This window comes from Octopus sinensis, linkage group LG13 (genome assembly GCF_006345805.1).
Source record: "Octopus sinensis linkage group LG13, ASM634580v1, whole genome shotgun sequence".
Taxonomy (NCBI): domain Eukaryota; kingdom Metazoa; phylum Mollusca; class Cephalopoda; order Octopoda; family Octopodidae; genus Octopus; species Octopus sinensis.
This window is the reverse complement of record NC_043009.1, coordinates 12,574,780-12,646,868: the sequence shown is the minus strand read 5'-3', so window position 1 is coordinate 12,646,868 and position 72,089 is coordinate 12,574,780. Positions and strand designations below refer to the sequence as shown.

Below are 72,089 nucleotides of genomic sequence, written 5' to 3'. Positions count from 1 at the left end.
ATAATTTATAAGGTTATGTGTGTATATATATAAGCTATATATATATATATACACTTATATATAACCTATATGTATATATATATATACACTTATATATAACATATGTATATATATATATACACTTATATATAACCTATATATGTATATATATACTTATAACCTATATATATATATACTTATATATAACCTATATATATATATATTTATATAACCTATTAATATATATTATACTTATATATAACCTATATATATTTATATATAACCTATATATATATATATACTTATAACCTATATATATAATATATATTTATATATAACCTATATATATATATACTTATAACCTATATATATATATATATTATATATAACCTATATATATATATATACTTATACCTATAATTATATATATTTATATAACCTATATATATATATATACTTATATATAACATATATATATATATATATATATAATATACTATAACCTATATATATATATACTTATATATAACCTATATATATATATACTTATATAACCTATATATATATATACTTATATATAACCTATATATATATATAACCTTTGGATCAACCCCCCTGCTCAGCTCAGATGGAACCTCACTCCTGACTAACAAGAGGCTGATCCTGGAGAGATGGGCGGAGCACTTCAACATCGTGCTCAACCGACCAGCCCAGATCAACGAGGAAGCCATCGCACGACTCCCCCAGGTGCCGACAAACCACGAGTTGGCTGTACCCCTGCAGTCGGGGAAGTGAGCAGAGCCATCAAAAAAATGTCCACCGGCAAAGCTCCAGGCTCTGACGCCATCCCTGCAGAGAGGTGTTCAAGTCGGGAGGCCCCACCATGATCAGTCAGCTCACCAGCCTGTTCCAGTCGATGTGGGACAGGGAACAACTCCCTCAAGATTTCCGGGATGCAACAATCGTCCACATTTATAAGCGGAAGGAGATCGGCAGTCCTGCGACAACCACCGAGGTATTTCCTCTTGTCCATAGCAGGCAAGATCCTGGCCCGGGTCCTGCTTGACCGCCTTCTGGAACACTTGGAGCAAGGCCTTCTCCCTGAGAGCCAGTGTGGCTTCCGTGCGGGTCGAGGGAACCACTGACATGATATTCGCCGCCCGCCAGCTCCAGGAGAAATGCATGGAGCAGCACCTTGACCTCTGCATGACCTTTGTTGACCTCACCAAGGCCTTTGATACAGTCAGTCGGGAGGGACTATGGAAGGTCATGGGAAAATTTGGTTGCCCCAGCAAATTATTGCAATTGTCCGCCAGTTCCACGACGGAATGACAGCCAGAATCCTTGAGGACGGCGACTCATCTGAAGCCTTCCAGGTGACCAACGGAGTCAGGCAGGGCTGTGTCCTGGCCCCAACACTGTTCAGCATCATGTTCTCGGCAATGATGTCGACGCCTTTAGGGACTGCAAGTCCGGTATCAACATCAATACAGGACAGACGGGAAACTTTTCAACTCCAGGAGATTGCAGGCTGTCACAAAGGTGAGGGAGACAGTCGTCAGAGACTTTCTCTTTGCTGACGACTGCGCCCTTAATGCAATCGATGAGCAGGAGATGCAGCTCGAGATGGACAGGTTCTCATCAGCCTGTGACAACTTCGGTCTCACCATCAGTGCAAAGAAAACCGAAGTGATGTTTCAGCCAGCCCCCGGCAAACAATACCATGAGCCTCAGATAAGGGTGAACGGACGGATCTTACGAGTGGTGGAAAACTTCACCTACCTGGGCAGCACTCTCTCCTGCAATGCCAACATAGATGCTGTGAAACCATCAACAGAATCTCCAAGGCAAGCAGCGCGTTTGGGAGACTGCGAGAGAAAGTCTGGGAGCGGAGAGGAATCAGCCTCAACACCAAGCTGAAAGTCTACCGGGCAGTCGTGCTTACCACTCTACTATACGGCTGCGAGACGTGGACTGCTTACCGAAGGCACGAGCGCCAGATAAACCACTTCCATCTCAGGTGTCTTCGGAATCTCCTTCACATCCGCTGGCAGGACAAAGTCCCAGACACGGAAGTTCTGAAGCAGGCAGATCTCCCTAGCCACCATCACAATCATGCGCAAGCCCAGCTGAGATGGGCGGGCCATGTCTCCCGCATGTCCGACACTCGCATCCCAAAAAGCTCTTCTACGGTGAACTCGGCCAGGGCAGGCGCAAAGTTGGAGGGCAGAAAAGCGCTACAAGGATAGTCTCAAGGTCTCTCTCAAAGACTTCTCCATCGGAACAGAGACCTGGGAGACACTTGCTGCCAACCGCTCATCCTGGCGCAGCGCAATCACCGTGGGAGCAGGGACAGCCGAGGAGGGACGGATTCGGTCAGCGGAGCAGAAACGTCAGATGCGTAAAGTCAGAGCCGCCTGCACCAGTAGCACTGCCCCTACCCACTTCTGCCCCACCTGTGGGAGGGGCTTCCTTGCCCGGATTGGCCTCACCAGCCACCTCCGGTCTCATGGCGGCAGTTCCATCAGATGATGTCAGTTGGTCATTCGAACCGAAGGACGACATTATATATATATATTATATAACCTATATATTATATATATAACCTATATATATATATATATATATAACCTATATATATATATACTTATATAACCTATATATATATATACTTATATATAACCTATATATATATATACTTATATATAACCTATATATATATATATATATAATTTATATATAGAGGGCATTATACATACATGCCAGGAGGCATGTATATACATGCCAAACGCTAAGAGGGACAATCAGTCATTCTACCAAAAATATTACTAATCCCACCGAATGCAATTTTTCAAAGTAAGACATTTAAAATATAGGCCTGTATCACAGTGATTTCATACTTACGTATGAAATCACTGTGATACAGGCCTATATTTTAATGTCTACTTTGAAAAATTGCATTCGGTGGGATTAGTAATATTTTTGGTAGAAATGATGAATGATTGTCCCTCTTAGCGTTTGGCATGTATATACAATGCCTCCTGGCATGTATGTATAATGCCCTCTATATATAAATTAATATGTTCAATAAGAAATAATTTTTTTCGAAATTTTTTCTCTTATGAGGTTTTTACGCTATCTACCTGACAATTTCTTGTTAAGTTTTCCTTATTAAGTAGTTCTCCTTAATTGCTATATATATATATATATAACCTATATATATATATACTTATATATAACCTATATATATATATACTTATATATAACCTATATATATATATACTTATATATAACCTATATATATATATATTTATATATAACCTATATATATATATATACTTATATATAACCTATATATATATATATACTTATATATACCTATATATATATATACTTATATATAACCTATATATATATATACTTATATATAACCTATATATATATACTTATATATAACCTATATATATATATACTTATATATAACCTATATATATATATACTTATATATAACCTATATATATATATACTTATATATAACCTATATATATATATATATATATATATATATTAAGTATAGAAAATTTATGCCCTATGGTCGTAACTTCAACCGTGCTTTTTCTGTTGTGAGTTTGCTACCCAGGAATCGGTTATCTTTTGAAATATCCGTAATAAGATAATTCATTTGTCTACTTATATATATATATATATATATACATATACATAACCTATATATCATCATCATCATTTAACATCTGCTTTCCATGCTAGCATGGGTTGGATGATTTTACTGAGGACTGGCGAACCAGGCTCCAATCTTGATCTGGCAGAATTTCTACAGCTGGATGCCCTTCCTAACGCCAACCACTGCGAGAGTGTAGTGGGTGTTTTTACATGCCACTGGCATGGGAGCCAGACAGGCGGTACTGGCAATGATCTCGCTCAAATGTTTTTTCACGTGCCATCAGCACAAGTGCCAGTAAGGCGGCGCTTGTAACGTTCACTCTCGAATGGTGCCTTTTACGTGCCACCAGCACGGAAGCCAGTTAGCCACTCTGTCAACGATCATGCACGGATGGTGCTCTTAGCACCCCACTAGCACAGGTTCCTGTCATCGAATTTGATTTCCATTTCACTTCCAGGTCTTTGCAAGCAGAGTTTAGTGTTCAATGAAGGAAAGGTGCGCATAAGTGGGCTGGTTACACCACTGGCATAGACCACAAAGTTATGGTCTCACTTGTCCTGCCGGGTCTTCTCAAGCACAGCATATTTCCTAAAGTCTTGGTCACTAGTCATTGCCTCGGTGAGGCCTAATGTTCGAAGGTCATACTTCACCACTTCATCCCAGGTCTTCCTGGGTCTACCTCTTCCACAGGTTCCCTCAACCACTAGGGTGTGGCACTTTTTCACACAGCGCTTCTCATCCATTCTTGCCACATGACCATACCAGCACCGTCGTCTCTCTTGCACACCACATCTGATGTTTCTTAGGTCCAACTTTTCTCTCAAGGCACTTACACTCTGTTGAGTATGCACACTGACATTACATATACATCGGATCATACTGGCTTCATTCTTTGCAAGCTTACGCATGTCCTCAGCAGTCACTTTCTCAGTTCTCCAACAGTGACAAATTAATATATTTAAGAGTTCTAACATTTTATCACCCCCATATTTCAAGACTTCTGCACAGATTCCATCAGAACCTGGAAATCTCTAAAGCTGGTTCAAATGCCACCTCTTCTACAACTGGAAGGTGTTCAATTATTTCTATCATCCTCATGTCAGCAGATGATGGTCTATTCAAAAGTGCAGAAAAATCTTCTACCCAGCACTTATGTATAGAAGCGGTGTCAGTCAGAAGCAAATGTCCATTTGCTGTTCTCACTGGAGCAATTGAAGATTTTGGGCCATATACCTCCTTAACATAACAGTACAAACCCTTGGCATCATGCTTCGTGTGCCCCTTTTGTTCTATCATTCCACCATTCCTGTTTAATTTTCCTTACAGCAGTCTGCACTTTCATTTTCAGCTTTCTGTAATCTTTATTTGAGAAAGAAGTGTATTGCTTAAGTTTCGTTTTTCTAAAAGTAGATCGCGAATTTCTGCTGATCTATCTGCGAACCAGTCACTGGACTTATGTGATTAAAATCCCACTGACAAACTTGCAGCTTTAAATATTTTTGTTTTTAAATTTTCCCATAGATTGTTTGGGTCAAGATTGATACTTTCTATAGCATCATGGAATCTTTGCAAGTTGCTTGATAATTTAAAGTTTGCAACATTTAACATTTTGGGTACTTTAGGACCAGACTGTCGATTTTTAGACATGATCGAAAAAGCTATTTTTCCACACACATGATGGGTCAGTCCAGCTCTCTGCCCCCTCTTTCATATCACATTTTCTGATCAGAATATAATGTATGAGATGCCAGTGCTTAGATCTTGGGTGTATCCAGGTGGTTTTATATTCTTCTGCTTAAATAGAGTGTTGGTGACAACCAGATTATTCTCAGTAGAAAATGTCAAAAGAGCTACTCCATTTTGATTACATTTTACAATCCTGTCGACCTAAAACAGACCATGAAACGTAGTACTTTCCAACTCTAGCACTTAAATCTCCCAATATGACCCGCTTGTCAGAAATTGGTACTTTCCTCAATAATTATGCTAGATCATCATAAAACTGTCCTACAGTTTCATCAGAATGGGACATTGTTGGTGCATAAATACCGACAACAGTAAGAAACCTATCTTTTGTCAGTTTAATATGGCATGACATGATCCGTTCAGATACACCACTTGGAAGCTCTGCAACGGAGGATACTACTAAAGTATTCTTGAGAGCAAACCTAACACCAGATTGCAAAAGCCAGTTCTTCAATAACAGCTAAACTAAACCAAACATTCCTGCAATTAATGTTTACAATCGCCTGGACCTAATCAAACTAATTACTGACTCACCTTAAATTTACGCAGAAACATCACAAAACATTCATTGCTTTGTCTGAAACACTTTACAGGAGATAATGTAACGACTTGTTTACTATTAATTAAACTGTAGAGAAAAGATTGCAATTAACACCTAATGAACTGACTCACTTATAATAACAATGATATATAGACAATGTAATTAGTAAACAGCCATACATTCCAGGTTACCTAGTTTACCTTTTATCAGGCCAACAGACTTGTCCTCATAAACTATCTCAAATACACGACCCATCATTGAAATACAGTCTTCCTTCCTTCTTTCCTTGCACTTTTCTCTCTCAACAAGTTTTACAGTAGTTTTCTCTACTGGATCTTTTCGGTTTGAACGGCAGTTTTTTCTAGCGCTGTCATATGAAATTTTCACCCATAATTATGACCCTAGTATCGATCTATTGCATTTCAATCTGGGTTAGGGTTAGGGGGAAGAGTATCTCTTTTTTCTTCAGAAATGTAAATAAACCCAATCTGTTTCTTAAACGAGGGACATATTCATACGGCACAGAATGTTTTTTACCTCAATAGACGTCAGTGATTGGTCGAAATTGCAGAAATTGAAGAAAAAACAACAACAAATATCTTACAAACCATAGAATTTTCTCAATAAAGCGAAGAGAAAATGATGTTTTATAAACACATTCTACCAGTATAAGAAGTTTAAAATTTTTTAGTTACCTAGGAATTATGTTAAAAACTGCCGTTCAAACCGAAAAGATCCCCAACCTACATTAAAAGACGCTGAAATTTGAACCAATAAGTGAGTTAACGAGGCCGCCGAGCTGCTAGAAATAGCAGTCAAATCTCCCGCATATAAACAGCCCACCGTCTTAAAAGTGGTGACAGTTCAACCTTTGCACTCCTACCAAAACTCAAGACTGTCGTGTCTGAAAACACCTTTAAACAAAGGGCTGTTCAATCAGGGTTAATCTTGGCCTAAACAGCACAACGCTACATAACCATACACAAACATAGGATAATGTGGGTATATTTTGGTTTAAATCGGATTCCATCGGAGTCCGATTTAAACCAAAATATACCCACATTATCCAACAAATTAAAGTAGTTTAGGTTTGATCTGAAACAATTTCATGTGAACAACAAAGGGCCAAACATTTATTTCATCTCGTAGAAATTCTGAGCCAATTTTTAATGCTGTTCCCGAAGTCCTTATAAGTATCACAACTTGGCTAATCTCTCACTGCTAAATATTCTGGTCTTCATACCTAAACACAAACTAATTGACAGTAGAAGAAACACTACTGAGGTTTTGAATTCCAGTTGTTCGAGCGTTTCTCGTAAAATCCGATACAAAACTTCAAATGGAACATTTCTGAAACAACGCTTCAGGAAAAACGGACGAAAAAGGTGGGCATTGCACACGGATGAATTAAGATAGAGTCAATCATAAACAAATAGAAATAAAGATTTTTTTTAATTAAAAAATAACGTTAATAACAACAACAATAATAATATTCTTAACGGGACCCTTATTTTAAATTTTTTTTTATACATAAACGCAAACCAGATATTTGGGAAAGCGAAGTGAGGAGTTAAATGTCTTTCATAAATAAATAAAAATAAATACTTTTATTATTGAAAAATAAATATTCATTACCATCACTCTGCTCGAACCCCTATTCTCAAATATCTGCTTTGCGTTTATGTAAAAAAAATTTTTTAAAGAGTCCCGTTAAGAATATTATTATTGTTGCTTTTAACATCATTATATATATATATATAATATAATATTATATTTTCATTCACTACCCTGGTAACTATATATTTATTTTTTCCGTTTTAATTGTTAACAAGGCAAAAATACACACCTATTTATATATATATATCCTGATAGAAGTTTGTTTTGTTGGGGTTTTTTTCACAAGCCAAATATTTGGGAAAGGGGTCCACAAAAGAATACAAATAAAGATGGGTTTTTTTTCTTAAGGAAAATAGCTAATAATGATATTCTCTACGAGGGACTAAATATTTTTACACGGGTACAAACCAGCAACTTCCGAAATTGGATTAATCAGTTATATTGATCGCTTTTTAGTACGTGATTAGTTATTTATTTCATCGACCTCGAAGGATGAAAGGTAAAGTTAATCGATGCAGAATTTGAACTAAGAACGAAAAAAAAACTCTAACTAGTAACTAAATACCATGACGTATGCAGACTGATTACAAAATAATTACTTAACATTTCTAACAGTATTAATTAAACTGAGAACTACGTTTTATTTATAGAAGGGTCTGCAATGAAGTATATCGAGATTTACAACCATCTTTCAGAAAGGACACACCCCTGAAATGTTTATTTTCATGGATGTAACCCTACATCCATGGGGCCGGAGCGTAAGCCATCTCTCTGCTTCATTTCATGTTTGTATTTCGCCCTTGTTGTGTATCTCATTCGATTTCAATTTCAAAAGCCATATAATCATTGTGTCTGACCCCAATCAGGCTGTATTGTCCCCCCTCTGTGTTTGGGCCGTTGCGGCTAATAAAGAAAATTGGATTTTAACCCTACAACGATTATCTTACAAAAATTTTATAATCGAAGATTAGTTATGTACGCAGCGTTGCCAAACGGAATGGTTTTATATTGCACTGGAAGCGTTTAGTGAGAGTCGTTATAATAACGGACATGTTTGTCTTCTACGATAATTCAATTTCCATATCTAGAACGCATTATGAAAATATATGATTCGCGATACGTAACGAATATTTGATTTTTAAAGAATCGCAGAAGGACGAAAGGAAAAAGGGAAAAAGTTGAGATCGGTTCGATTTCTATTTCTGTTCTTAAATCAAAAGGAAATTTGATTTTTTTTTTAGTTTCATATTCAAAAGCGAACGCAACGCGAAGAAGAAACTGACTTCGATCTGCAAATAACCTTCAAATACAAAACTAATGATAATAAGCACACACACATTATATATATATATATATATATATATATACATACAAGTATATATATATATTATATATATATATATATATATATATATATATATACATACATACATACATGTATGTATATGCATACATGTATGTATGTATATATATACATAAATACATGTATGTATATGCATACATGTATGTATGTATATATATACATAAATACATGTATGTATATGCATACATGTATGTATGTATATATATATACATAGATACATGTATGTATATGCATACATGTATGTATGTATATATACATAGATACATGTATGTATATGCATACATGTATGTATGTATATATATATATACATAGATACATGTATGTATATGCATACATGTATGTATGTATATATATATACATAGATACATGTATGTATATATATATATATATATACATAGATAGATACATGTATCTATGTATATATATATATATATAATATATATATATATATATATACATAGATAGATACATGTATCTATGTATATATATATATACATAGATACATGTATATATATACATAGATACATGTATGTGTATATATATATATATATATATATACATAGATACATGTATCTATTTATATAGATACATGTATATATATATACATACATGTATCTATGTATATGTATACATAGATACATGTAAATGTATACAGGCCCAACCTTGACAGTTGCGCACCACAACACAAGGTCGTCAAGAGGAGTTCAAGGTCGTAAGCAGAAAGAAGCTATTGCCAAGCAAAATATATAAACGATGCACCCTTTAAAAAAAGATGCTGTAAGGCTTACCTGAGTAGCACCCTTTGGTCACTGACATCAATATCGTCAATGCCGAGTTTGTTGAAAGCCATTCTGTGTAGTTCGGTTTTGTTGGATGCTTAGATCAAACAAAATACGTGATGCTACCTTAGGCGGCCTGTCACGGAGTGAGGAAATAGAGCCGAGTCGTTCTGTGACGTCACAAGAGCATGCTATACCGACACGAGGCTCGGCTTTTTTTCCCTTTATTGCACATAAGACGGTCGTGTGAATAGTGGACGCTCGGCAAGCTAGAAATAACAGCCGAATTACCTTCAAACCGCAACAAAGCAATTACAAATAAAGGTAGGCAATCTTTCGTCTCTAGTAGACCTTTCCGTCGATTTCCGTAAAAAAAAATTTTTTTTTTTTTTTTACATATGGGCTTGCGGGAACTTTTGAAGTAATGAGAGCGAAAGAGACTAAGAGAAAGCGATTGTATGACGAGGGAAGTTCTTTTGAAGTTACCGTGCATGTGAAGCATTGATGTACATGTGTGTGTGTGTATGTTTGATGGGGTGTGGGAGACAGACAGTATGTTGTGTAAGTGAAGTGCTTCTGTTAGTGTGTGTGAAGAGACAGAGTAATGTGTGAAAGAGAGAGATAAGTGAAATTTTTACTCGGTGTATGTGTATATGTATGTATATTACTTCAAAAGTTCCCGCAAGCCCATATGTAGAAAAAAAAAAATTTTTACGGAAATCGACGGAAAGGTCTACTAGAGACGAAAGATCGCCCAAATAAAAACCAAGTGGATAGAGGGGAAAGTTATATTAGGTAATGTATGCACACACACACATTTGTATGTATATATAAATATATGGCGGTGCCCCCGCAAATGGCGGTGCCCCAGCATGGCCACAGCTCGTGAGCTGAAACTAGATAAAATAAAATTAAAAAATAAATAAAAATATATATATATATATTGGTAAAAACCGTAAGATAACAAAAGAAAGAAAGAGACCTCAATATTATGTAAATAGAGGAAATTTATCTATAAAATAATATGTGACAATTATTCAATAGCCAAGATAAAACTCTGAGTTTCAGATGCCAGATAACCGAAGAGATGGTGTTGTGGTTTTCCACTTCGGCATCTGAAACTCAGATAAGTATATATATATATATATATATATATATATGTATATATATAAATATACAGATGCACGTACATAATCACACAAACCCATACACATACACAAGGAGACAGCAGTACACACACAAATACATACACACATACATATGTGTAAACACGTGCACACTGATGCACAAACAAACAGAATGCAGCCCCGAGTCAACGACTATTGAAGAGGTTGCAAGAAGCAAGGAAAAATTTAGAAAAAATAAATAAATAAATGAGTGGAAATCAAACCAGTGAGTGTGTTAATTAATAAGGCATTAAAACAAAATGCCTCTCTCTAGACAATAAAATATGCTTCAACACACAAATTCACATAAAGAATCTTGCAAACCAAATAGAGAAACGAAATATATATATATATATATATACATATATATATATATAGGCGCAGGACTGGCTGTGTGGTAAGTAGCTTGCTTACCAACCACATGGTTCCGGGTTCAGTCCCACTGCGTGGCACCTTGGGCAAGTGTCTTCTACTATAGCCTCGGGCCGACCAAAGCCTTGTGAGTGAATTTGGTAGACGGAAACTGAAAGAAGCCCGTCATGTATATGTATATATATATATATATGTGTGTGTGTGTTTGTGTGTCTGTGTTTGTCCCCCCAACATCGCTTGACAACCGATGCTGGTGTGTTTACATCCCTGTACCTTAACGGTTCAGCAAAAGAGACTAATAGAATAAGTAATAGGCTTACAGAGAATAAGTCCTGGGGTCGAGTTGCTTGACTAAATGCAGTGCTCCAGCATGGCCGCACACAAATGACTGAAACAAGTAAAAGAGTATACATATCATCATAATCATCATCGTTTAACCTCCGTTTTCCATGCTAGCATGGGTTGGACGATTTGACTGAGGACTAGCGAAGCAGATGGCTGCACCAGGCTCCAGCCCGATCTGGCAGAGTTTCTACAGCTGGATGTCCTTCCTAACGCCAACCACTCTGAGAGTGTAGTGGGTGCTTTTATGTGCCACCGGCACGAGGGCCAGTCAGGCGGTAATGGCAACAGCCATGCTCAAATAGTGTTTTTTATGTGCCACCTGCACAGGAGCCATTCCAGTGGTACTGGCAACGACCTCACTCAAATTTTCTTTTTCATGTGCTACCGGCACAAGTGCCGGTAAGGCGACGCTGTAATGATCATACTCGAATGGTGCCTTTTACGTACCACCGGCACAGAAGTCAGTTTGCTGCTCTGGCAATGATCATTCTCGGATGGTGCTCTTACCGCTCCACTAGCACGGATGCCAGTCATCAAATTTGATTTCGATTTCAATTTCACTTGCCTCAACAGGTCTTTGCAAGCAGAGTTTAGTGTCCAATGAAGGAAAGGTATGCATAAGTGGGCTGGTTACACCCCTGGCATAGGCCATGAGGTTATGGTCTCACTTGGCTTGCCGGGTCTACTCAAGCACAGCATATTTCCAAAGGTCCCAGTCAATAGTCATTGCCTCGGTGAGGCTTAATGTTTGAAGGTCATGCTTCACCACCTCATCCCAAGTCTTCCTGGGTCTACCTCTTCCACAGGTTCCCTCAACTGCTATGGTATGGCACTTTTTCACACAGCTATCCTCATCCATTCTCGCCACATGACCATACCAGCGCAGTCGTCTCTTTTTCACACTACATCTGATGCTTCTTAGGTCCAACTTTTCTCTCAAGGTACTTACACTCTGTCGAGTATGCACACTGACATTACTCATCCATCGGAGCATACTGACTTCATTCCTTGCAAGCTTCACATGTTCTCAGCAGTCACGGGCCATGTTTCACAGCCATGTAGCATGGCTGTTCACACACATACATCATACAGTCTACCTTTTACTCCTAACGAGAGGCACTTGTCACCAGCAGAGGTAAGAGCTCTCTGAACTTTGCCCAGGCTATTCTTATTCTAGCAGCTACACTCTCAGTGCACCCTCCCCAGCTAATGACATTTGAGGAAATCTGTTTCCCATGTATCTGTAGTTGTTATGGCTCCTGCACATTTTCCACACACAAACACTACTTTATCTGTTAACCTACCTATTATTCCACTGCACTTCTTGTGTGTCCATAGCTTGCATTGGGTACACCAAATAGAATTTCTGCCTACACTCTTCCTACATATCGAAACAGGGCCACTTACCTGAAGATTGTAGGGTCCTGTCTGATTTCTAGCTTACTAGGACCTTGATATTTGCTAAGTTAACTTTAAGACCCTTTGATTCCAGGTTTTGTTTCCACACTTGAAATTTCTTCTCAAATTTTGTTACAGATTCTGCAATGAGGGCAAGATCATCATCTTGTAGTAGTTCCCATGGGTTTCCAATTTAAATTTGTCTGTTATGGCCCGAAGAAGGATGATGAATAGGAGGGCTTGAGGACTGAACCTTGTTGAACACATACCTGTACACTAAATTCGTCACTGATGTTGTTTGTTCTTTCTCGAGCCATGCTTGGTTGATAAGGGCCAGGTTTTCTGGTTTCATTGGCGTATAGGTTTCCCACATGGACAGATGCCTGTCCATTTCAGGTGAGCTGCTAGATGCAGGAGGAGAGAGAGTGAGAGAAAGTTGTGGCGAAAGTATCAGCAGAAGTTCACTATTACCTTCTGCCGGAACTACATAAACACACACATCACTCTGCCTGAGATTCGAACCTGTGATCCCTTGACCGCGAGTCCACTGCTCTAACCACTAGGCCATGTGCCTCCACAGATTCGTCACTGTACTTATGGTTAACTCTTACTTTACAAACAGCAACCCATACATGACCTGTACTGCTTTCACAAGCCATTCATCTACCCCTACCTTCTGCAGAGGCCACCATATCACAGAGCATGGTACTCCGTCGAAGGCTTTCTCTAGATCAATAAATGCCAAGTAAAATGGCTTGCTCTTGTCCAAATACTTCTCTTGCAGTTATTTGACTAAGAAAATAGCATCTGTGGTGCTTCTCCTCGGGACAAAGCCAAACTGCATTTCACCTAGTCTAATTCTGTTCCTAATTAATTGGGTTATAACTCTCTCTCTCTCTCTGCAACTTTCATTACCTGGTAATTATACAGCAATTTGATACCTTTATAATCACTTCCCTCTAAAGCATTTCCTTTGCTTTTTGTAGCAGCTGACTATGATGCTTCTACAAGGCATAGTTGCTGGGGATTATGCTCTCCTGAATAACCTATACAGATAACTAAACCATATACAAATCTACCAGATATATTAAGCATCTCAACAGAGATTCCTGATGGGCCAGAGGTCTTTTCTATCTTCATTTCTTTGTCTTACCTATCATGCCGCTGTCAACTAGAATAGCTGACCCCTCTGTTGGGTTCCCTTTCTTCCATTCATTTTCCACATTTAATAGCCTTTCTTAGCTCTTCCATACCTCTTCCTAAACCATATACAAATCTACCAGATATATTAAGCATCTCAACAGAGATTCCTGATGGGCCAGAGGTCTTTTCTATCTTCATTTCTTTGTCTTACCTATCATGCCGCTGTCAACTAGAATAGCTGACCCCTCTGTTGGGTTCCCTTTCTCCCATTCATTTTCCACATTTAATAGCCTTTCTTAGCTCTTCCATACCTCTTCCTTTTCAGGATTACTAACGGCAAGCACACCATTATTCGTCCATACACACTTCTCTCCCACATCTCAATTCTCTCTAACACATTGTCTTGTAATCTGGAACATCTCGAGTCTCTCCTCTTCATGCTTTAAGAAATAGGCAAACCTCTTCTCAGCTAGGTAAACATGACACTTAGCTGCTCTTTTAGCTATCTGATATGGTTCTTTGCTACCTCTACTCTCCCAGTCTTTCCAAGTCCGTCTCTTCTGTCTTATAGCTCTGTTGACTTCACTGTTCCACCACCACGTCACCCTTGGTCTAGCAGAAGCTTTGCTCCAACCACAGAATTTGGTTTGTTGCCCTCAGCAGAGATTGTCCTTTAAGAACTTCCAGTTGTCCTCTATGTCATATGTCGCTATCTTTTCCTCCTCATCATCAAAGGCTTCAATAAAAACATCTCTAAATTCAGTAATTATAGGATAAATACCTCACAATTATAATAAAACTATTTCTTTTGTTTTGAGCCTTCAGCAGAAAACTCAGTCGTTAAACAATCTGTCATTTCTTCCCAACCCCTAACCTACACCCCATATATAAAACCTGATTGGCAGCATCATCATGTTTAAGATAAATAGTGATTACATTTCTGAGCAATGTTTTATATTCATGACTGTTGGTCAGTTGTACACACAAGTGGATTGATGTGGGGTCAGACATTCCTTCACCAGTGTACTCTCCCTTGCTGAAAAATGGGTATTTTTTACAGAAATTGGATCTTTTCGGTTTGACCGGCAGTTTTTAAAAATAATTTCTACGCATTTAACACTTTTAAACTTCATATACTGGTAGAATGTGTTTATAAAACATCTTTTTCTCTTGGTTGAAATTGCAGAAATTGAAGAAAACTAACAACAAATATCTTACAAACTATAGAATTTTCTCAATAAAGCCAAGAGAAAAAGATGTTTTATAAACACATTCTAGCAGTATACGAAGTTTAAAAGTGTTTAGTTACGTGGAAATTATTTTTAAAAACTGCCGAAAAGATCCTTACTTTGTTTAAAAAAATATTATTTACTTTGTGTAAAAAAATTATTTTTTGTTTTATTTACTTTGCTAGGTAGTCGTTGTAGGATCGACTAGTCACGACTAGCTAGCACGGATGCGCGATTACGCGCACCGGGACCACTCTCCTTACATAGCACTGCAGAAGGATTTGTGAGGAACAGAAAGAAATAAACGAATGTTTTACTACATATGTATAGTCAGTGCACATCAATAAGAAATTAGATCTGGTTTACAAGGGAGAAGACTGTGTCACAAGGGAGAAAACTGTGTTGATTAGAGCCTATTTTTGTATGGATACCGACTGCTGCATAAAAAGTTTTTCAGATGCTGTGCGCTAGTAAATTGTGCTTGTGGAAGAATTAGGTCCAGAAAGAGATGGAGCATAGTGGTGAAAACTGATCTCAAGATGCTGACCCTCACAAAGAAGAGGCCCAGAATATTAATCGTCTGGAAGCCGTTCAGCGACGTGCAACCAAGAGAATAACCTCCATCAGGCTTTTGCCATATTCTGAACGCCTTACTTCCCTGGGCATGGATACATTGAAACTCTGACGTCTGGCAGCTGACTTGGCAGACACCCATAAAATCTGAAAATATATATATATATATATATATATTTATTTTTTCGAGGGCCTGCAAAGGCCTTGAACACAGCCCCTTCTTTCAGGTTAAGCTAATAAATAAAAAATAATATAAAACAGTTGAAAATACAATAAAATTTTATTATTCCTTATGAATTTATATACAGAAATACATAACAGGTATATACAGTTACGGTTTCTTTTAAACCAGATATTTAGGCAAGTATGTCTGAAAGGTTGACAATCATTATGGAAGATGCAGATTCACAATCATGTATTCTGATCACAATTAACAAGTTAATTAGTTAATTGTATGTCATCATTTATAAAAAAATAACTTCCATGTTAAAATTTATCTTATAAAAAAAAAAGGAATTCAATAAATAACTTTGCAGTTTTTTTTGGTTTTTCTTTTACTATAAATATAAAATAAAAAGTAAAGAAAATATAAATAATTATTTGTCCTTATTGGTGGAAACATTTAGAAGATCTAGTTTGGTGGTACTTGAGGATAATAATAAATCCATTACATAAAACTATGATAGAAATTGTTAGTGATGACTTCTGTTCATTATGACAGTCTTGAAAACTGTACCAACTTGACTGTGGAATAACTATAAAAAAAAAAATAGATGAAATACTAAACTCCCACCCTGTTGGGTACGATTTCAATGATACTATAATGTTGGAGAAAGACACTTAACTCTCTCAACTGCAGACACTAAAGGAAGAGATATTTTGCAGAACAAATCAGACACATTTGAAATAGCATTTCGACAATCAAGACCGAATCCAGTCCAACAAAAAGGATATATCAATATCATAGTAATATTATCATAGGAATACATTTTAAATAATTTAAAAGCTACAAGTACTACATGTTTTTCATACAAATCACCTCAGCTTTTGTGTTCTGACCTAAGCCACATTTCCGTCAGTGTAATATCTATCCCATGTCCATATTCTTAATTATATAATATGGTCAGCAAGTAGGACTGAACTCCTAACCTATATCGTAATGCAAAGTTTTAAAACTTATCCTCAATGCACATTTGAAATAAATACATTTCTGAATTCAGTCCCAGCTAAAGTATGTGTATATATGTAGTAATAAGGAAGGCGGCGAACTGGCAGAATCGTTAGCACGCCAGGCGAAATGCTTAGCAGTATTTCGTCTGCCGCTACGTTCTGAGTTCAAATTCCGCCGAAGTCAACTTTGCCTTTCATCCTTTCAGGGTCGTTAAATTAAGTACCAGTTACGCACTGGGGTCGATGTAATCGACTTAATCCATTTGTCTGTCCTCTCTGTGTTTAGCCCCTTGTGGGTAGTAAAGAAATATATATGTAGTAATAAGGAATCTGAAAATTATTAGAGAACAGCCCAGTCAACAAATTGTAGATAGAAACACAAAAGATAAGGTTAAGAGTGCTTTACGACACTGATTATTGGAACAAAAAAAACAACAAAAAAACAATAGATATGTGAAGATTTGAATCAATTTACATTTTTACATAGATCAGCCAAGCATCTTAATGTGGCAAACACTCAGACATTCTCATGGATTGAATCAATGGCATTGATTATTGGTCAAAATTACAATTTGAAAGACATCTACTATTCTCATTTCATTTAAACACATTTACTATAAATTTTGGTCTTTTCACTTCCACACTCAAATTCTACACACGTGCCACAATATAGGTTTCAAACATGCAGCACAATTATCTTTTAACACCTTATCTCAATGGCAATTTGATTCAGATAAGACTTCATTCACCTGTGCTCAATAAGAAAACTGCCGATGAGCTCTCACTTCCCTCCATCTCTATTTCTACCACTACCACAACCGTAACCCACTTGTTACAGCCTCTTTTTCTCATGTTATCATGTCTGTATTTGACCTACACCCGCAAAATCTATATAAAGCAATTTGTCTAATTTTTCTTTCCTAAATCTGCATGGAACTTTTTCCACTTTGAGATTCTTTCCCTAAGCACAAACTAAAATAATGTCCCAAGACTTCTGATGTGCAACAAAAACACAGTATGATTTACAGAACAAATGGCCAGGATTTGAAGTTCTTACAAGAAAGAGGCATTTCGAGTTCCCAGTTGGAACACTGTGTAAACAGCATTTTAACCACTAAAGAACAGAAATAACTGTAGTTTGATATGTCTTGAAGGAAACCTGATATTTATACCAGTATTTAAAAGTGAATGTAAAGAAAATTTTAAAAAAAATTTTTTATGATATGGCCTTTGAAATTTATAGAAAAATGGAATGATAAAAGTGGCATTGGATGAAAAAAGAATGTTAAATTCCAAAGCTTTCTCTATAAAATTTATGTTGAATGGAATTGCAAATTAGACATAAGGAAGTGAGAAAATTCTATAAGAGAATGAGGAATCAAGTGGAAAAGAAGAAACACGCAAAAGGTTCTTCAATAAAATGTTTTTTTTCTTAAATGGGCCAAAAATCTCATAAAATACCACAAATAAAAGGCAATGGTGAAAGAAATTTTCAAAACTGCTTTCATAATATAACAAATTATAAAACCATTTGATATATTCTTATTTCCAAGAATATAGTAAACTGATACTTAATACTACACGTTAAAGCATTTCTGTGATATTGAATATCAGCTTAAGGTTATTTAATAGTTAAGAGAATTACTGAACTTTTGTTCCCCACAAATTCCAGTTTAAAGGCTCAATATAAAATAAACTACTATAAGGAGTTAACTTCTGATCAAGGTAAGGTCTGTAGCAAATGGCAAAATACTTATGATGTATGTATGTGTGTGTGTATATATATATATTGCATTTAGTTGGGCCAATAAAATTAAGTATGTTGGTTACCGCATGTACATCAATAATGAAAAGAAAAAGTAAAAACTTGATCCCTAGATTGGAACTTCACATACAGAAATAAAAGTTTCTGGAATGTTACAGTGTGCGAGATCTTGATTTCTTAAAGAGACACAAAGCTTTAGATTTTAAACAAGGGTGAATGTGTTGTTCTAAGATTAACACAGATCTCACAAATATCAACAAAACAAGTGAAATAGCTTTAACTGGAAATCAATTGGCTACTTTATAATCTTTATGTATTGAAATTGGTTCTTTGGAATATATAAATTGTGAAGTTCTTAAAAACGACTTTTGAATGATTAAGCATATTAGATGTGATGCACAGAAGTCTCATAAATATTTTCATTGAATTTACAGATTGAACGTTTCCTGTTGCTGTTACAACTGTTACAAGTTCTTTTTAGTGTTGTGGAATTATTTAGCACTTCCGAAAATTGTTACTACCAAGCCAAAGGATTATCCATATAAATATTCTTGTAAACACTCATCCCAGCTAATGGACTCCCTAATTACAACACATATCATGAATAAACCCTCAACAGTATCCAGCATCTAAGTTTGATTGTTTCTGATGCTCTACCATTCCTCATTTTGGACATTTAGCTGTTAACATGTAATGTATTTAAAGCTTGTACACCTTACAAATAGGGCAAAAGAAACATAATAAAATTATATAAAATTTAGTTTTTATAACATTTCAAATAAAATAATTCCCAAGCTGTGTTTTTCTCAAGAAATACAGAATGAGATGGACCTCAAACAAAACTTGATGTAGTCTTAGTGAAATAGTTCAAACCATGTAAATAATGTACACAACATAGCTTTCAAAAAATATGAAATTCTTAGACTTTGGATCTCAGTTTGAGGTTTGGCCTTTATCTTTTTGATCGATTCATATCTATGATTCAATGCAAGCAAGGATTTTATATATTTGGATAAGCATTTACACATTTTGGAACAATTATTGTTATGAGTAGGAGTCACAATAGCAAAACAGATAAGAGGCCAACTTTTGAATACTATCCTCTCTCCACCTAATTACTTAGCAAAAAAGGGGAAAATTAGGGAAACACTCTTGTGCTAGAGTGTCAAATAGAAGCTGGAATATGATTTAATTTTTCACAGTTTTGAGATCAACTCCTCTAAAACGAGAATCATTCAGTCTGATATTTATATTTCTATCCATTTGTTGAAGTGGGTTGGTACCAAGTTTTCACTAATGAAATTAAAACTCTGTGCTTTGCCTCACACATGAAACTTATGTCATTCATAACCAGCAAGCAAACAGCCTCGATATATTCAGAACTTTCTCATTTGCAATGCAGGCATTTAAAATCAAATAAGAAAGTAAATGATTATAATTGGAAAGGTAATTAGAAATGAAAATAATACATAAAAGTAAAAACTGCAAAGTTTTCAACCAAAAATAAATAAGCATTAATCTTAAATAGTTTGTCCTTTCATTTCTGCAGATGGAAGTATCAGTTAACCCCTTAGCATTTAAACTGGCCACATCCAGCCCGAATGTCTTTACCTGTTTCTCATTCAAACTGGCTAGATCTGGTCTCTCGCACCAACCCTACAATGTTGTTCTAAAAATAATTACATCATTGGAATCTTGAAGCTAGGAAGTAACGCCTGATTAATTCAAGACAATATGAATAAATAAGCATTACATTTGACAGAGAGATCTGAATGCCAAAGGGTTTAAAAGCCAGGCGAGGGCAGTGTTATCTTTTCATGACAACCGCACTCTTTAAGCGAACAGTACTTTGAGTAAGTTTCATCCGTAAAGCCTCGCGGTTCTCCTCCTTTTGTCGATCTTTAGCCGCTTGCCGCTTCCGAAGAAGTCTTTCGCGGAGTATTCGCTCCTGTTCCTTCATGTCCATCTGTTTCTTCAGTTCGGCTTCGACTCGTTTCTTGTCCTCCTCGATTTGCTTCAGTTTGCTCAGTTCCATTTGCCTCAGTTTCTCCTTCTCTTGGGCCGCTTGCTGTTGCAGTTCATTCTCTTTCATCTTCACAGTCTGAAAAACAGAAGAACGTTAGAGACAGAGAGGAAAAGTATAGGGAGAAAAGCAAGTTTAGATGGTTGTAGTCCTGAGAAAGAAAACCTAGACAAAGTATTTAGACTGAATTCTAGAGGAAGAAAGGAAGTTCTTAATATCATTTAGTTATGGATAAAAATTATTGGCTGAAGTTGACAAAAAAAAAAAAGTTTCCAATAATTGTTGCACAAGCTCATTTCATTCATTCATTGTTCGACCGTGGTCGAGACAATGGAATTTACTATGTTACGCCAGACTTCACGGTCCATCATAGCATTACGGAGGTCCTGTTGCTGGATGCCTGTATCCCTGGAGATTATATCAGGGTAGGAGAGTGTGCGCCCTCTGGTATTGCAAGCAGATGGCTTCCAGTGGAGAAGAGTAGAAATTACCTCTTTTTCAGCTCTATAACAATGTCCAGCAAACTGGACTCTTCTACCTTTCACAAGAGATGATACAGGTGGTAGTTTCCCATATATTTGCACTTTGGTTGGATGACACTTCCATGAGAGATTTTGAGCTCTCATAAGGAGGCGAGTCTAAGTTCCATCCAACCGCCTCTCAAGCTTCTTTGATAACGTCCAGGTTTCTGAGCCATATAGTAGAATTTGTTCGACTGTGGCTTTGAAGATTTTAAGTTTGAAATCTCTGCTTAGATTTGATGACCAGATCTTATGCATATCATTACAGGCTGACCAGGCCATACCCGTTCTAGTTAGAAAATCTTTTTCAGAAAGAAGAGTTTGTAAAGGAGAAAGAAAACAAAAGTGAAACAAAAGGCACAAGATATTTTACCTTGACATTGTTGAATATTTCATTCATTAAGCGTAAAGAATCCAGTTTGCGTTGAGTTATCAACAGCTTACGGCTCTCTTGGGCAACTTTGAGACTAGCTTTTTCCTCCTCTTCTCGCTTGCGTTTAGCAATTTGTTTCTGCCGACGCTTCTCTTCCCTCTCGCGCCGACGCAGTTCCTGTTGTTGTAGTTTCTCTGCAATTTTGCGCTCCTTTTCTCGTTTCTCATATTCAACTCTTAGTCTGTAATTAAATTAATTGGCACCAATCCGTAACATTTAAATCAATTTAATTTCTAATCAAAGATCAATGTTTAAAAAGTAGCAAAAGTGGACATAGTACTAATAATGCAATGATTTAACATACATCAGACTTAATAATGATTTCAAATTTTGGTACAAAGCCAGCAATTTTAGGGATGGGGTTAGTTGATTACATTGATCCCCAGTGTTCAACTGGTACTTATTTTATCAACTGCCAAATGGATGAAAGGCAAAGTCAACCTCGGCGGAATTTGAACTCAGAAATGCCACTAAGCTTTTTGCCTGGTGTGCTAACAATTCTGCTAGCCTGCTGCCTTTCAGATTTAATAACAATATAATATAAGGTTGTCCCAAAAGTTCGTAAAAACTTCGCGAAAATTTGAATTTTTATGCAATTTTTAATTGTTTGTTTGGATTTATATTGTTATAGTCAATTTTCGCAAGTGTTTACGAACTTTTGGGACAACCTAATATATTAATAAATGATTTTAAAGGGTAAAAATTATGTGAGTGGGGTTGAAAATATAAACTTCTAAAATAGACGGAGACAGATGTTCAGCAGACCTCCAGGGTAGGGAGAAAATGAAGCATAAAATAGAAGCCCAATAAAGCAACAATAGCAAGAAGATAAAATGCTTGTAGGGGTGGTGTCTATACTTAACTCTTGTCAATTTACAGTACATTCACTTGTGAGATGAGTATTATTTAATATTTGTGGTTTGACACCTTTGTTACCATATTCCTCTTAAAATACACCGATTTTGTTTCAGTTTTGAAAATAATGAAGCATTCAATACAATAACTGTTCATATTGAGGTGTTTATATACTCTTTACTATCTTTTACTTGTTTCAGTCATTTGACTCTGGCCATGCTGGAGCATCACCTTTAGTCAAGCAAATCGACCCCAGAACTTATTCTTTGGAAGCCTAGTACTTATTCTATCAGTCTCTTTTGCCAAACCGCTAAGTTACGGGGACATAAACACACCAGCATCAGTTGTCAAGCAATGTTGGGGGGACAAACACAGACACAAACAAATGCACACACACATATATATGACGGGCTTCTTCCAGTTTCCCTCTACCAAATCCACTCACAAGGCTTTGGTCAGCCCGAGGCTATAGTAGAAGACACTTGCCCAAGGTGCCACGCAGTGGGACTGAACCCGGAACCATGCAGTTCGTAAGTAAGCTACTTACCACACTGCCACTCCTATGCCTATATGGATAATAAATTAGCATGGAAACTTGATAGGTTTTTAATTAAATCACATTAAAACAGGCAATTTGTCTCATAGAAACAGGAGCAATCTTCAATGGGTTGCAATGAAAGGGTTTCAGTCAGTCAGTTGTCATTTATCAGCTTCTTTGTTTTCAGCCCATTTTTTTCATTTTATGCTAGATCATACTCAACTGCTTTCTTAACCAACTTGTGCTCAGCCATCATTTTAAAGTTAATATTGTAAAATTGAACATAAATTTCATACATTTAACCAGCTGTTGCCCACCACAAGACAACTGAGATGCTAAAAGGTGCTACATAAAAGGCATTGGTGTGGGTGCTGATGCCATGTAAAAAGCACCCAGTATACTCTATAAAATGGCCGGCATTAGGAAGGGTATCAAGCCATAGAAACCAAACCAGACTATGAAACTTGTCCTTAACCTTGCCAGTTCCTGTTGAACTAGCCAACCCATGCCAGCATGGAAAACAGATGTCAAAGCCATAACAAAATAACCAGGAATTCGAGCGAGGTTGTTGCCAGTACCGCCTGACTGGCCCCCATGCCGGTGGCACGTAAAAAGCACCCACTACACTCTCGGAGTGGTTGGCGTTGGGAAGGGCATCCAGCTGTAGAAACTCTGCCAGATCAGGACTGGAGCCTGGTGCAGCCATCTGGTTTGCCAGCCCACAGTCAAACCGTCCAACCCATGCCAGCATGGAAAGCGGACGTTAAACGACGATGATGATGATGATTTACTTTATTTTACTAAGACCAATGATAATTAAGATTAAAAGTGAGCAAAATTACAAGGAAGCTCTTTGAGGAGTTTACCAACAAACGTTAACTTAAAATGCATAAACAAAAAATGACTATTTGGCCTAACCTCTCTTTTTCCTTTTGCCTAATTTCCTCTTCCTTTTTCCGTCTTTCTTGTTCAACACGTTCCCTCTCTGCCGCTTGTAATCTTTCTCGCTCAGCTTTCCTGTCTCGAATGGCTTTCTCTGAGAGGTGTTTAGTTTTATCAAAGTCAACCTGTTACAATAGTGACAATTAATTAAATGCAGAGATACACTGTTTCATTTATGCAATACAATAAATTAAAGCTAAGTCAAAGCAAGTTGCTATTTTTAAGGGAGGTTATTTTTAGTAAATCTACTCGAGGAATAACCATTCGTCTTAGCAACAAATAAAGAACATTTAATATAAATTTTACCCTCTCTCTATAACAAGCTGCTTGCAATCAAGGAAAGCATCCATGCAACTCCTACCTAAAAAGAGAAAATCATATCAAAAACAGAGAAAATAATTTTCACCTTAAAAAAGATTATAAATCTTACATTAAATTTCTTTCTTTAAATTTTTTTTAAACAATTCATAACAATTTTCCATCGTTTGAGTTTGTTCAACATATAACTATGCCATCACATATTGTCATGGCTAGATGCTCTTTGAAATATTAAACTACTTGACTATGAAGTACTTTGGGAATAACTGAGCTAAGTTGAAAATTCTTCTCTTATATCGTAAATATTATAGAAACAGCACCAGTAAATAGCTAAAGACCATACATAACAAAGTAAGAGAGTACTATGCCCTGACCTTGGAAAATCCCTTGGGGCTTAGGACACAATTTTATACATTTCTATATCGGAGCCATGGACAAAGCACATTTTACTTTATCCCAGCCAACTCGTGTGAATATGTTTTACTGAAAAGGTCCAATACGACTGAAGCATGCCTGATGTTTTTACTACTAGGCTTGTAACGTCTTCGATGTAAATTGAAATTTCAATTACTTATCTCCCCTGAATGTTTATTTTAAATTTCACCCCCACCCCACCCAAAGGGGTGTCCCTTTTTTTAAAAAACTAATTGCATATCTAATTTCAGTTAAGTTTTTCATCTCACTATGTTATTATACATATGAGAACTTTCTGTATGTATATTTAATATGCTGGACACTGCCCTGCGGCATTTTCCTACGGCAATATTGTAGATACGTGTTCAATACCATGCAAGTAATTACTGGTAAGGGCCTCGAGCAATAAACATACATTTGCCAATAAAAATAACACTTTAAAACCACTTGACCATATGGGCCATTGAGATAACACTGAAGTCTTTGTTTTCATTTCGGGACGGAATGTAGTCCATACGGAAATGTTTTTTCCTGCCTATCCTTTCAGTCCTACAAAATAATCTGAGCTTAAAATACTTCAAGCAAATGAAATAGGTACAATACAGTGTGTGTATTGTTTACTAACCGAAGTAAACAGAAAATCTCTCCGACTCTGAATCAATATAAGTAAGTCAACTTAATTATTATTATTATTATTATAATCACCGTTTTTCATACTTATTTCATTAACTCCATAATAAAGGTATTTTTTAAATATCTTTTATCAAATAATAATAAATCAATAATTCACACACGTTGGTCATTTCCACTATCAGCCGTCCTCGGAGCAGAACAATTTTGGTTACTCTCACGAAATAGCTTCCTTTAAAATTTCCAAATTACACTGATTTTACACAAAAAATGCTAGGGCTTATAGACCCTTACAAAAATAATAAAATTATGCTTGTTACTATATACGGTGAAACAGTTCAGTTCAAATGTTACATTATCTTTACAGCATTTTTACCTTTAATGCAAAATTGAGGATCTAAAAATAATTACCTTGATATTCGCAGTCAACGCTTTGTCTTCTCCCCTGTACATCAATTTCATTCCACGAAGACAGTCCATAGCTTTGATGAAACCGACATATTCCTTGTATTGTACATACGCTTCAAATGTCAAATCTTGCCCAAATGAAAACGTTTGTATTGTGCCTGGCTTTGATTCTGTCATTTGTTTTCGGTACGGATCTAAAACCGGTAAATCTATACATCGGATTTCACCAAACACACTAAATACAGAGTTTAATACCGTTTCGCTGGGTTTGTCTTTGTTGGAGTCGTTCTGAGCCGTAAACCATCTTGTTGGCAAATCTTTGAAGTAGACGGTATCAGGTCTTTCTCCGGGTTTCATTTCGTTGATATTCTTGGCATCTCTGAAGTAAGAAGCCATATCGTGGCGAGTTGGGAAATGAATCTTGGCTGGAGCTGCCCTTACACGAAGTGTATCTGAAAATCCACTAAGTTTAATTGATTTACCATCTAATTTTAATAATAGAACCTTTACATGGCTTTTGTTTTCAGCTTCTCCCTCGAGTCGAATAAACTCGAGAGTACTTTTAGTCACTTTCAGCGATGTAAAAATATGCGGTTTGATCATGTTTTTCACTTTCTCCATAACCTCCCAATTGGAAATTGTCTTTCCAGGACATTTCAACTGAGGTAGTTGTACGGACACATTTATCCGGGCAATGGGTTTTAAATAGAGGTTGAATTGTTCACTTAATTCGACCGCGTCCGATACATCTGAGCAAACAGCAGGGTTGGACATTGCGACGACTTAATCCAGTCCACAGTTTTACAGGAAATATTACAAAATGGGGGGGGGGTTCTCTGTCTTCCTCTAATATTTCTTTTCTTTTTTCTGGTTGAGGGAGGAATAAGAGGGCTTATATAGGAAAAATAACTTAGTATAAATCGGGTTTACATATGTAAATAAGGAGACAGTTACTGAAAGGGTTTAGAGACAGAAATACAAAGAAAAGTTGTGGGAATGTAGAGAGAAATGCTTTCTGACCATCTGGTTTAGTAAGAGAGAAGAAGACATGGTCAAGAGTTGACCAATATGCTTTCTTTTTCACAATCTGTGCACATTGCTTTCATCTAAACACAGATTTCCCTTTAAATATGTCAATGGAATATCGTACAAAATATTGCTACTTACAGTCTAAGGTAGAATACATTAAATTAGTCGTATTTACGCTGACAGAGTTGAATGTAAACTGATAAACTCATGGAAAATCGTTTCCACAACAATGAGAGCCGCCATTTTAAATAATGCACAATAATTCAAAAGCTGGAATGGGATAACGAAATATTTTTTTCAAATATCTGAACAATACTTGCAATGGAAAATTTCTCAATATTTATTTCGACCAAAAAATAAATTAATAAATAAAAACGATCAAATTTTCAGCGATGACTGTTCTTTCCGTAATTTTTTTCCCAAAAACAAGTGACACTCCTGCAGTGAATTGAGAAAATCGACACCGGAAAGACTTTAAGTGCCGACGAGGTTCGTTCCACTAAGTGAGTTTTCGATGCAACCCTATTTTAATCCGAATGATTCGATGATGGCGGGAGCACGTCGCTTATTCCAAATTCCCTCCTTGGAGGAAATGGAGACACACAAGGAGAAGGTTGGTTAAAATTCATATCTAGTAATTTTAACTCAGACTTCCAGAAAATTCACATTTACTTTAAATGTAATTTTTATTCCAACAAAGTTTGGAATGGTTTATAAGTTCAATGAATCTGCTCTGACGGAGCAGAAAACCTTGATGACAAGTGCTCCAGCTGTGATCGTCCTACATTATACAAACCCGTCTCTATTCTTTTTTAAACGCTTGGGCATGATTTTTAGTTTTACTGATATCTTGTGTAGATCGATTGGCAACACAGCGAGAATGAGCGATTGTTTTTTTTTTGCAATGCCTCTCTTTTAATTATTGCATCTTTGTTCGTAGCCCGCATGAACATCATGTATCTTTACATAAAAATACTCTGTTTCTATCTCTCCATTCAGAGCTTATGCTAACAAAAATTTAATCGTGACACAAAGGACCCTAAACCATTAGCTAACTGCTGAATGACCCTCAAATGGGGCCCAATACAGTTTCGCGCCTCTCCTTGAAAAATGCATTTTTTTATGTGGGAGATGCAAATCGAAATTAAATTCAAAAACATTAAAGTGAAAAGAATTTTCGTTTTACTTGTTTGCTTTAAATAATCATAAATAGGCGATCCTTCGGTATAGGTACACATGTGACTTTGTTTATATTTCTGAAGATAAGAGAAACCTCTTCTCCCACCCCTAACCCCAACCCCCCATATATATATAAAAAAAAACACTTTCTTGAAATGTATCCGGTACTTATACCGAAGTTACGCCCATAAATAATATAATGTAAATTAAATACACACAACATCCGCATGAGAAGCAAACATTGATATTTAATAATTAATATTATAAAGTTTAATAAGGGGCTCATATTTCACCCCTCCCCCAATTTTAAATTTTGAACTTTTTCATCCATCTATTTATTTGTCTATTTATCCTTATCCGTTTATTCATACAATATATTCGCCAAATGTGGCGGTCCTATAGAGGACGATGTTACTGTTGTTTTTTACCCCCAAGAAGACATATCTATCTCTTTATACACCCATCTATATATTTATTCTTTTTCTCTTTTACTTGTTTCAGTCATATGACTGTGGCCATGCGGTAGCACCGCCTTTAGTCGTGCAAATCGACTCCAGGACTTATTCTTTGTAAGCCTAGTATTTATTCTATCGGTCCGTTTTGCCGAACCGCTAGGTTACGGGGACGTAAACGCATCAGTATCGGTTGTCGAGCGATGTTGGAGGACAAACACACACACATATATATATATACGACGGGTTTCTTTCAGTTTCCGTCTACCAAATCCACTCACAAGGCTTTGGTCGGCCTGAGGCTATAGAAGACACTTGCCTAAGGTGCCACGCAATGGGACTGAACCTGGAACCATGTGGTTTGTAAGCAAGCTACTTACCACACAGCCACTCCTACGCCTGTTGAATTCAAAAGTTACAAAACATGGTTTCTTGCGTATCCGGAATCTTTGTCATCTAAAACATTGGAAAAGAAATTTCGAAAAAGTTCAAAATTTTAAATGGGAGCAGGGAGTGGGGTTGGTTTTGGTGGAAGTGGGGGGATTTTTTTTTTTTTTTGCATATTTGTAATTTCCGACATCTAAAACGTTGGAATCAGATATATAAAAAAAAAATTTTCAAAAAAAAATGCATTTTTCAAGGAGAGTTACGAAACTGTACTAGCCCCCTCAAATGCATTAAATATAATTCTAAAACACTTTCTAATAGAAAAAGTCCAGGCCTTTTTACTGTTTACTGGCCCCTACTGTAGAGGTGTTCTCGTTAGATCTTGTTTGCCCATTTAAATTCCTTTGACAAATGAAAGCACCTATACTGATACAGTCATATATTTACCACAACCAATATCACTTTACGGTGCTCCGAATCTTGGTTTGACTATTATCAAAATTAACGTCACTGTAGAGATGCTGATTACCTGTCTCTCTATTAAACCCTATTCATCGAAATTAAAAGTAATGATTATAGGCAATATATCTGTATGTTGTATGTGCGAGAACTTTATTTTAATGGGAACTTCACAAAATGTTAATATACTTAAAAATGGGTTGTAGAGAAAGAGAGAGCGAGAAGACAAGAAATTAAATCAATATACATCTTGGAGGAACCGTCTAACGGTCTACGACGTGTTTTATGCTCTGTGAAGGTTTTCGTAAATTTTGTGGATCATCTGAAAACGGCTGTGCATTTACAGTTTCTAACCAAAGTGGGTAAGCTACGTAGTTGTTAGTGCGGCTACAAAATTTGTATAAACTAGATGTGTGGGATACAATATATTCTCCAAATGTGGCGGTCCTATAGAGGACGGTGTTACAGTTGTTTTACCCCCAAGAAGACATATCTATCTCTTTATACACCCATCTATATATTTATTCTTTTACTTGTTCCAGTCATATGACTGTGGCCATGCGGTAGCACAGTCTTTAGTCGAGCAAATCGACCCCAGTATTTATTCTTTGTAAGCCATTTAAGGCAGTCAGAACTGTCTCAGACTTCGTTAATTTCTGTAAAAAGTTCTTATTTATTTACTTTTGTTTGGTGACGTGATAAAGAGCCTTTGAAAATTGTGAATTCTTGTACAATTAGGTGGCTGTCAAGAGAACCAACTGTAAATAGAATTTTAAGCCAATGGTTTGAATTGCAAACTCACTTCCAAAGTACAACTACAAAAGAAAAATGCTTTACAACACAAATGTTACATGGAATGTTTTGTGATTCTAGGAAGGAACTTTACCATTTATTTTTGAATCCAATTTTAAAACATGTTCAGGAAGTGAATAAACTGTTTGAATCAAACACTTTTGACAAAACAAAATTACTTGAAGACCTTTCAAATTTGATCAAATCTGTTGTTAATATGATAGTGTTGCCAACATGTAGAATTGATCCTCTTGATCCAGATGCTTCTATTGAAAAATTTCTGGATCCTAAACCAAATTTAGGCTACAGGTTCGAAAGAAAGATAGCAGAAATGATTACCATGAAGACTGTAGCAGCCACCGAAGGAAATAATATTCACAAAAGAGCACAACAATTAGCTCAAGCACCGTTTGCCAGGAAATATTAATATACTGAGGAATATCAAATGTTTTTCAGTAGAGAATATTTTGCAGCATTTCAAAGAGCCAATTTTACCTGTCTTGGAAGCATTGCATTTAAATGAAGAAAAAATTGCTTCAATTGAAATTCAGTTTAATAGCATTCATTTAGTTAAATGGACAAATATGTCTAATAGCGAAGTATTCTGGCTGGAAGTCTTGGAATATAAAGATGCTACTGGAGGAAATCCTTTTAGAGATGTTGCCAATTTTGCCATTAATCTATTGACATCGCCAAACATAAATGCAGAAGTTGAATGGTTGTTCAGTAGTATGGGTGTAATCAAATCAAAATTGACAAACAAAATGTATCTTCCTATGCTTAGATCAATACTGTCCATAAAATATGGCCTGAAAAGATATGGCAAATGTTGCAGAAACTTTGATATTCCAAAACATATGATTAACAAGATTGGGACCTTGAATGTATACAGAAGTCAAGACCTAGGCATTGCAGCTGAAAGTTATCAAATCAGTGAAATTCAAGAAATTATTTCTCAAAGCTGAATATAATTAAAGAATGTAAATAAAAATTAAGCTTGTTGATATAATTAGTCTTTAGCATTTCTTTTGGTATTTTTTCTTCTGAAATTTAGCATAAAATTCTGGTTTTAAGTTGGCAACACTAGCACAATGTTTGTACATGTATAGTAATGCCTCACTTTACGAGGGCCCTCTTTACGAGACTCCTGGTTTACAAATTTTTAATGAAGTGTAATAGTTTCTATTCTCATGACAAATGCTTCTGCGTGTTACCGAGAAATTTATAGAGTGCGAACAAAAAATCTTCTGAGCAAACAACTCTAGACTGGTTTTTTTTGAAAAGAAATCTACAAGTCCTTCTCCGAGTGTTTGTGAATCTGGGATCGCGTCTACAAGGGCGAGTGAAAATGATTCAGAAAACGATTAGGCGAATATAATATTTTCTATTATGAATAATTTTGACTTTCTTTTTATTTACATTCTATTGTTGTTTTATTGTCATGAATATTACTCTTTTATTTGTTTCATTCGTTTGACTGTGGCCATGCTGGAGCACCGCCTTTAGTCGAGTAAATCAACCCCAGGACTTATTCTTTGTAAGCCTAGTACTTATTCTATCGGTCTCATTTGCCGAGCCGCTAAGTTACGGGGACGTAAACACACCAGCATCGGTTGTCAAGCGATGTTAGGGGTGCAAACACAGACACACAAACACATACATATATACGACGGGCTTCTTTCAGTTTCCGTCTACCAAATCCACTCCCAAGGCTTTGGTCGGCCCAAGGCTATATAGGAAGACACTTGCCCAAGGTGCCAAGCAGTGGGACTGAACCCGGGAACTATGTGGTTGGTTTTATAGTATTATAAATTTTATAGGTAAAATATTTTCCTGGGAACGAATTACGATTTATAATATTGCTCCTATGGGGAATTAATGCTCTGTATTACGAGTTTTCGTATTGCGAGTGGTCTCCGTATTGGCATTAGTGTATAATAAACCGTTATGGGCGGACGTGTCTGTTTGTTTTCATGTCCGGGTGCGTGTGCGCGTTATCTGTGTGCGTGTATACGAAATATAACGAGTGTATGTGTGCGTGCGCGGGAGCGTGTTCGTATTTACATATTTGTATTCACTCACACACATAGGTCCAACCGTTATCTTTCAATGGGTGTGTGTGTGTGTGTGCGTACGCGCTCTCGTCTATTTCACTTTCCGCCGCTTTCGACACGTCATGAAAACAAAAATAAATAAGTAAAATTTTTTTACGGAAATCTACGAAAAACCAGCAGTAAGATCGATGACCGCTCTGAGAACAAATGCTATCGATTGTCCCGTTTAAATACCTTCGTATTGCAACAGAATTTTGGGGGGATCTTTTCGGTTTGACCGGCAGTTTTTTTAAATAATTTCCACGTAACTAAACACTTTTAAACTTCGTATACTGGTAGAATGTGTTTATAAAACATCTTTTTCTCTTGGCTTTATTGAGAAGATTCTATAGTTTGTAAGATATTTGTTTTTTTCTTCAATTTCTGCTATTTCAACCAATCAATGACGTCTATTGAGGTGAAAGCATTCTGTGCCGTATGAATATGTCTCTCGTTTAAGAAACACATTGGGTTTATTTACATTTGTGAAGAAAAAAAGATACCCTTCCTCCACCCCTAACCCTAAGCCTAAAACAGACTGAAATGCAATAGATCGATACTAGGGTCATAATTATGGGTGACAATTTCATATGACACTGCTAGAAAAAACTGCCGGTCAAACCGAAAAGATCCTTTTTTTTTTAATGCAGTGGCTTTGCTGATATTTAAACCGATCAAATCAAATGTTTCATTAATTACACACACACACACATATCATCATCATCATCATCGTTTAGCGTCCGTTTTCCATGCTAGCATGGGTTGGACGGTTCTACTGGGGTCTGTGAAGCCAGAAGGCTTCATCAGGCCCAGTCAAATCTGGCAGTGTTTCTACGGCTGGATGCCCTTCCTAACGCCAACCACTCCGTGAGTGTAGTGGGTGCTTTTTACGTGCCACCCGCACTGGTGCCAGACAGAGCTGGCAAACGGCCACGAACGGATGGTGCTTTTTATGTGCCACCGGCACGAGGGCCAGGCGAGGCTGGCAACGGACACGAAACGGGGCGGTGCTGGCAACGGTCGCGAAACGGAAAGTTCTCTTACATGCCACCAGCACTGGTAACACATCTGCAATTTCCATTGATCGATTTCGATTCTGATCGTCACTTGCCTCAACGGGTCTTCACAAGCAGAGTTTTGACATGCCACCGGCACTGGTAGCACATCCGCAATTTCCATTGATCGATTTCGATTCTGATCCTCATTTGCCTCATCACGTCTTCACAAGTAGAGTTTTGTGTCCCAAGAAGGGAAGGTATGCATACGTAGGCTGGCTCCATCCCATGTAGAAGGCCACGGGTTATGGACTCACTTGTCCTGCCGGGTCTTCTCACGCACAGCACACTTCCAGAGGTCTCGGTCTCTAGTCATTTCCTCAGTGAGACCTAAAGTTCGAAGGTCGTGCTTCACCACCTCGTCCCAGGTTTTCCTGGGTCTGCCTCTTCCACAGGTTCCCTCAACCGCTAGGGTGTGGCACTTTTTCACACAACTATCTTCATCCATTCTCGCCACATGACCATACCAGCGCAAACGTCTCTCTTGCACACCACAACTGATGCTTCTTAGGTCCAGCTTTTCTCTCAAGGTACTTACACTCTGCCGAGTGTGAGTACCGGCATTACACATCCATCGGAGCATACTGGCTTCATTTCTAGCGAGCTTACGCATATCCTCAGCAGTCACGGCCCATGTTTCACTGCCATGTAGCATGGCTGTTCGTACACACGCATCATACAGTCTGCCTTTCACTCTGTGCGAGAGGCCTTTTGTCACCAGTAGAGGTAAGAGCTCTCTGAACTTTGCCCAAGCTATTCTTACTCTAGCAGTTACACTTTCAGCACACCCGCCCCCGCTGCTGACTTGGTCACCTAGGTAACGGAAACTATCAACTATTTCTAGTTTTTCTCCCTGGAAAATCCCTGGATTTAAACCGATCAAATCAAATGTTTCATTAATTACACACACACACACACACACATATATATATATTTTTCATCTAGTTTCAGGTCACGAGCTGTGGCCATGCTGGGGCACATATATATTCATATAAATATTCTTTTACTTGTTTGTCATTTGACTGCGGCCATGCTGGAGCACTGCCTCGAAGGGTTTTTTAGTTGAACGAATTGACGACCCCAGTATTTGTTTTGTTTTTTTTTAAGCTTGGTTCTTATTCTCTCAGTCTATTTTGTTGAACCACTAAGTTGCGGCGACGTAAACACACCATTACACCGGTTGTCAAGTGGTGATGGTGGGAGTACAAGCAAACACAAAGACAGGCAGATACACTCACACACAATCACATTATTGTGTAAGAAAATGGAGAGATTAATGGATATAAATCAATTTATTAATTAATTAACATTGCCTACAATTGTTTCAATTTACACCCAATACAAATTACAAAACATATAATAAAATAAGTTTGCATTTTGAAGATTTTGGGCAAAATATCTTCAGGGCAAATTGTTTTGGGTGTAAATTGAAACAATTGTAGGCAATGTTAATTAATTGATAAATTAATTTATATCCATTATTCTCTCCATTTTCTTAATAATATTTTATATTTTATTGTATATATATATATATTTATTGAAGAAATATATCTTCAAGATATAATATATTAAACCAGTGTAAAACTATCCATATAAGAGGTTTATATCTGTGGGGATTTGACTTTTGCTAAAGAAAAGTGCAGTATTACACACCATATCAAGAAAATATATAAGGCATCTTCAATTGTTACTTAGGAGACCAGGATAAGTCATGGGCTCCTCATGTGTGTTGCCTTACATGTGTGAAAGCATTGAGTGCCTGGTATGCAGGAGAAAATGTTCACATGAAGTTTGGTGTGAGCAGAAAGATCACTCTAATGATTGCTATTTCTGTCACCATGACTTTACAGGCTGTACTACAGCAAAGAAAAAGAAACACATTGTTTACCCAAATTTGCAATCAGCAATGCGCCCAGTAGAGCACTCAGAAAATTTACTTGTGCCCAAACCTCCAGATCAAGAAATGCAGAGTTCCAGCAGTGCTGATGAACATTCCAGTGGTGAATGTGTGGAGCCCAATGATCCAGAAAGCGAAAATAAACCAATGCCATTTTCTCAAGAGGCTCTAAATGACTTGTGCAGGGATCTCTATTTGACCCAAAGAGAAAAGTGAGTTTCTGGCATCAAGGCTTCAAGAACGTAATCTTCTTGAGAAAGGAGTGAAGATAACACTGTACAGAAAACGTACTGAGGATCTACTTGCATTGTTTACCATGAAGGATGATTTATGCTTTTGTAATGACATCACTGAACTTTTTGAGCAGCTGGAAATACCATATAATAAAACCAACTGACGACTTTTCATAGATGCATCCAAGGACAGCATCAAAGCTGTTCTGCTACACAATGGTAACACTCTGCCTTCTGTTCGCATAGCTTATAGCACAACCATGAAAGAATCATGAAAATCTGAAAGCAATTCTAACAAGCATACAATATGATGACCATCCCTGGCATATTTGTGCAGATTTTAAGGTTGTGGTCATTCTTACTGGCCTTCAGCTTGGCTATACTAAATTTTCCTGCTTCCTGTGCTTATGGAATTCCAGAGCAAGAGCTGAACATTATGTACACAAGGATTGGCCGTTCCGAGATGAAACTGAGCAAGGAAAATACATCATGCACAAACCACTTGTGAAAAGTGATAGAATTCTTTTACCACCTTCGCATATTAAACTTGATTTGTTTAAGCAATTTGTGAAAGCTTTCGACAAAGAATCCGCCGCATTTGCATATCTTGCAGAAAAGTTCCCTTCCCTGAGTCAAGTTAAAATTAAAAAAGGTTTCTCCATAGGTCTCCAAATTCGAAAAATTGTACTTGATGAAACCTTCAGATGCAGATGGTTGTATCCTAGAGGTTGTGGATGCTAACAGGAATTAAAATGTTTTATATATTAGATGGACATGTAAGGAATTTCCTATTACAAATTCTTCAGACAGAGACTTTAGATAATACAAATATTTTATTTGGATTAATCATAGGCGTAGGAGTGGCTGTGTGGTAAGTAGCTTGTTTACCAACCACATGGTTCCGAGTTCAGTCCTACTGCTTGGCACCTTGGGCAAGTGTCTTCTACTATAGCCTCAGGCTGACCAAAGCCTTGTGAGTGGATTTAGTAGACGGAAACTAAAAGAAGCCCGTCATATATATGTATATATGTGTGTCTGTGTTTGTACCCCCAACATTGCTTGACAACCGATACTGGTGTGTTTACGTCACTGTAACTTAGCGGTTTGGTTTAAGAGACCAATAGAATAAGTACTAGGCTTCCAAAGAATAAGTCCTAGGGTCGATTTGCTCGACTAAAGGCGGTGCTCCAGCATGGCCACAGTCAAATGACTGAAACAAGTAAAAGAGTAAAGAGTATTTAGAATAATCAGGAGCAGTACAGAGACAGTCCCAGTGAAGGAAGAAAAGTGAAACTTTCTCTCTCTCTCTCTCTCTCACACACACATACACACACACACACGTATATGTGCGTGCATGCACAGTGGCCCAGTGGTTAGGGCAGTGGACTCATGGTTGTTGTTGGATCACGGGTTCGATTCCCTGACCAGACATTGTGAGTGTTTATTGAGCGAAAGCACCTAAAGTTCCACGAGGCTCTGGCAAGGTGTGGTGGTGATCCCCGCTGTACTCTTACGCCACAACTTTCTCTCACTCTTTCTTCTGTTGGCCTGCTCGCTTAGCCAGCAGGGTGGAGTCATTTGAAGGCTAAAACAATGCGAAGCGCATTGTGACCAGCAATGTATAGCAACATCTGATAGCCTGGTCAGTCATGGTGATATATATATATATATATATATATATATATATATAATGATTAACACTCATGGTGGGCACGCATACAAAATCACATGTATGTACTGACCCAGATGAACACAAACAAGTTTAAGGACATGTAATTTGTACAACTATCATCATCTCATCATCATTTAACGTCCGCTTTCCATGCTAGCATGGGTTGGACGGTTCAACTGGGGTCTGGGGAGCCCGAAAGCTGCACCAGTCCAGTCAGATCTGGCAGTGTTCTACAGCTGGATGCCCTTCTAACGCCAACCACTCCGAGAGTGTAGTGGGTGATTTTATGTGCCACCGACACAGGTGCCAGACGAGGCTGGCAAACGGCCACGCTCGGATGGTGTTTTTATGTGCCACCGACACAGGTGCCAGACGAGGCTGGCTGACGGCCACGCTCGGATGGTGTTTTTATGTGCCACCGACACAGGTGCCAGACGAGGCTGGCAGACGGCCACGTTCGGATGGTGTTTTTATGTGCCACCGACACAGGTGCCAGACGAGGCTGGCAGACGGCCACGCTCGGATGGTGTTTTTATGTGCCACCGACACAGGTGCCAGATGAGGCTGGCAAACGGCCACGATCGGATGGTGCTTGTTACGTGCCCACAGCACGGAGGCCAGTCGATGCGGTACTGGCTACAGCCACGTTGGATGGTTTTCTTATGTGCCACGTGCCACGGCACTGGTACCACAAAGATACAAATTCCATTGATGTTCATCTATTTTGATTGTTTGATTTTCTTTTTGATTTTCACTTGTCTCAACAGGTCTTCACAAGTGTCACAAGAAGGAAGGTATGCACAGGTGGACTGACTACGTCCCAGGTAGGGGCATGGGTTATGGCCTGACTAGTCTTGCCGGGTCTTCGGATGGTGTTTTTATGTGCCCCCAACACAGGTGCTAGATGAGGCTGGCGAACGGCCACGATCGGATGGTGTTTGTCATGTGCCACCGCACTGACTACGGCACTGATGGATTTCTGTGTGCCACAGGCACTGGTACCACAAGATACAGATTCCATTGATGTTCATCTTTTGTCTATTTGATTTGATTGATTTCACTTGCCTCAACCGGTCTTCACAAGTGTCACAAGAAGGAAGGTATGCACAGGTGGACTGACTAGTCTGGCGGGTCTTCGGAAGGTGTTTTATGTGCCACCGACACAGGTGCAAGATGAGGCTGGCGAACGGCCATGATCGGATGGTGTTTGTTACGTGCCCACAGCACGGAGGCCGGTCGATAAAATCATACTCACATATATATATGTGCATACTCACACATAAACCAGTACATATGAACATACACACAAACACACTTACAGTGTATACTTTGGATCATCTTAGCTTCCCCTTAAAGTGTCCAATTCAACACTTTTGTAAGTTTTGGCAATTAAACATCTTTTGCGTCTTCGTAAAATATCATAATTTAAGGAATGTTAAGTGTTTGCTGTGTATGGATGGGGAAACAAAGAAAAAAAAACTGGGTTTTGATTTAATTACAGAATTATTGAGGTCAGTGTCCGCTCCTGTGTTTGCATAAATTTTAATGTATTATCACCAAATTTGTCAGGCCACGTAAATTCTTGTTGGTGGTCCTTTGAAAAGTGCATAGGTGCAAGCATGTAACCTAATCCCATATTAAACAATGCATACATTTCCCCTTATACTCTTTTACTCTTTTACTTGTTTCAGTCATTTGACTGCGGCCATGCTGGAGCACCGCCTTTAGTCGAGCAAATCGACCCCGGGACTTATTCTTTGTAAGCCCAGTACTTATTCTATCGGTCCCTTTTGCCGAACCGCTAAGTGACGGGGATGTAAACACACCAGCATCGGTTGTCAAGCAATGCTAGGGGGACAAACACACACTCACATATATATATATATATACGATGGGCTTCTTTCAGTTTCCCTCTACCAAATCCACTCACAAGGCATTGGTCGGCCCGGGGCTATAGCAAAAGACACTTCCCCAAGATGCCATGCAGTGTGACTGAACCCGGAACCATGTGGTTGGTTAGCAAGCTACTTACCACACAGCCACTCCTGCGCCTTATATAGAACTACTTTTTTTTTTTCACTCACTTCCTGTCTGTATATTTTAACTCGACTCATTACATCATCCTCGTTAACTTGAACAGTTACCATTGTACAGTCGGAAGACCAGTTATCCATCGGCTTCATTCAGCATAAACCTGTGAGTCAGTCTAATACTTATCTTGCACAGACAATATACAAACAGCTGCATTCATTCTTACAATAAAACCTGTCAAAGCCTTTTAATCTTTATGAATAATTTTCTCTATTGTCATGTGATGCTTGCGTGTAATATTAGTCAATAGAGAAAGTTCTAAAAGCAAATCTGGTTTTCTTTTTATACTAGAATAATTAATTTAGTCTTTTGTTTAGGTCAATTCGTTTCTGGAATGATTACAAATTCCTTCATGTCTGTATCAAAGAATTCGCTATGTACCTTGTACTTCTATGGATTAATGAGAAAGCCTCTTTATGGTCACTCAAGTTGCTAGAAATTGTGACCAAATCTTCCTTCAACTACACTTGTCTTAATAGAAAAGGACACTCTTGGTAATACAATTTAGAGTACTCTGTTCTCGAAAAGAAAATGAGGCCAGAATGCTTTTGATTGGAGATCTGTTTCGTCAGAACTGACTTTGGGCTTAGCAGTATAGCGGACTACCAAGTTTTTCTATATATTATATTATATAGCAGATATTTTCTGGTTGGTTTGTTTACTGTTAATGTAATACTACTTTATTATGTTTCCTATTTGGAAATAGATAAATATATTTTACTTTTTAAGTAGGGATATATAATGATAAAACCGTCACTTATAACTTACTTATAAGTGTTATCATTATACATAAATTCTGACTCCAGCTACATAAACACCATAACGAGAAATATACTTTCTGGAATGCTAATGGACATTAATCGTGCATGTATATTAAATATTAATAACTTTGTGTTCTTTTTATCGCTATAAAAAAATACAGTTTAATAATTACAGAAATACATTCATTAATTAGTTGAAGAACGTGAAGAAAGAGAAAGTAATTTCTACATTATTTTATTATATACATATAGCATTTTTTATATTTATATACATTTTGAAGAAAAGTAATTTTTGTCGTAGAGAATTACGACTTAATATTTTAGCTAATTCCTCATTCTAGCTATATTAAATCTCAACAAGACTTGTTAGATTTTTCATGGACATGGCATAAAAAATAACCAATGTCTCAAAGGAGTGAGTGTCGTGGAGTTTAGTTACACCCCACAAACACTAAAGTTTTTCCCAAAATCCAGGGTTTTTATAACTGCTCAACTTGACTTTAAAGAATCGAAATCACATAAAAATATTCTTTAACTAACTTTTAGAATTCCTATATGAGCAGTTATATTAACCAATGGGAAAACGGCAATAATATTTCTTCGGCAATATGACATTACGTCATATTGCCAGCTACCACAAATTGGCGCTACTCTTTGAAAATGGCCACACGCTACAGCAGCAACAGCAATCAGAGTCAATGTTTGTCATTTTGCCTTGAAACAATACTACTATTTGTCAATAGCTTTGTACCCTAATCTCAGTCATAATAATAATAACAAAAGCACTCAGAGAGCGCAAACCTCCGCCAAGGCAACACCAACGTCCTCTCAACTATTAGCCAGAGATGATTTTTAAAATGAGAATATTTTGTAATAATTCATGTAAAGTGAATATAACAAATAATCCAGAATCCTTATCAGGTACCAGATTGGTCCCAAAATTTAATCCTTTCTACTATAGCCACAAGGCCTGAAATTTTAGGGTATGTACATAGTCACTTTCATCAACCCCAGTACTCAACTGGTACTTACTTTATCAATCCTGAAAGGATAAGTTGGCCACAGTGGAATTTGAACCCAAAATGTAACGATTGATGAAATGCCACTAAGTATCTTGTCTGGCATGCTAATGGTTCTTATTTCTTTATTGCCCACAAGGGGCTAAACATAGAGGGGACACACAAGGACAGACAAAGGGATTAAGTTGACTACATCAACCCCTTAATTTAACAACTCCGAAAGGATGAAAGGCAAAGTCGACCTCGGCGGAATTTGAACTCAGAACGTAAGGACAGACGAAATACCTCTAAGCATTTCACCTGGCGTGCTAACGTTTCTGCCAACTCGCCACCTTAATGGTTCTGCCAGCTCATTGCCTTAATAATAATAATAATTATTATTATTCTACATTCTTTTTTTCCATGCTTGCATGGGTCAGACGGAATTGTTGAAGCAAATTTTGCATGCTCTACTCTGTATAAAGAAAAAACCTCTTGTCAGAAAAATGGCAGATTCATGTCTGGATTAGGGGGAACGTATTACCATGCATGGTAACAGGTGAAGGTTGATGACTGGAAGAACATCTGCTTTAAAAGTTCTGCTTCAGTGGATCTTACCTGAGCCAGCATGGAAAAGTAGACCGTAAAATGCTAATGATAACACACACACAAACAAATGCACTATACGTGCAACCCCTAGTTTCAAATGATCTTGTTTGGTACTGCAAGTCTTAAATGAAAAGGGTGAATGTCATTTTTTAATATTCAAGAGCAGGTTTACCATTTGGCTGGTTTTCTGTTGCTTCTACCAAACGAAGGGCCAAATTTCAGCACAGGACAAGACCGGATACCTTAACTGGCAATATAATAATCATCATCATCATCCTCGTTTAACGTCCGTTTTCCATGCTATCATGGGTTGGACGGTTCGACCGAGGTCTGGGAAGCCAGGAGGCTGCACCAGGCTCCAGTCTGATCTGGCAGTGTTTGTACAGCTGGATGCCCTTCCTAATGCCAACCACTCTGTGAGTGTAGTGGGTGCTTTTTACATGCCACCAGCACAGGGGCCAGACAGAGGAGGCATCTCTACAATCTCACTAGACCTACCTTTCATTGTGCCAACTCTGAAAACTGGGAAGGTAATGTGGGGTGAGGTTTGGGGAGGAGGGATGTCATTCAGCGCCTTAAAAGAAGAGGGTTGTTGTGGTGGTGTTCGTTTGTAAGGCATGCTTTATCCTTTCTCTTCTGACCTGACAACATTCAAGCATGTTAAGAATCCTGAAATGAATATGATTGATAATGGTAGCATAATTATTCTTTATTTTCAGCCTTTGCCAGTTTCATCTGGATTTCACAAGACAGCAACCTCCATTTCATCATTCAAAGCTACTACAAACAGTTCACCTGCAAAAGTGACCTTTCTTCCTCCTAAATCTTCTACACCTGAGAAGACAGACGTATCAACTAATAAGGAACACATTCCCCCAGAATTCCACCAAGCTTCTACTTCAAATGACCAAACCAACACCTCATCAAAACCAAACTGTGATGATTCCTCAAGTAAATCAACATCAGAAATTTCCTCTGGTATATCCGAAAATAAGAAAACTGATGATCCTTTGATTAAGAAAACAAGTGATCCTTTGAAAAGGTATTAGTGAAATATATATCTATTAATTTTAAATGCTTTAATCATCATCATCGTTTAACATCCACTTTCCATGCTGGCATGGGTTGGACGGTGCAACTGGGGTCTCGGAAGCCAGAAGGCTGCACCAGGCCCAGTCTGATCTGGCAATGTTTCTACGGCTAGATGCCCTTCCTAACGTCAACCACTCCATGAGTGTAGTGGGTGCTTTTTACGTGCCACCAGCACAGGTGCCAGACGAGGCTGGCAAACGGCCACGATCAGACGGTGCTTTTTACGTGCCACCGGCACGGAGGCCAGGCGAGGCTGGCAACGGCCACGATCTTATTCCATTATTTGTGTAAGGTAAGCATTTGATTTGAGCCATGTATAAACAGTTTGGCTCTTTAGCAGTTAGCCTTTTGCTTTAATCCTAAATCCACTACTCTAAGTTTTGTTCGGTGCATGAACATAATGTAGCACCATAAGTCACAATAGTTCAGGCGAGAGACTGATTACTTGACTGACCAGATGTAATAGCCAAATATACTCTGTGTATCATGTATCTTCACCCGACACCTCCTTTTACTTTTCTTTCATTAACTGTCTGTTCACCACTAGAATACTGTGTATACTCTACTGTAAACGCACACATCTGATGCATATATATATATGTGTTTACATGTGTGTAGGAGTGGCTGTGTGGTAAGTAGCTTGCTTACGAACCACATGGTCCCGGGTTCAGTCCCACAGCGTGGCGTCTTGGGCAAGTGTCTTCTACTATAGCCTCAGGCTGACCAAAGCCTTGTGAGTGGATTTGGTAGACGGAAAATCAAAGAAGCCCGTCGTATATATGTATTTGTATGTATGTGTGTGTGTGTATATGTTTGTGTATCTGTGTTTGTCCCCCCAACATCACTTGACAACTGATGCTGGTGTGTTTACATCCCCGTAACTTAGCGGTTTGACAAAAGAGAACGATAGAATAAGTACTAGACTTACAAAGAATAAGTCCTGGGGTCGATTTGCTCGACTAAAGGTGGTGCTCCAGCATGGCCACAGTCAAATGACTGAAATAAGTAAAAGAGTAAGAGTATATGACGCATAATACATGACACAGAGATACACATAGCAATATATACTGACAGAGAAGAAAGGAGTCACGGTGGAGTTGCGATGTACATCCTTGAAAATGTCACGACATTGACATCGTTGCTACATTTGAATGCAGTCTGTGACACACTCATAGTACATCTAAAGCAACCCAACGTGGTAATATACACATTATACCACTCACCTGATACCTCAAACTATGATGGCAAGTTTGAGTAATGTCTTACAAAAGACAAAAGAATTACTCACAAACCTAGACCAACGCCTTAATGTACTTCTGATGGGTGGCCTCAACTTCCCTAATATTAGATGGCTTGAAAATTTGAATATTAAAAATCATTTTATTATAGTTTACAAAGAACACTATACTCATTTAAGTCATCATCATCATGGCTCGGCTTCGCGAACGAAGATCAGGAAGACTGTCCACGTTGCGTGCATGCACGCTCATGACTGACAAGTCAGATATAGGAAAGGCAGGTCCGTGAGCAGTGTCCACAGATGAAGGTAGCATCCGGTGTGGTGTCAGAGGCGGCTCGCGCCTCTTGTCTTTAAGCGTGTCTCTTCTTTGTTCCTCAAACTTACTGACTGCATTGAAGATTGTGGGTCACTTCCTATCCACTTGAACCTTAAATGACACAGCTGAGGTCGAAGGTTGAAGGGAAACAATCCATCATATTTTGACAGGACAAAGAAATTTCTTTCACACCTGTTTGGTCAGTGGTGGATCAGACAAGCGAGAATCCTTAGATTCAGTTTCAAATCTCATCTCGGAAAAAGAAGTGTTAGTTTTTACAAGCATATAAGCTTCCAATGCCCCCGTTTTTTCCATTGCAGGGGCTTATACGCTTTAATATTAGACTATTTCCTAAAGTCAGTATACAGTGAGGCTTCTAATTTTTCAATAAGCAATAATAGCCAGTGAAGCTGGAAAATAGTTTATTTAATATAACGTGACAGTCCCGTAAAGGGAATTACACCACCGCTGTTTAGCCCTAGGAAGCATCGACACTTCCTGTCGGCTTTATATTTGCAAAGGGGAGGCAAGCACCCCCACCAGCTAGGACTAGCAACCCGAAGACATGCATGTTTCTGGGTCTTGCCCGTCATCAGTCCAGGGTAGTGAGTCCCGCTAGCTGAGATGCCTGCCAAGCCTTTGCAAATATATATATTTACAGTGAAATCTAGTCACTGGTCACCGTAATTAGAAATATTGAATTTCTAAATGTCTCAAAGAGACATGAGCAGTGGTGGAGCGATAGAGTGGTTGTATGCTGTCAACATAACGTGACAGTTCCGTAAAGGGAATTACACCACCGCTATTTAGCCCTAGGAGGCATCGACGCTTCCTGTCGGCTTTGACACATTTTCTGTGTCGATTTAATGTAAGTTATTTAATGTAATGACGATTGTTGCTGAATGCTTTCTACATATTTATTCATACAATAACAGATTTGTGTCATGAAAGTAGCTAACACAGTGCTATTCGATTAAACTCCCCATGTCTCAGTCTAGTCTGCGTCTTATCCTCACTGTTGTGCTGTCATAAATTATGTGAAGTGCAATGAGAAAAGGAAGTGTCAGATTGCCTTCGTACATAGTTTGTGAAATCTCTCAAATATTAGTTATACTTGTAACAAATGTCTTTCTTTCTTTCTTTTCTTTTACTTGTTTCAGTCATTTTGACTGCGGCCATGCTGGAGCACCGCCTTTAGTCGAGCAAATCGACCCCGGGACTTATTCTTTTGTAAGCCCAGTACTTATTCTATCGGTCTCTTTTTACCGAACCGCTAAGTGACGGGGACGTAAACACACCAGCATCGGTTGTCAAGCAATGCTAGGGGGACAAACACACTCACACAAACACACACACACATATATATATATACATATATACGATGGGCTTCTTTCAGTTTCTGTCTACCAAATCCACTCACAAGGCTTGGTCGGCCCGAGGCTATAGTAGAAGACACTTGGCCAAGGTGCCACGCAGTGGGACTGAACCCGGAACCATGTGGTTGGTAGACAAGCTACTTACCACACAGCCACTCCTGCGCCTATTCACTGTTTCTTTCTCTAATGGTCTTTACTGGTCTGTTCTTTATTTTAGTGCCAACTCTGCTCAACCCACCGTGACCAGTAAAGCTTACAGTAATTCCATTATAGTTAACTCGAGACAGGTAAGATGTACTTTGTGTTTGTTTAAGAATCAAAACAATGATACTGTATTGCATATTAACCTTTACTTAACCATGCTTTCAGAAATGGCTGTTAATAATTCTCACATTTGTTTTATTTGTGGGCATGCTTTAGGGAAGGGTCATGTTTCTGAAAGTTTTGTTCTGTGCCGCAATGTAAAATTCCATTACGCAAAACTTATTGAATGTCATGCAAATATAAAATGTGACGCCATCGTCATGTGGTGGTGATATAAAATGTCAGTTGGTGACCAAAAAGAAAAATGATAATATTAAATTCTTGTAATGCAAATATGTGATTGAAAATATAGTTTATTTGGTAGCCAAAAGCTTACTGAATCTTTTGATACCCCTCATTTGAAAATCGGCAACTCGGATTTAGAATGCAAGGAACATACGCCTACACACATACACATATCACTTCACATCACCAACAATTCGGTGCGACACCAGTGCAGAATCACCTCCCTCCGACAAGTCATCCTAATGAGACGTCTGCGTTGGCTGGGTCACGTCCTCCGTCATCAACCAGGAGAATTCATCTACAAAGCAATTGCCCCAGCACCCTTTCAGGGTTGGCGAAAGCGATGTGGTGGACAAAGAAAAACCTGGTTGATAACAGTCAAGGCTGATCTGGAACCCAACTTAGGCCCCCATATCTACGGCATTTGCCGCTGCCAATAAGCATGTCATGTTCATGAGGGTTTTTAACCTTGCTAAATAACCACTTAGCATGGATCAGACAGTTTCCTCTGTTTTTGTTGACATGAATTGACCTTTCCTCAGTACAAAAGACTTGTATCAAAAGTTGAATGGTGTCAGTCACAAGATTTCATTAAGTGTCCTTGTGAGCTTTAAGACTTAATCTCACGGTTGTGATATTTTTTTATACAGTTATATATGTAAGAGATGAGGAATTTTGTACACTATTTACATTTGACGGATATTTGTCCTCATCTTGTTTGTTGTTAACACCTGTTTCGGCTGATATACCCTCCAGCCTTCTTCAGGTGTCTTGGGGAAATTTCGAACTTGGGTTCTCATTCTTAAGGTATTTTTCAATGATGATGATGATGACGACGACGACTACGCCACCACCACCACCGTTGTTGTTGTTGTTGTTCAGGTCACTGCCTGGAATCGAGCTCAGAATCTTGTAGCTAAGAGCACGGGCTACTAACCTCAAGGTTTTGAGTTCGATTCCAGGCAGTGGCCTGAATAATAATAATAATAATAATATCAACAACAACAACAACATCTTAGGAATGAGAACCCAGGTTCAAAATTTCCCCAAGATACCTGAAGAAGGCTTGGAGGGTATCTCAACCAAAACGTGTGTTAACAACAAACAAGATGTGGACAAATATCTGTCAAATGTAAATAATGTATTTCTTTTTGTGTCTATGAATTATAAATTCTAAAAAGCACATAATAAACCCATAGTAAATTAAAATAGATGTTTCTTTTTTCAGAGAGGTAATCCAATTTTAAAAGGTATCCGGAATGTACCATGGGAATTTGGCAACATTGTACCTGATTATGAAATGGGGAAAGCTTGTTGTGCCCTTTTTCTGAGGTAAAGTTATGAGTGCTTTATTCTTAAAATACTATCTTGTTACTGTGTTGATTTGCTGGTTTAAGTGTTCTCTCTCTCACTCTCTTCCTCTCCTTAACTCACTCTCCCTTTCTCTAATATGCTATCTATCTGTTTGTATATCTCTAGTTTCTGTTGTCTGAGATCACTGAGTTTGATGCTATTAATGTTCATCTTGAACAATTGTAAATTGATGGCTGAAGAAAAAAATATTAGATAGAATTGGAATTCCAGAGGGTCAACAGTTTGGAGTGGAGAGGCTGGGTATAAAGGTTAGTGTAGGGCTTGGGGTGGGGCAAAATACAGGCATTTGAGGGAGATGTAAGTGAGTCAGAAATGTCTGAGTGGAAGTGGAACAAAACCAGCCATTTATGATAAGTTGAAGCTACCATAATAATGATAGAAAAGAAGCAGTATGTTTGTGGAAAAGCAGCTGGATTATGTTGGCCAGTGACTTCATATTAATCATTGCATGACCTTAAGGAAGGGTATGAAAACTGTATTAAAAATACTGTTGTATATTAAATATAAAAGAAGTGTGTGTATGTGTATACAAACACATACACACGCATATAGAATAAAAAATATCCAGAGATTAGACTGGTCAATACATAGATAGAAAATTAAGATTTGACAGATTGGAGAGCCTGTACTGCTCAAATATTAACCCTTTTGATGCTAACCCACCTGAAACTGCCTCTGGCTCTGTTGTACAAATGTCTTATTTTCAAAAATTCTGCATTAAAATCTTCTACCAAACCTTTGTCACAATTTATGTTCCTAAAACTAGCTTAATGATAACTAAGTTATTTTACTATATTCTTTGTTATATTTAAAATTAATTGAGAGAAACATAGAGCATCTCAAAATAAATATGGTAATGAAAGGGTTAACAAGTTTTTCTGTGGTGTAGTAGGTACTAAGAATATGAGAGGGATAGGAACAGCTTGTTCAGACCATGTATGGGAGAACTCAAATGAGATCAGGATGAACAGCTTCCGAATTGAGGCAGTTAAGGTAGAGGTAGCTTAGTTCTTAGTCATCACCTTGTCTACTTTTGAGATTATCACAAAGGAGCACAAAATGTAATACCTTTAGCAGCACCTGTATGAGGACGTCTTGGGATCTTTTTGGTTTGAACGGCAGTTTTTTCTAGCGGTGACATATGAAATTGTCACCCATAATTATGACCCTAGTATCGGTCTATTGCATTTCAATCTGTTTTAGGGTTAGGGGTGGGGAGAAGGGTATCTTTTTTTCTTCACAAATGTAAATAAACCCAATCTGTTTCTTAAACGAGGGACATATCATACAGCACAGAATGTTTTTTTACTTCAATAGATGTCAGTGATTGGTTGAAATTACAGAAATTGAAGAAAAAAAACAACAAATATCTACAAACTATAGAATTTTCTCAATAAAGCCAAGAGAAAAAGATGTTTTATAAACACATTCTACCAGTATAAGAAGTTTAAAATTTTTTAGTTACCCAGAAATTATGTTAAAAATTGCCGTTCAAACCGAAAAGATCGCAGTCTTGTTATAGAATTGATTGAAATTGAAAGAGAAATTTAAATTCTAGAAAACTGGACATCAAGGTGAATTTGACCAGGACTAATGTAGCTAATAAGTAAAGCATGAAAAGCTGAGCAATTTCAGACAAGAGTGGAATGTATAGAAACTCAGTGCAGTTGCAGAGAATTGAAGGGTAGCATACTTTAGTTTAAGTACATTGACAAATAATAATAATAATAATGAAATTATTGTATACAGTGCTCAAGTGCACCACAACCTGTCAAAAGTGTGTATAAAGCATATGCAGTAATGTACAAATGTCTGGGAAGCTTGCGTGTTTATGGAGGGGAGAAAATCAGGTGTAGTGTTGGCGAATCTCAGGAAGCATGGAAGTTTTGAAGGATGCAGTGCTCTGACAACTAACAACTGATGCCGGCAGTTTGTTCCATGCTTCAGCAACTCTTAGCGTGAAAAAATGTTTCCGAAAGTCATGGTAGCTGTGCTGTTTTTCTGACTTTGTAAACATGTCCACAGGTGTTAGACAGGTGGAGTTTGAAAAGGTGCTCAGAGTTATTGTTTGTAAGATGGTTGAAAGGAACCAAAATGTTGATGCAACAGCAGCAAGACTGGATTATTTTGCTAAATCACTGCAACTAGCATCAGTGGTGAGGCTAGTCCATAATATGGTGGCTAATGTGACGAATAGTCGGGAGAGGTTTCAGAAATACCTGTTTATGTCGGTGAGTGACATCTGCGTTATTTCTCTGATAAAAGACAAAAAAGGTTACTTAACTCTTCTGTTTAAAATGTAATGCTGTGAGTCAGTGAATGAATACATGTTCAGTAAAGTTATTAGATGTGTAGTGGGAACATAAGGAACCACCTGAATGTATGCATGTTGAGAGAGCATTCATATATGTAAAAGGATTGGTTTCATCATCATCATTCATTTAGCGTCCGTTTTCCATGCTAGCATGGGTTGGACGGTTCAACTGGGGTCTGGGGAGCCTGAAGGCTGCACCAGGCCAGTCAGATCTGGCAGTGTTTCTACAGCTGGATGCCCTTCCTAACGCCAACCACTCCGAGAGTGTAGTGGGTGATTTTATGTGCCACCGACACAGGTGCCAGACGAGGCTGGCGAACGGCCACGCTCGGATGGTGTTTTTATGTGCCACCGACACAGGTGCCAGACGAGGCTGGCAGACGGCCATGCTCGGATGGTGTTTTTATGTGCCACCGACACAGGTGCCAGATGAGGCTGGCGAACGGCCACGATCGGATGGTGTTTGTTACGTGCCCGCAGCACGGAGGCCAGTCGATGCGGTACTGGCTACGGCCACGTTCGGATGGTTTTCTTGTGTGCCACCGGCACTGGTACCACAAAGATACAAATTCCATTGATGTTCATCTATTTTGATTTGTTTTGATTGATTTTCACTTGCCTCAACAGGTCTTCACAAGTGTCACAAGAAGGAAGGTATGCACAGGTGGACTGACTACGTCCCAGGTAGGGGCCACAGGTTATGGCCTGACTAGTCTTGCCGGGTCTTCGGATGGTGTTTTTATGTGCCACCGACACAGGTGCCAGATGAGGCTGGTGAAACGGCCACGATCAGATGGTGTTTGTTACTTGCCCACAGCACGGAGGCCAGTCGATGCGGTACTGGCTACGGCCACGTTCGGATGGTTTTCTTGTGTGCCACCGGCACTGGTACCACAAAGATACAAATTCCATTGATGTTCATCTATTTTGATTTGTTTTGTTTTGATTTGATTTGATTTGATTTGATTTTCACTTGCCTCAACGTATACAAAACAAAAAAACATTAGTGGGAGTTTAAAACACATTGTTGTGGTTTTTTTTGTTTTTTCCACACCTGATATTGATTATTAGTACTAAGTTCTGAAAGAAATATTTTGAGAGCTTCGTGTTATTCCATTCTGCTAACCATTCAATTATAAGGTGGTGAAAGTGGCAACAAAAAAATTCAGCAAGCTTCACTGAAATCCCATAAAATAGTGTGAAGAAATGGTTATCTCCCTTCTATTGACTCTCCACTAGAAGACCTTGTGTGTGTATATATATATATACACACACACACACATGCATGCATACATACATACATACATACATACATACATACATACATACATACATATATACATATATATATATATATAGATACATACATGATGGGCTTCTTTCAGTTTCTGTCTACCAAATCCACCCACATGGCTTTGGTTGGCCCGAAGCCATAGTAGAAGGCACTTGCCCAAGATGTTACACAGTAGGACTGAACCCAAAACAATGTGTTTGAAAAGCAAGCTTCTTAGCACACAGCCATGCCTGCACCCACATATATAATATGTTGTATAGCATTATTTTCATTTTCCTCAGTTTGCGGTATCACCAGTTGCACCCAGAATATATACACAAACGACTCGAGTCTCTTGGTAAAAGCTATGACTTAAGAATAATGCTTGTTCAAGTTGATGTGGTAAGGATTTCAGTTCCTTGATATTTTTTTAATTCTAAAAAAATTATTTTTATTTATTTATGTTCTTGAATAAAAATACTTACCCAATCTTTCCATATTAATTGTATTAATTAAATGACTATTTGTTTACCTTCATTTCAATCCTTACAGCAGCTTTTCTCTTGAAAAACACAGCATAACTTGTAAATACTTGGTGTCAGATAAGAGCAAGTTTCATTACACTTTTACTCTTTTACTTGTTTCAGTCATTTGACTGTGGTCATGCTGGAGTACTGCCTTTAGTCAACAAATCAAGCCTAGTATTTACTCTTTCGGCCCCTTTTACCAAACCGCTAAGTTATGGGGACATAAACACACCAGCACCGGTTGTCAAGCGATATTGGGGGGACAAACACAGACACACAAACATATACATGCACATATATATATATATATATATATATACACACACAGATATAAGAAGGGCTTCTTTCAGTTTCCGTCTACCAAGTCCACTCACAAGGCTTTGGTCGGCCTGAGGCTATAGCAGAAGACACTTGTCCAAGGTGCCACGCAGTGGGAATGAACCTGGAACCATGTGGTTGGTAAGCAAGCTACTTACCACACAGCCACTCCTGCGCCTACTGGTTACTTGAGTAGTAAACTGCTTGCTGGATCTTCTTGAAATGGCTTTCAGAGTACTTTATGGTTGAGTCTAAACAATAATATCAGGAATCTGTTATCTGTATTCACACTATATTTGTAGCTGCTGTCGAACTTCAGAGTATATTTTGGCCATCTCTCAGTGTGATAGTGCATCATATCTTGTGTATACATCATACATCCTGATAATTCTTCAAACGTTTTCCAACCACATTCGATTATTTTCATATAAGCACAAAGGTGCGTCATCATCATCGTTTAATGTCCATTTTCCATGCTGGCATGGGTTGGACAATTTGACTGAGGTCTGGAGAGCCAGCGGCTGCACCAGGCTCCAATCTGATCTGGCAGTGTTTCTGCAGCTGGATGCCCTTTCTAATGCCAACCACTCTGGGAGTGTAGTGGGTGCTTGTTACATGCCACCAGTACAGGTGCCAGTCAGGCAGGCCTGGCATCTTGTTCGAATGGTGCTTTTTACATGCCACTGGCATAGGCCATGTTCAGATGGTGCTTTTTACATACCACTAGCATGAGAGCCAGCGAAGAGTACTGGCATCGGACACATTCGGATGGTGCTTTATATGTGCTACCAGCATGGGAGCCAGTCAGACAAACCTGGCATCGACCACGTTCGGATGGTGCTTTTTACGTGTCACCAGCATGGGAGCCAGTCACGGGTCACTGGCCACAGCTATGATATAGGTTTTACTTGACTCAACAGGTCTTCTCAAGCATATCATATCTCCCGATGCATCAGGGGTACTCTTAACTGGGCCGGACATGCATGGCTGCGATCTCACTTTAGTTGTCGGGTCTTCCCAATCACAGCATATCTCCAAAGGTTTCGGTCTCCTGTCATTGACTCTGTGAGGCCCAATGTTTGAAGGTCATAATAACTTGTGATAAAACTGAAGTGAATTAAAGTTACAACCTGAAATCTAAACTGTTTTGATGACTCAGCTTGTCAAGAAATTCATTTGGCATCTCCAGTCACGAGACCCAGGTGCTGGGCTATTAAATGCAACCATTATGAGTTCAAATCTTGCCACAACCATATCAGTGCCTTAGATCTATTCCATCAAACTTGACCAAAAATACTCAGATGTTGTATTAATATATTGGGTTCAAATTTTGGCACAAGGCCCGCAAATTTGCAGGTGGGAGTCAAGTCAATTACATCAACCAGTGGTTGACTGGTACTTATTTTATCGACACCAAAAGGATGAAAGGCAAAGTTGACCTTGGCAGAATTTGAACTCAGAACATAAAGATGGACAAAATGCCACTAAACCCCGCGATCTAATGATGCTGCCTGCTTGCCACCATTCTGTTGTATTGATACATTGATAATGAAATGTATTATATTGTATTAACTGTAAAGTTTTCAAAATTTACTTATTATTGACAAGTTTCTAGTTTTAATGAGTTTTTTCTTTATTTTTTTACATTTGTCTTATTTCCTCATTTTCTTTTTCATTTCAGAAAGACTGTTCCTATCTTTTGAAAGACTTGGGGAAAATGTGCATCCTTGCCAACTGTACATTAATTCTTGCATTTTCGTAAGTTCTCTCACATGTGATTCTTATACATTTTCATTTTCTTCACAAATTTATAGCTATGTGCTTCTTCAAAGGAAAGCAGTTTATACCCTAAACATATTTAGCTAGTTGTAACACGTCTGTATTGATTGATTAATTAATCAGTTCATAATCTAACTGGGGTTCAATGAATGTGTCAGCTTTGACAGTGTGACAGAACAGTGTGACTTGATATGTTACAGTTTATACCACAATGATCATGCATTTTTATTTTGATCCTAACAAGGATATTTGGGGAAGAAGAAAATGTACTGTACCCCATTTAAGTACTTTATTTCTTAGAAAAATTACAACCCCTCTCAACTCCCATAGTGCTTCTTGATAATTACCACCACCTTTTGAGCTCACAATATTGCCAAGAAGGAAGTTACCACACAGGTTAAGAACCATTGAATTGAGGCTGTAACAGTTTTAGGTGGTGAGTTAGCAGAATTGTTAACACACTGGGCAAAATCCTTTGGCATTCACATAATTCTGTCAAAAGTGATGCTTTTTTATTCACATTGTTCTGAGTTATTCATACATTATCTCATAGCTTTGAGATTTTGATGATGCAATTGTTTACTTCTAGAATGACATTGTAGGGTTGGTGTAAGAGGCTACATCTGGCCAGTTTGACCATAAAACAGAATATTTTGGCCAGATATGACTGGTTTAAATGTTAAAGGGTTAAAGTACTTATGGTTTTTTTTTTTCCTTTTAACTTTTGTCCAAATAAAATTTTGAGGTAATTTGATGTATTGAGATAATAGAATTTATCTCAATATATTTTAATGGTTCTTGGATTATTTTCTCCTTTCTCTAGAGCTGAAGAAGCTGGTCGTTATCTTGAAACATATAAAGTCTATGAGAATAAACCACCTGATGCCATCATGGAAAAGTCTGATAAAGATTACATGTCAATGGTAGGTTGGTTATTAATATAGCTGAGATACATTTTTGATGTAGTACATTCTGTGACAAAATCCCAAAATGTAATAATACTATTTCTTTATGGATGATGAAATCATCCATAAAGATACTCTCAACAATATGTTCTTAAATATGGTTTCTGATTACAAATATCTTGAGTCATACATATCATCATCTGAAAAAGATTTTCTAACTAGAAAGGGTATGGCCTGGTCAGCCTCTAATGACATGCATAAGATCTGGTCATCAAATCTAAGTAGAGATTTCAAACTTAAAATCTTCAAAGCCACAGTCGAACCAATTCTACTATATGGCTCAGCAACCTGGACGTTATCAAAGAAGCTTGAGAGGCAGTTGGATGGAACTTACACTCGCCTCCTTATGAGAGCTCAAAATATCTCGTGGAAATGGCATCTAACCAAAGTGCAAATATATGGGAAACTACCACCTGTATCATCTCTTGTGAAAGGTAGAAGAGTCCAGTTTGTTGGACATTGTTGTAGAGCTGAAAATGAGGTAATTTCTACTCTTCTCCTCTGGAAGCCATACCAGAAGGCGCACACTCTCCTACCCTGATGTAATCTCCAGGGATACAGGCATCCAGCAACAGGACCTCCGTAATGCTATGATGGACCGTGAGGTCTGGCGTAACATAGTAAATTCCATTGTCTCGACCACAGTCGAAGAAGGAAGATTTCTTTATATTCTAACTCACTATATTAGTGTAAATGTGCTTAATGAGAAAATCTCCAATGTTTATAATAGATTAATAATCAAGCAAAGACTTTATCTGAATTATCTTCAAGTGGAGTATAAAATTTAGAGACGATGCTGTAGAATTACATCAGTGACCTGGTTACAGTTGATGCAATGAAAATTTTAATGCCAAATAAATATTCAAGTAAAGTTAATGGCTATGTGGTAAGTAGCTTGTTTACCAACCATATGGTCCTGGGTTCAGTCCCACTGCGTGGCACCTTGGGCAAGTGTCTTCTACTATAACCTCAGCCCTACCAAAGCCTTGTGAATGGATTTGGTAGACGGAAACTGAAAGAAGCCCGTCGTATATATATGTGTGTGTCTGTGTCAGACACCCGAACATTGCTTGACAACCGATGCTGGTGTGTTTAGGTCTCTGTAACTTAGCAGTTTGGCAAAAGAGACCAATAGAATAAGTACTAGGGTTACAAAGAATGAGTCCTGGGGTCGATTTTCTCAACTGAAGGTGATGCTCCAGCATGGCCACAGTCAAATGACTGAAGCAAGTAAAAGAGTATTTGTTTTTGAACGGTTAATAAATCTTTATCATGCTGCAGTCATTTTACTTTCAACACAGTCTTAGTTCAAATGAGCATACAACCAAAACTGATATTTTTGAAATTGCCAAATGTGTATTCAATCTCATTGGTAGGGGTTTAAAAAACGTGTTTTTTTTTATTATGATTCAATTTATTAATGGTCTAATGTACATATAAATGTATTGTTTTACTATATTACAACATCTCAACTACAAAGTCGTGCCTGTACTTATAATTTATATATGGTCTTATTTTCTTTATTACAGCTGACAGAATGTTTAACTTCTGTGAAGCAAATCAACAAGACTGACTGTGCCAATATCATCTCCAAATTTATGGTGAATATATTTTCCTAATTATCAATGTTTCAGAATTTTAAATAAAGGGGAGACAGTGTCACGTGACAACTTGCTGGGGCTGCCTGCTGGAGCCTAGCAGCAGGTATTTAAAGGGAAAAATTTTGACAAGTCAGTCAGTCACCAGCTGACACTAAGAGGCCAGGGAACAGAAGAAAGAAGACATGCACCCAACACCAGAGCTGAAGACGCCTCCGAAAGGGGGGGCCCCCTGCCTCGTCAAAACGGTAGAGGAGTAGGGGCCGAAACCGGCTGTGGTTTCTGATGATGTCTTGAGCTAACTGGATCCTATAAAGGAGCTGTTGTGGTAGCAGACCATGAAACACAGTTGTAATTCCTCCTGGCTGAATTACCTCTGATGTTCCTAGCTTTCTTAATTCTGCCTGTAAAACTTTTTTGGGATTAGCTTAAAGATGAGAAGTATGGAATAGGAGAAAATAATATTTGCAAATGTGTCCTATTCATACCAGTGAGTAATAGACAAAAATGAAGAGTAAAGAGGATAAGATAACTCATAAGAGTTGTGTACTTTACATGGAACTCTGACAACTCATTGGATAGAATAAGAGATACTGTCCCATTTGGTTTCTCTATTATTGTTTGGTCTTCTTTAATCAAACAGATCAATCTAAATCCAAGACTACTTAATCCAATATGCTGTTCTTTTTTTAAATCAGTAGGATGTGATGTGAGGAAGATTTGGTTTGTTATTTCTAGTACTGCAGGTAACCATTTAGGGGTTGCTTTGTTGGCTTGCATACTCCAGTAGTCTTGTATTGCTGCTGAGGCTCCACAACAGCAACACTTTTCTGACTCTTCTAACAGTTTATGAGTAACATCAAGCTTGCACATTTTCTAAATAGTTCATCATCACCATCATCATTTAACATCCATTTCCCATGTTGTCATGGGTCAGTCAGTCAGTTTAACAGTAGCTGGCCAACTGAAGAGCTGCCCAGATTCCATATCTGGTGTGGCATGGTTTCTACAGCTAGATGCTCTTCCTAACACCAACCACTTTACAGAGGGTACCAGGTGCTAGTAGAAACGTTAGCATGTCGGGCGAAATACTTAGCGGTATGTCATCTGCCGCTACATTCTGAGTTCAAATTCCGCCAAGGTCGACTTTGCCTTTCATCCTTTCTGGGTCAATAAATTAAGTACCAGTTACGCACTGGGGATCAATGTAATCAACTTAATCCGTTTGTCTGTCCTTATTTGTCCTCTCTGTGTTTAGCCCCTTGTGGGTAGTAAAGAAATAAATATTTTGTCTACCGCTATGTTCTGAGTTCAAATTCCGCCGAGGTCAACTTTGTCTTTCATCCTTTTGGGGTTGATTAAATAAGTACCAGTTATGCACTGGGGTCGATATAATTAACTTAATCCGTTTGTCTACCCTTGTTTGTCCTCTCTGTGTTTAGCCCCTTGTGGGTAGTAAGAAATAAATATTTTGTCTACCGCTATGTTCTGAGTTCAAATTCCGCCGAGGTCAACTTTGTCTTTCATCCTTTTGGGGTTGATTAAATAAGTACCAGTTATGCACTGGGGTCGATATAATTAACTTAATCCGTTTGTCTACCCTTGTTTGTCCTCTCTGTGTTTAGCCCCTTGTGGGTAGTAAAGAAATAAATATTTTGTCTACCGCTATGTTCTGAGTTCAAATTCCGCCGAGGTCGACTTTGCCTTTCATCCTTTTGGGGTTGATTAAATAAGTACCAGTTATGCCCTGTGGTCGATATAATTGACTTAATCCGTTTGTCTACCCTTGTTTGTCCTCTCTGTGTTTAGCCCCTTGTGGGTAGTAAAGAAATAGGTGCTTTTACACAGCATCGGCACATGTGTGTTTCCATGGCACCAGCACCCATGAACCCACAAGGCGAAGGGTGCAAGGCCAACCCTGCTTTTTACTTAGCTTGATGTGTCTTTTCAAGCACAGTAAACCACCAGGAGACTCAGTCCCTTGTCGTCCCCTCTGTGAGTCGCAACATCTGTAGATTCTTTCTCACTACTTTGTCCCACGTCTTCCTGGCTCTACCTTTTCCACATGTTCCTCCTACAATTAGAGATTGGCACCTCTTGATGCAACAACTCTTCATTCATATGCATTACATGGCCATACCAGAGCAGTCTTCTCTCTTGCATACTACATTTGATGCCACGTATATCTAGTTTTTCTCTCAAATCACTTACACTCTGTCATATATGCACACTGACATTACCCATCCAGCAAAGCATACCGGCTTCATTTCTTTCAAGCGTTTGCATATCCTCAGTAGTCACAGTCCATGTCTCACTGCCATGTAGCAGAGCTATTTGTACATCAGCATCATACAACTTGCCTTTCACTCTGAGGAAGAAGCCCTTTGTTACTAACAGAGGAAATAGTTTTCTAAACTCCACCCAGCCTATTCTTATTCTAGCAGTTGTGCTTTCAGAGCTACTTCCCCCACTACTAACTTGGTCGCCTAAATAACAGAAACTATCTACTACTTCTAAGGATATCCTCCTGACATTCGAAGGAGTCTATTTTTTTGTACATTCCTAGTGTTTAATGTACCTTCACATCTGCCACTGGAAGACTAACACTTTCTGTGTTAGACTTCCAGTGATACTGCTGTTGCACCTCTTATGTACCCATAGCTTGCACTGGGTACACCTTATGGAGTATCTCCCAACTCCTTTTCTGCATATCAAGCAGGGCCATCTCCCTTAAAGGGATTTGCGATTTGTCTGTTTTCCTACTTATCAATACTTTAGTCTTTGCTAAATTAATTCTAAGGCCCTATGATTCCAGTCCGGGCTTCATCAAGCAGGGCTATCTCCCTTAAAGGGATCTGTGATTTGTCTGTTTTCCTACTTATCAATACTTTGGTCTTTGCTAAATTAATTCTAAAGCCCTATGATTCCAGCCCGTGCTTCCATACGTAAAATATCTTCTCTAGTTCTGGTAGGGATTTAGCAATAATCTGAAATTTCTTCTTTAATTTTGGTACCGATTCAGCTATAAAGTTATAAATATTATTTAAAGTGTTGATAAAACAAAAGTAACTAATTATTTGTATTAAAAAACAAAAAAAAGCTAGCAAATAATTGATGAGAAATGAAATGAACCTTCACTCTAAAAGTAGTTATCTTTTTATTAGGCACAATACCAAACTTCTCTATGTGAGGTAGTAGGGTACTTACTTACTTGTGGCGACATTCACCCTGGGCGAGTTGAGTCAGCTTCTTCCACCACCCTCGAGGCATCTCGAACCATGGCAGTGGAAGAAGTTTCATGGGAATATGAATTTCAAAAGCGGTCTCCAACAATCCCACATGTAGAGACATCCTGTTTGCCGCAGATTGTTCGCAGACGCAGGAACAGAACAACCAAGGAGCTGCCGATTGCCGAAACAGACACTCCGAGGATTTTCACCAGAGCCGGGTTGTGGCCCTAATACCACTTGGTGTCAGACCAATCCGCCTTGGGTGGCCCTACCAGGAACCGAAGTTCCCGACGGCATAGCTCTGACACTACCCGTTGCCAGCGTCCCCACCACGGTGAGGAGGGGATGGACTTTGGGGACGTAGTATAGTAAATTGAATCAACTTTCAGACAATATTATTTGTGTCTATTTTATTGCTCTTCTCACGTTAAACAGATTTGATTTGAGCAGAATTTGAAGTGAGAATACTGATGTACAGAATTAATAGTTTTAGTTTTCTCAGTTGGTTGTAGGACAACATATTTGGAAAGAAGACTTTTAATTACCCCTATGATTATTCTGTATACTTTCAGTCGTTAGAGGCCGTCATTCAGAGTAATGAAAAAGATTTTACCTTTTGCCCTGGTTTGGGACCACGGAAGGTAAGTAGAAGTTTGCTCTCTCTCTCTCTCTCTCTCTCAAGGCTGGAGAAATGCCTGTCGCAAAGTGTGTTTCGTAAAAGATGGATGTCTATAGCAAGTATGTTGCGAGTGAAAGAACCTGTTTAAACGAGAATAAAAAAAAGGAGAAAGCAAAGTCTTCAGTGTGAGTATGTGGTTTGTGGGGTCAACCGTGCCCTCCACTTCATTTTTTGTTAATCACTCATTCTCATTTAATTGTTTGTTTATTCATACGTTTCGTCGCATTCGATACCCTGACCCCAACGTTTGTTTTGTCTGTCCTCGTATCGTCCCCTCTTTTTCTAAACCTTATGGTGAATAAAGAAATACTCTCTCTCTTTCTCTCTCTCTCTCATATCATTGTGGGTGTGTGGGTGATTGAAGACAGATTTGATATCCAACACTGGCACAGCTTTTTCTTAGTGTCTTGGAGTGTTTGCTGTCAATAATAGAATCTAAGAAAGATCCTGGTTCATTGTTGTGACCCTTTCCCCACTGCCTGGGACATGAAATGTAGCTGGTCAGGATACTAATTCACAGAATAGTATGTAGACTACTTGTCAGAGATAAGTGCCTTGACTATAGTGTTGTGCTAGCAGCTGATAGCCTGACATCATCATCGTCGTTTAACGTCCGTTTTCCATGCTAGCACGGGTTGGACAGTTCGACCAGGATCTGGGAAGCCAGGAGGCTGCACCAGGCTCCAGTCTGACATTATATGGTTTTAACCTGACTGTGCAGGAAATGTCACACACGCACTTCCAAAATCCTGATTTTTATTTCAGTGTTTGGTGGACGTTGAAAATATTATCTGTCATACTTGATGTTCTTTGAGCTATTTTCATGTAATTAAATAATTACTTGCATGTAATTAAAGATTTAACCAATTTGTAGGAAATAAATGAATTAAAAAATAATAATAATACTGAAATTAGTGCTCAGGTGCAGCACAACTTGTCAAAAAGTGCATATAAAGTATATGCAGTAATGTACAAATGTCTGGAAAGTGAACAGTGTATGAGTCAGATACATGCTTGTGTGTGAATGGAGGAGAGAAAATCAGGTGTAGCGTTGGTGAATCTCATGAAGCATGGAAGTTTTGAAGGATGCAGTGCTCCGACAACTAACGATTCCATGGGTAAATTACAAAAGTTTCTTGTTCTTTTCGACTGGAAGTGTCTAACAAAGATTCCTTACTTTTGGAACTGTCTTTGATTTCTTTCAGGCTGAGCAACTGTACAATGTTTTCCATGAGCCATTTTTGAAAAGAAGAAAACTACCGTCAAACAATGAAGAAGGTATACTCGTTTTCTCTCTCTCATGGTCTACTGACCAAAGCTTTCTGTGTGTTTTTGTGACCATGACAAGAACTCCAACTCTGCTTGCTCTAATTTTCCTGACTTTTGAATCAGATACTTCATTAATTTACTCAGCATAAATGTATGGTTGGAAAGGTTGCTCAGCAACCATGAGCTCCCAGGTTTGATTTCACAACTTGATATATTGAGCTAGTGTCATTTACCATTGCCTTGAATCAACCAATGTGCTGTGGGTGAAATCTGGATGATGGAAATTGCAGAAGCATGTTTGGTGCCTGTACCATTTAATACAAAGGTCCCAGTCTTCAGCCTTGTCACGCAATGTGCCTTGCTGGTTCTACCTGATGATTATATTAGGGGGATACACGTTAGTTGAATACTCAACGATCTTCATATTAATTCAGTGAACAGCTTATCATCATCATCATCATTTAGTGTTCATTCTCCACGGGTAAGACAATTTGACTGGAACTGGTAAAACAGAGAGCTGCACCAGACTCCATTCTGCTTTGGCTTGGTTTTTTGCTGTTGGATGCCCTTCCTAATGCCAACCACTCCCCAGAGTACTGGGTGCCGAATACTCATCACCAAACTGATGACAGTTCATTTATGTTTTAATTACTAGTAAGAAAGAAATTCGACTGTTATAGTAACTGCTATAAGGAAAACTATGCCACCTGTGGCCGGCAAGTAGAAGTGCATGCAAAAATATAAATCAGCAAAACCAAAGAAAGTTCCAGTGAGTGAGTCTTTATAAGGTGCTTTCATAGTATAAATTATGTACCTCTGCAGCAGGTATTAGTTTATTTACAGGTTCCATTACATATATTTTAAACTAATATATTGTATAGTACTTCAGTAGCATCCTTTCGGTTTGAACGGCAGTTTTTAACATAATTTCTGGGTAACTAACAAATTTTAAACTTCGTATACTGGTAGAATGTGTTTATAAAACATCTTTTTCTTTTGGCTTTATTGAGAAAATTCTATAGTTTGTAAGATATTTGGGTTTTTTTTTTTCTTCAATTTCTGCAATTTCAACCCAATCACTGACGTCTGTTGAGGTAAAAATACATTCTGTGCCGTATGAATATGTCCCTCGTTTAAGAAACAGATTGGGTTTATTTACATTTCTGAAGAAAAAAAGATACCCTTCCCCCACCCCTAACCCTTAACCCTAAAACAGATTGAAATGCAATAGATCGATACTAGGGTCATAATTATGGGTGACAGTTTCATATGACACCGCTAGAAAAAATGCCGTTCAAACTGAAATGATCCCTTCAGTATTTATGTCTCATTTTCTAGTTGCAAGTGCTTTTTGTGTTAAACATTTCACTAATCCATGTATTGAAATAATTTTAAATAAAAACCACCTATTCTGTGTCTGACTGGTACCCTTTCTCTTACAGTTGTTGAAACTAGCCCAAAGAAATAACCATTGCTGGTCAGCCTAATTTTTCTGATCACGGAAAGAACACAGCAACTACGATGGGGACAAAACAGAAAAGCTGTTCAGTTTCTCATCAGCAACAAATGTGATGTATATTGTAACAAATGTATTGGATTAACTTGACAATACTATTGTTTTATATTTGTTTTAAGAAGCGGTATATGAAATGATGTAGCCTTTATTGAGATTTTTTGTCTGTCAACAAATCTCTAAAGCTTCTTGTAATTATGTCCATGTACACCTATAAATGCCATTTACCTGTATGCAACTGTACATACATACATACACACATACATACATACATACATACGTACGTACGTACGTACGTACATACATACATACATACATGCATGCATACATACATACATACATACATTTTTTTTTTATCTGAATAACCATTTGATGGTTGGATTCTCATTTTCAACTTTAATTGGGCTTCATTACTAATGACGTAACTTCTAACCCTGTTATCAAGTCACTAATGAAGCATAATTGAGTTAACAAAAAAATAAATAAATAAATAAATAACATCAGAAAGTAATCATAAAAATGTGTATTAGCAACCATCTGATTAACTAAAGATAGCCTCATCAAAATAACACATTGATAATTGTGATTAGACATCAAAACAAGCAAATATGTAAACGAGTCAATGGCAATAGGGATATGTAAATATTTACATGAAAGTAAAAACACAAAAAAAAAATCATACTTAATACACGCACGCATGCATGAATATATACTCCTACATGTATGTATCTGTAATATATATATATATATGTGTGTGTGTGTATATACATACACGCATGCATGAATACATATTCCTGCATATATGTAGATGTAATATATATATTATATATATATATATATATATATATATATATATAATTAATACACAAATATGAGAGAGAATCCACTATGTGGATGCTCTTATGCTAGAGATAGATCCGCAAGGGTCTCAACCACTAAGAATTGTTCTCAAGAAAAATTTAGCACACTATGAACGTAAGCGAGCAGGACAAATGAAAAATAACAAAAATATAGATTAACCCCATACAATTGTTTCACTGTTAATACATTCTGCAATTTTACTTATACAATTAATCTGCAGATCATCAGTGAGGTACGTCATAAAATATAATTTGTCAAACTGCACGCTAGATATTAACACGAGGTCAAAGATACGAGCAGATATATATATATATATATATATATATATATATGTTGTGTGTGTATGTGTATACATACATGCACACACCAACGTAGATGTATATATGATGGTTAACTAAATAAAGTGTATCATAGCGTTACATGTGAGAATGACAATGGCTCTTGGATCTTGCCAGCAGCTTACGAAACTTGATGCCGGTTCAACATTTATACAAATTCTTTTGGCTTCTTGGTTGTTCCGGATCATTCTAATGATTTTTCTTTGTGCATCCTCACGTGCCCAGATAAACCCGAGTGATTTATACATGTTTTCTGGCACACAATGCATGTGAGGTTGGCCCCTAACCAGAAAGTTGTAGTTTGTAATAGATCTTTTTCGTGGCTTCCCTGATGGCTCACCAGGCCTGTGTGAGGGATACATATGCAGTCATAGACCTCACAGACTTGAGAAACTTGATGAGGGTCAACAAAATTGTCTTCTGATCTTCTGCATGACCACTCATTGGTATTTCACTGGAATGTGCTCATTCTGTCACAGTCCAGATTTTTTTCTCATGTGATATGTCTTCTCATTCCTGTTATGAAATTGCACAGATTCCATGCAGTTCTTTTAAGTTATCCTTAAGTCACTTTTTTGGCTTACGCTGCAGTCAAATACTTTGCAACAGTGTGCCAAACAACATCTACTTTGCAATTTGGCTTTCATCAAGACACACAACATAATCAGCCCGGTGCATATAGTGATGATGGATGTGAGCTTCAATACTCACTGCATTTGCATATGTCAGCATGCTAATGTACTTATGCAAACTGGAAACTGTATATGCCTTGACATATACTAAAGTAAGCATATACACACGCAGACACATGTTTATGTACATAGATATATAAATACACACTTGTACATATATGAGGACCAAATATGCCTTTCAAATTGTCATACAATGCTCTCAAGTTGTGCAAGTTAGCAGCCATTTCCAATTCTTGGGTTTTTCTTTGCTCACTGAAGATTTTCCATTTCATGCAATTTTTTTTGAGCAATTTTCTTAGAGGAGGCATATAAGGATCTACGTGATAGTGATATGTATAGCTACTTCCAACTTCTAATTCATCAGAATTTGCAAACCTGATTTCACTTAGAACAGCAATATCAATATTATATGAACCAATTATCTTTGCAGTTAATGCTGTTTTTTGTTCCAGACTCTAATTTGGATTTTAATGGTCTGTGTAGTAGTTAGAATGTTAAACTTTTCTGCTAAGCAGGGTTGGCACTTGTTACCAATGAAATGTGCTGGAGCTGATTCTATAATGACCAATTTAATGCTATAGTTGATTCCTTTGTTTTTTAAACTCCAAATATACTTTGAAAGTTTGTTACAGATTTTTTTGTCCTCATCTGAAAGTGTGTATATGCTGAGTATGCCTTGATTTAAAAGTGTTATCTATGGGTAAATTAAAACTTTCTTATAATAGTCCCTCAGTGATAGAGTGGTAAAAATTAATATTTTGAAATTGAGTAAATTTACACTTCCTTTTGTCATGTGAATTTTCAAACTAGTATATCACTGATGAAACAATTCACATTACTATACAACACTAATAATGTAATAGCGCTGCCATTACCTAAAAATCTACAATCCACGGAAAAAATTTTATTTCTCACTAAGATTATGAATTCTAATAAAAAGTATTACAAAACATGTTTCACTAAGATTATCAATTTTAGTAAAAATAATACAAAAAAATTAAACATACCACATACACATTGTTATTTAGATAAGTTTCAAACATTTAATCTTTCAAAATTGCTACAATCATCATCATCTGATCCAAAAAGTTTGTCAAGCAAATTATCATTTACAGTTTCATCGTAAGGGTTCTAGTTAGAATCTGGTGAATCGACTTTGGTTTTATCTTCGCTCTCACACAGCATATCATCCTGTCATGGATTTAGGTTCCATTCGGTTAGCCATGCACGATAATACCACCGTAAACCTTGTCTTTTCATGACCCGTGCCTCTAACATGACTGGTTTTTGCGCCTTTCATGTCAACCATTCTATCACCCATCATGTCAAATTTGAATGGGGTCTCATCCAGGGGTGGGAAGGAGGGGCACGGAAGAACATGGGAGCTGTTTGAGAAGACTCACAACATACGGTATATATAAATACTAAGGTGAAGGTGCATGGCTCTAGTTAGAGCTTTAGGCTCACAACCACAAGGTAGGGAGTTCGATTCCCAGACCTGGCTTTGTGTTGTGTTCTTGAGCAAGGCACTTTATTTCACATTGCTCCAGTTCACTCAGCTGTAAAAATAGGTTGCAACGTCATTGGTGCCAAGCTGTATCGGCCTTTGCTTTTTGTCTTGGATAATATTGGTGGTATGATGAGGAGGCTGGTATGCATGGGTGACTGCTGGTCTTCCATAAGCAACCATGCCTGGACTTCATGATTCTTTTATATATATATATACTCAAATCTTCATTTCTTCTTTAAGGAGATATAATCTGGACAAGAGCAACAATGTGAGGTCGAATCACAGCCAGCTGTTTTTTGGTTTGTTGATCCTCTTCAGGTGTACCAATTTAATTATGGAACGTACTCACCTGGAAGTAATTATCAGTATGGTTTTGAGTTGGGTAGCCAGTGCAAATAACACAGTTATCTCACATAGCAATTTTAATTGAAATGGGCCATTATTCTTCAAGTGTAATATTCCATTTCTGTCCCTCAGCTTCAGGATATCTGCCCATAGCTGGTCACTGGTGTCCCTTCCCTCAGCCAATGTGACGAGAGTCCTTTAACAAATTGATCTACATGAGAACTTGAATTTAAATAGCTGACGTCAGTACACATTGAAATTAGTAACTTACCTCAGTTCCAAGTACTATCTTAGTTTTCATGGATCATTTTGTCTTTGACGTTCTCTGCAATGAGAATATTGAAATAACTTTTACCTTTCTCTTAGGTTGTATCTGATACTGTCGATGATTATGATTAAAAACCAAATTGGTTTTTCGATTTACCATATATACTGCAATGGCATATATGCTTACAATTTTGCCCTAGGTAGATATTACAGTTACTAATTAAGAAAATTTACCTTTAATTTACGTTTTTTTAACTTGGTTCAGCTGGTTATTTTCAAAGGCCTCCAATTCTTTGATTTGATAAAGGGCATTTTTTTCAAGGTAAATCTATATTTGCAATTAGTTAAATCTGCCTAGGGTCCCTTCTCAAAGAAGTATGCCTTCCAGTTACATTGGTGTTCCATTTTTTTCAATGAGTTTAAATAGGCATACTCTTTTTGGTGTATTCTTCATTGAATATATAGAGCTGAAGATAAACCAGCTCTATTTCTCGATAACTCGTGCTCTCCAGGTATTGTCCTGGACAGTTTTTGTGAATCGTTTTGTCTTTGATATTGTCTGCAATGAGAAAATTGAAATACTTTTTACCTTCCTCTTTTGTTATCCCTAATAATAAAGATTAATCAAGAATATGAAATCATGCATTCAGGTATTTGAATATTCCAACAACAGGAATTGCAAAATATTTTGCAGGTTTTATATATTCTTTTTTATTTTTTGTTTGATTCTTTTTGGATAAATACTCCACAGATGCCAATGAACTTATTTTATATTGCATTATGTATCTTTTTGTGATGGCACTCTTTGTCATGAAAATTCTCACACACCCCAGCGAACCTCGTTTAATAACGCATACTAAGTAAGAGAGAGAACATCGTTGGGTTGTTGAAAGGCAAGCAAAGTACTTCCATGACTGTATAAGAATAAAATAAGGCATTGAAAGTAGTATTTAAATGCCTCAATACACATGGAGGGAAATTGAGGCATGGTTTTAATGTGTGTATAGTGTTTGTAAATACACATTTGGTATTGAGTTGGCAAAGAATCTGTGGAGTGAGAGAGAGGCAGAGAGTGATGGAGCACCCTGTCTACCTCTTTAATCATTTTAAAAACAGGGGAAAGCAACATTTTTTATGTAAATAAAATTGGAAATTTTAAGAATTTTCTATTCATTTTAGCCTGGTTTGACAAATTTATCCTTTCCATTTGCCTTTGACAGGAAGAGTGTGCCTTCTCAAAAATTGTAGGCCTGTGCTAACTGCTCTCCTCTCATTTTGGCCTGGTCTAATTGTTACAGGTTGATTATAAAAATTGGATGTTTATTTAGTTTTTCACTCCCCGCTATATCAACTAAATACTACTATCTTAACTGGACTGAGAGACACTGGCTATTTTGGATTTATCCCTTCATGTACTTAAACTGTTCTGGTTAATCTTTTCACATTGTACTAGCCAAAATTTCAACACCATAAGGGTGATACTAAGCTGACATTCCCTTAGTTTGTAATGAAGACAATATGAAAACTAAGAGTTCACTTTCTCCTCGCTCTGACATTGCCATGAGCTTCACATGTCACTTTTCTCTATTAAGAACCAAATTGGTTGGGTTGCCTTATACACCGAAACATACGGTATATATAAATACTAAGGTGAAGGTGCATGGCTCTAGTTAGAGCTTTAGGCTCACAACCACAAGGGAGGGAGTTCGATTCCCAGACCTGGCTTTGTGTTATGTTCTTGAGCAAGGCACTTTATTTCACATTGCTCCAGTTCACTCAGCTGTAAAAATAGGTTGCAACGTCATTGGTGCCAAGCTGTATCGGCCTTTGCTTTTTGTCTTGGATAATATTGGTGGTATGATGGGGAGGCTGGTATGCATGGGTGACTGCTGGTCTTCCATAAGCAACCATGCTTGGACTTCATGACTCTCTTATCATCATCATCATCGTTTAGCGTCCGTTTTCCATGCTAGCATGGTTTATATCCAAAATATTTACACCTTGTCACTTTCTTCTTTAAGGAGATATAATCTGGACAAGAGCAACAATGTGAGGTCGAATCACAGCCAGCTGTTTTTTGGTTTGTTGATCCTCTTCAGGTGTACCAATTTAATTATGGAACGTACTCACCTGGAAGTAATTATCAGTATGGTTTTGAGTTGGGTAGCCAGTGCAAATAACACAGTTATCTCACATAGCAATTTTAATTGAAATGGGCCATTATTCTTCAAGTGTAATATTCCATTTCTGTCCCTCAGCTTCAGGATATCTGCCCATAGCTGGTCACTAGTGTCCCTTCCCTCAGCCAATGTGATGAGAGTCCTTTAACAAATTGATCTACGTGAGAACTCGAATTTAAATAGCTGACGTCAGTACACATTGAAATTAGTAACTTACCTCAGTTCCAAGTACTATCTTAGTTTTCATGGATCATTTTGTCTTTGACGTTCTCTGCAATGAGATAATTGAAATATCTTTTACCTTCCTCTTAGGTTGTATCTGATACTGTCGATGATTATGATTAAAAACCAAATTGGTTTTTCGATTTACCATATATATTGCAATGGCAAATATGCTTACAATTTTGCCCTAGGTAGATATTACAGTTACTAATTATGGTATTAGTAATATTCCCATGTAGTTTCCGTATACTCTAAGTTCTTCAATTATATCACTTAGGTTGATGAGAAAGGGATGACCTCGCTTTGCAAATACCATAAGGGCAAAGAAAGTGTGCCTAAAGCCAGCTGGAGACGATGTTCTCCTGGGGCTACAAGCTACAGTAACACCCACCCTTAGTGGTTAGCCATATTGAGATGGCTAGTATACTTTACATCTTCAGAATCTCTTTTAGATAAGTTTTTTCACCATCTTGTTTAATGAGAGATAAAAATCATTTATTTATTATTATTATTTATATTTACCTCTGCAATTTTTGAGAGGTTATTCTATCTTGTGTATTGTTTACATATGATCTTACATTGTCTGTTTATTTTCGGATACGGGTCATATTCCATGTACTTAGAGATCATGAAATGCTGTGTTCTTTTCATTTTTGCTATTCTCCTTTGCATTACAGTTAGTTTTGTTGCAGTGATATCATTGCATGTAATATCTCATGCACATTCCTGATATCATGTAATATCTCATACACATTCCTGACATGCTGATATCATTGCATGTAATATCTCATGCACATTCCTAATGTTATGTGATTACTAACTCATGGTAGCAAAAAACCTTATTTCAGTCAGTTTAAGTGGGAACTGTTTCAAAACTCTTCATTCCATAGTAAAATCCAGCAATAATAATAATTATATTCTTGTCTAAGTTGGTTGACATCATCATCCTCTAACATCAGTTTTCCATGCTCTCATGGGTTGGACTTGATGTTGATAATGATGAAAAAGATGTGGTGGGTTTTCTATGGCTGGATGCTCTTCCTGTCGCCAACCCCTCACCTGTTTCTAAATGAGGTTGCGTTTTCCCTCCTCTGTGTTAGGAGGCACAAACACTTTCAGACACATGTATACACATGAGGGGAACTTTTGTAAACCAAACTCAATCACAAGGGTTCATTCAGCCCTAGGCTATAGCAGAAGGGGCCACACAGTGGGACTGAACCTGAAACCATGTGGTTGAAAAGTAAGCTTCCTAACCACAGCCATGTCTGACACAAGGAAACAGATCCAAGAAAAGAGATATTGGTAGTCTCTTTATCTTCAATGCTGAGCTACTATTTACTTAATCTACTTCTCCTCTCCCCAGATTGTAAAGAAGTGGCTTAATTAATTATTGTATGATATTTACATCAACACTATTTTTTTTTTTTTTGCTATTGACGATGATAAATATAATTATAGAAACATTTTTTAATTGTGAGAGCAAGATGAAAGTCATGATAATGATTTCTTTTTTATTATTTGTTCTGAGCTTGAAGTTGATAAGTAAATTGTTATCCTAAATTGTTTTTTACTGTGGCAAAGTATATATTTTTAGCTTCATAGTAATTGTCCAAAACATTTCTAAAGAACATGTTTTGGAATTGATCTAACTGTACATCAGAGCAAGCCATGTTGACTACCTCATGCCAGAACAAGAGTCAGAAAGCAATGCACATTATCATCATCATCAGCTTCATCATTTGGTTCTGCTCTTCTCTGCTGGTAAGGGCTGGCTGGGTCATCATAGTGCGTGAAGGTTTGTTTTTCTATTTTGTTTGCTTTAGTTACCGACCCACACCGTAGATGTAATAAGAAGGCATTCTTATTACCAACCACTTATCAGAGTGTGGTAGGTGTATTTTATTCACACCAGCACCGCAGAGATTATCTTGGTAGAGATCCAAGTGTAAAGGTTATGGAAGAGAGTGCTGCTGCACGGCTGTGCATTGCTTAGATTGAACTGGTTAATGTTGATATACTTCAAATGCCTGAGTCGCCATAGTTAGGATGGATGGCTTTGTTATTGTAGTAGTGTATGTGCAGAGTGTCATTGGTTGCATCAATGATGACTGAAGCAAACTCCTGATGGTCATCTCGAATATCTATTGCTGGACATAATGGTTTTGGTGTTGACTATTTACAATTAGCAATATTAATAATTGTCAACTGGGAGGAGAGAAAAACTGCTTTGTGAATGTAGAAAGTTATCGGGAACGTTATGTGGTGTGAACGAGTTCCTGGAGTTGTCAGTGCAAACGGTCGAGGTGGCCTATTGGCCGTCTGCTTGGCTGAGGTGATGTGTGTCAATCGGTCAGCTGACCTTAATACTCTGCAATGAGTTAAATGCCAAAAAGTCTTATATGGTGACAGCAGGTGAATTCTAGAACATTCAAGAAAGCCATATCATGCCACAGTTTTTAAATCAGTCATGTGAAACTGTGGTGGCTCTTTTGTATTGCTTAACTGTGTACCCCAGTGGTTAGAGTTTGAATCCCTGCAACAAGAGCAAAAGAAACAAATCAGGGTACTAGGGGTGAGGTGTTGATGGAAGCGAGAAAGTGTG

At 37.8% G+C, this 72,089-nt stretch overlaps 3 protein-coding genes and 2 long non-coding RNA genes across 8 annotated transcripts in view; 2 read left to right on the top strand and 3 right to left on the bottom strand.

Annotated features, from left to right (window-relative positions):
- Positions 1-9,881, bottom strand: part of LOC115218470 (phosphoglycerate kinase 1) — a 43,099-nt gene extending 33,218 nt beyond the window's left edge. Inside the window, exon 1 of one of the 3 annotated variants that reach the window (XM_029788304.2) lies at positions 9,717-9,881. In XM_029788304.2, the coding sequence (XP_029644164.1) occupies positions 9,717-9,778 (62 nt within the window). In that variant the 5' untranslated portion in view covers positions 9,779-9,881. The other 2 variants (XM_036508159.1, XM_036508161.1) reach the window with 2 other exon arrangements.
- Positions 9,882-18,047: 8,166 nt separating this feature from the next.
- On the bottom strand, positions 18,048-27,240 carry LOC115218666 (A-kinase anchor protein 17A-like). The gene is made up of 4 exons (XM_029788593.2): positions 25,954-27,240; positions 24,157-24,305; positions 21,786-22,026; positions 18,048-20,969 (listed from the first exon to the last, which is right to left on the bottom strand). The coding sequence occupies exons 1-4, from the start codon at positions 26,722-26,724 to the stop codon at positions 20,676-20,678; spliced, it is 1,455 nt and encodes a 484-aa protein (XP_029644453.1). The 5' UTR covers positions 26,725-27,240; the 3' UTR covers positions 18,048-20,675.
- Positions 27,241-27,475: 235 nt separating this feature from the next.
- Positions 27,476-63,548, top strand: LOC115218575 (DNA excision repair protein ERCC-1-like). Of its 2 annotated transcripts, XM_036508162.1 has the most exons (11): positions 27,476-27,592; positions 42,377-42,699; positions 45,899-45,968; positions 47,459-47,562; positions 51,494-51,593; positions 53,718-53,794; positions 54,639-54,738; positions 56,310-56,381; positions 60,181-60,249; positions 61,493-61,565; positions 62,999-63,548. In XM_036508162.1, the coding sequence occupies exons 1-11, from the start codon at positions 27,494-27,496 to the stop codon at positions 63,022-63,024; spliced, it is 1,113 nt and encodes a 370-aa protein (XP_036364055.1). In that variant the 5' UTR covers positions 27,476-27,493; the 3' UTR covers positions 63,025-63,548. The 2 variants fall into 2 exon arrangements, with proteins under 2 accessions (XP_036364055.1, XP_036364056.1); XM_036508163.1 differs by lacking the exon at positions 61,493-61,565.
- Positions 30,222-44,028, bottom strand: LOC118765763. The gene is made up of 3 exons (XR_005001635.1): positions 44,016-44,028; positions 39,736-39,740; positions 30,222-30,535 (listed from the first exon to the last, which is right to left on the bottom strand). It is a non-coding gene; the product is annotated as an uncharacterized LOC118765763 (long non-coding RNA).
- A 5,391-nt stretch (positions 63,549-68,939) lies between the features above and the next one.
- Positions 68,940-71,242, top strand: LOC118765762. The gene is made up of 2 exons (XR_005001634.1): positions 68,940-69,470; positions 69,680-71,242. It is a non-coding gene; the product is annotated as an uncharacterized LOC118765762 (long non-coding RNA).
- The last annotated feature ends 847 nt before the right edge of the window (positions 71,243-72,089 follow it).

Bases quoted from the DNA above. Each gene is read 5' to 3' on its own strand.
- LOC115218666 (XM_029788593.2), bottom strand. From the start codon at position 26,724: ATGTCCAACCCTGCTGTTTGCTCAGATGTATCGGACGCGGTCGAATTA. The intron at 24,306-25,953 runs GTAATTATTTTT...CTATTGTAACAG, and splicing joins CGTTGACTGCGAATATCAAG to GTTGACTTTGATAAAACTAA. The intron at 22,027-24,156 runs GTTAGGCCAAAT...ATTTAATTACAG, and splicing joins AGGCAAAAGGAAAAAGAGAG to ACTAAGAGTTGAATATGAGA.
- LOC115218575 (XM_036508162.1), top strand. From the start codon at position 27,494: ATGCAACCCTATTTTAATCCGAATGATTCGATGATGGCGGGAGCACGT. The intron at 51,594-53,717 runs GTAAGGATTTCA...TTTTCATTTCAG, and splicing joins TGCTTGTTCAAGTTGATGTG to AAAGACTGTTCCTATCTTTT. The intron at 53,795-54,638 runs GTAAGTTCTCTC...TCCTTTCTCTAG, and splicing joins ACATTAATTCTTGCATTTTC to AGCTGAAGAAGCTGGTCGTT.